Source organism: Bubalus kerabau, chromosome 15 (assembly GCF_029407905.1).
Source record: "Bubalus kerabau isolate K-KA32 ecotype Philippines breed swamp buffalo chromosome 15, PCC_UOA_SB_1v2, whole genome shotgun sequence".
Classification (NCBI taxonomy): domain Eukaryota; kingdom Metazoa; phylum Chordata; class Mammalia; order Artiodactyla; family Bovidae; genus Bubalus; species Bubalus kerabau.
This window is the reverse complement of record NC_073638.1, coordinates 37,637,328-37,709,416: the sequence shown is the minus strand read 5'-3', so window position 1 is coordinate 37,709,416 and position 72,089 is coordinate 37,637,328. Positions and strand designations below refer to the sequence as shown.

The 72,089-nt window shown below is 40.0% G+C and overlaps 2 long non-coding RNA genes across 2 annotated transcripts; both read left to right on the top strand.

Annotated features, from left to right (window-relative positions):
- Positions 1-5,063: 5,063 nt before the first annotated feature.
- On the top strand, positions 5,064-12,063 carry LOC129628910 (uncharacterized). Its single transcript, XR_008702980.1, has 5 exons — positions 5,064-5,694; positions 6,944-7,107; positions 7,585-7,712; positions 8,254-8,342; positions 11,555-12,063. It is a non-coding gene; the product is annotated as an uncharacterized LOC129628910 (long non-coding RNA).
- Positions 12,064-53,668: 41,605 nt separating this feature from the next.
- Positions 53,669-65,121, top strand: LOC129628911 (uncharacterized). Its single transcript, XR_008702981.1, has 2 exons — positions 53,669-53,781; positions 65,000-65,121. It is a non-coding gene; the product is annotated as an uncharacterized LOC129628911 (long non-coding RNA).
- Positions 65,122-72,089: the final 6,968 nt, after the last annotated feature.

The window sequence follows — 72,089 nt, the reverse complement described above, 5'->3', positions numbered from 1 at the left end:
TCTTGTGAGGTGGTGCTGAGTTCAGCTGATTTCCAAGAGTAATCAAATAATTCAGCCTCATTCAAATTTAAATGTTGAAGCCCTAAACCCTAAGTGATGGTGTCTATAGATGGGTTCTTTGGGAAATAATTAGGTTCAGAAGAGGTCATGAATGTGGACCTTCATACTGGGATAAGTATGTTTTTTATAAAGACACCAGAGAGTTGTCTGCACTACCCTTACCCCCTTTCTGTGCCATGTGAGCACACAATGAGAACGTGACTGTCTGTAAACCAGGATGAGAGACCTCATAAGAACTTGATCATGCTAGCACCCTGATGTCCAATTTCCAGTCTATAGAAATTCAAGAAAGTCTATAAAATATAGACAATAGAAATATAAAAAAACATGTCTGTTTAAATAACCCAACCTATGGTATTGTGTCATGGCAGGGTGCAACTACGATAGCGGCAGTGATACAGTGACGAATAGAAAATACACAGTCCCTACTCTCATTGGTGAATGAATATGGAAGTTTGATATCAAACATTAACATTAAACATGAGTAATAGAGTGTACAGTGCAGCACAGGTATATGTAACAAACATTTAGCCTTGGCAGGAACTAGGGAAAGAGCTACTTTAAGAAATAAACTTTGAGATCTGAAAATCGAAAAGCAGTGGGAGAGCATTAAAGGACTTTGAGGCATAGAGACCAGGGATACAGCCATAACATCAGGTTGGTAAAAAAGTAATCTCAGCTTTGGACCATGAATTTTAAATCATTAAAACTAGGCTCTATTAAACCCGTCTATATTAATCAAAATACGAACCATTACAATCAACACATTGTTTTGCTTATGAGAAATAAATTTGTTTATTCCTGTAGCATAAAAATCCATGCTTCAGGATTCAATGAACTCTTAGAAAGCATTTTCAACCTCCTGCTGGTTGTGCAAACATTTTCCCTGCAAAAAGTCGTCGAGATGCCTGAAGAAGTGGTAGTTAGTTGGTGACAGGTCAGGTGAATATAGCGTATGAGGCAAAATTTGTAGCCCAATTCGTTCAACTTTTGAAGTGTTGGTTGTACACTGTGTGGTTGGGCATTGTCCTGTTGAAGAATTGGGCCCTTTGTGTTGACCAACGCTGGCTGCAGATGAAGCGCATCTCATCAATTTTCTGAGCATACTTCTTAGATGTAGAGGTTTCCCTGGGATTCAGAAAGCTATTGTGGATCAGACCAGCGCAGCAAACAGGGACCACGATCTGTTTCTGGTGCAAGTTCGGCTTTATATTGCCAGTTGTCATATAAAATCCTCTTTGCATCGCACATCACAATCTGATCAAGAAATGGTTTGTTGTTGTACAGTATAAGAAAAGACGACACTTTAAAACAATGATTTTTTTTTTTTTTGGTTAGCTCATAAGGTACCCACTTACCAAACTTTTTCACCTTTCCAATTTGCTTCAAATGCCAAATGACCATAGAATGGTCAATGATGAAGTCTTCGGCAACTTCTCATGTAGTTGTAAGAAGATCAGCTTTGATGATTCTCTCACTTGGTTGTTGTCAACTTCTGATGGCCATCCACTGCACTTCTCATCTTCAAGGCTCTCATCTCTTTGCAAAATTTCTTGAACAACCACTGCTCTGTACATTCATGAGCAGTTCCTGCACCAAATGCATTGTTGACGTTGTGAGTTTTCTCTGCTGCTTTACAACCAACCCATTTTGAACTCAAATAAGAAAATTGCTTGAAATTGTTTTTTGTCTAAAATCATTTCCCTAGTCTAAAATAAATATAAACAGCAAGTAATAAGTCATTAGCAAAAAAACATAAAGTGAGAAATGAACATTAAAATGATGAATAACATAACCACATTTAAGAATGTACTCCAGTATCAAATTGCAGAGTTCAACAATATAAAACCACAATTACTTTTGTACCAACCTATCAGTGGGATGATATTAGATGATATTAGATATTAGATGAAAGATGAATTAGATATTAGATGATATTAGAGCCTGCTCAAACCAGCTCATACAAGTCATGGTTTGCATCTCTTCCCAACTTTGTGTTCAGTGATATCTCATTGGTAGCTTGAAAGTAGACATGTTGGGAGGATTTACACAGTGGAATTTTTTAAGTGCAACAAATCAGACCTTTCTCCCCCCACCTCCCACACCACAGAACTACCAGTTGTTAAATACTAACCACACACAACTGTAAAGCATGCTTAAGAAATAGGAGTAAGATCAGAGACCAGAGTAGAAGATAAAGTGGAAAGAAATGAGGTCAATATTAAACCTTCAGAAATGGTGTGTAACCATCAGTATCTCGAAAAAAAAAAAAACAACTTAGTTTTTATAAATAAGGGTGAGAATCACTGGGTAAGATTTAGAGGGCCTTGTAAGCTATGGTAAGAGGTTAATTATTAGATTATGATCAAAGAGGGCAGGGAATCTGAGAAGATGGCAGAGTAGGAAGATTCAGAATTAAAAGATTAAAGTTATCATACATTCAGAGTGAGTCTCCTCAATGTGGTACATTTCTATTTAAGATTGCCTTTAAAATGAATGCATAAAACTTGAGGACTGGTTGCCATCGTTTCAAGACATATAAGAGAAAATCGAATTCACAGACTTCATAAATTTAGGTGTCACTTGAAGTGACTGTGACTGTCATTTCTCATAAGCATTTTTAAAGTTCAGTTTTTTTTTTTTTTTTGAGCACACGTCTCCAAATCATAAGGTAAGATAGTGGAAAAATAAGATTCTATTTATAAATAAGCTATTCAAACAACTTTCTACAACCTTCCAGTAAGTACAGGAGATAAGTCTCCTCCCACTTCCTAAAAAGTTACAGTATTTTGACAGTTCATACCAACTTTAAGACTTTGTCAAAGTTGAAAAATATCTAAGACAATGGGCTGTTTCACAACTAAGAGAAAGAGCAAGTAGCTTAAAGGGTTAACATGTTAAGACTTCAGTTGAAAGCTACCTAAGGCAGATTTAGGCAAACAATGTCTTCAATTCATACAACGCTTTTAGTTTTTACTCCTTTCTCCTTTTGCTCTGTTCCTCTTGCACATAATATCAGTTTAATCCTATTCGATCTAGAGTAAAAGAGCCCTCTTTGTAAAGTGCTATGGTTTCCCCACACAGTTGTACCAGCAATAAAACTGGTTCAGTTCAGTTTAGTTGCTCAGTCGTGTGCAACTCTTTGCAACCCCATGAATCACAGCACACCAGGCCTCCCCATCCATCACCAACTCCCAGAGTTCATTCAGGCTCACGTCCATCGAGTCAGTGATGCCATCCAGCCATCTCATCCTCTGTCGTCCCCTTCTCCTCCTGCCCCCAATCCCTCCCAGCATCAGAGTCTTTTCCAATGAGTCAACACTTTGCATGAGGTGGCCAAAGTACTGGAGTTTCAGCCTCAGCATCATTCCCTCCAAAGAAATCCCAGGGCTGATCTCCTTCAGAATGGACTGGTTGGATCTCCTTGCAGTCCAAGGGACTCTCAAGAGTCTTCTCCAACACCACAGTTCAAAAGCATCAATTCTTCGGCGCTCAGCCTTCTTCACAATCCAACTCTCACATCCATACATGACCACTGGAAAAACCATAGCTTTGACTAGATGGACCTTTGTTGGCAAAGTAATGTCTCTGCTTTTGAGTATGCTATCTAGGTTGGTTATAATCTTCCTTCCAAGGAGTAAGTGTCTTTTAATTTCATGGCTGTAGTCACCATCTGCAGTGATTTTGGAGCCCAAAAAATAAAGTCTGACACTGTTTCCACTGTTTCCCCATCTATTTCCCATGAAGTGATGGGACCGGATGCCATGATCTTCATTTTCTGAATGTGGAGCTTTAAGCCAACTTTTTCACTCTCCTCTTTCACTTTCATCAAGAGGCTTTTGAGTTCCTCTTCACTTTCTGCCATAAGGGTGGTGTCATCTGCATATCTGAGGTTATTGATATTTCTCCTGGCAATCTTGATTCCAGCTTGTGTTTCTTCCAGCCCAGCATTTCTCATGATGTACTCTGCATATAAATTAAATAAGCAGGGTGACAATATACAGCCTTGGCGTACTCCTTTTCCTATTTGGAACCAGTCTGTTGTTCCATGTCCAGTTCTAACTGTTGCTTCCTGACCTGCATACAGATTTCTCAAGAGGCAGGTCAGGTGGTCTGGTATTCCATAAAACTGGTTACTTATATCAAATTCTTATCTATTGTACCAGATCTGCCTATGCCAGAAGACAGTTTCCAACACATTTATAATTTGTAATCTATTATGAGACTTAAAATACCCACTTTCCCATAGTAAATACAGAATTCCTTTCAGTTCAAATATCTATGTATGAAAAACAATTTTCTATTCTGCATAACACCATTTCACATAACTGGTTGTAAAACACTGTGTACTTTGTAGCCTTAATAAATTGCTCTGTAATTAATAACCAAGAACATCTGAGTAGCACTTAACTGTGTTCAGTTACTATTACCACCATTATGCATATCAGGAAAAATTAAGATTCAGACAAGTAAAGGTCAAGTTTTGTCTGATGAAACAGGACTCAACCTCTGTTCCTGTGCTTTAATAACTTCTGATTTCTCTGTAATACTGATGATGCTTCATACCAACACACCAGAGATCAAATATGAAAAATCAAAACCATGGAAATACACTTGAGAACTGGAGGATGGAAAACAAAATATAAGAATTATATATATTTAAGTCCAGCTTCCCTGTTGCGATATAAACCATTAGTGAACTGCAGAAACCTAGAATAATTCTTGTAAAAATCTGTTTAAATACGGATTCAAGCCCAAACCTAAAACACCACAATTGCCAAATAGCCCTGCGGTACTTTCCCTTCAAAACACATAATATTTGTGGTCGATTGTCAGATTAATTTTTCTTTTTCTCTCACTAGACTGCACCTAAAATCGGCCTGTGATTGCTTTCTTCACCTTTTCATCCCCAGCACCTGGTACAGTCTAGCTGGTAGTTTCTTTTAACAGAATGGATTCAAAAGAAAACAAGTCAGCTGCATCAGGGAATGATCTGGAAACTTCTGCTTTCTCAAAGGCAAGCTAGCATTCTGGCCTTTCCCCTGCTTGTTCGCAGCTGTGTGGCGGCCTGCAAGTCACTCAGCAGGTCTGTACAGCTGTTTCCTCCTCAGTTTAATGGGAAGGACCGGAGGATCTGCCCCCTGACGTCCGCACTGCAAGGGAGGTTGGCCCTCCCGCCGGCGAAGGCTTCGAGTTTGCTGCGGGGACTCTCCGGTCTCCTGGCAGACAGGATAGCAGTGGTACTCCTCACTGATCTTCACTCATTAATTCATTCGCTCTTTCACAGTCATTTCCCGAGGCCTTCACCTGCGCTCTCTCCTCCTCACAGCAGACGCCTAGACCAGCCGTTCTCAAATGCAGACAGCCAAAGACATCTTATTAACTGTTAACTCAGTTCTTTCTAGGACGCCTGGTTTCTCCAGAAATCGTTGGCGGAAGGTAACCTTCACAGGGAATGCCGCTCATTATGGTCGAGAAGCCTGGCGTTGAGTCGGCGCGTGGAGGAAAGCTCCCTTCAAGCCCGACGGGGCAACCGGCGGGCCTGGGACCTCACTGCGCAGGCGCGGGAGCAGCACCTCGGCGCCCTCAGCTGCAAGGAAAATCCCCCCGCAGGCGTGATCCCGCAGGCATTAGGTGGGTGGGGCTCGCGGCTGGCTGGGCTTCTTCTCACAGCTGCCTCGCGGAGTAAGGACCTCGCCCCCCCACGCCGACCCAGGAAGCGGGCCTCTCTCTATGCCATTGGCACACGTAGAGGAGTCCCGACAGCTCGCGCCCACAAGCGTCAGCCCACCCGGGAGGAAGGCCCTGGTCCTCTCTGTCCCAGGCTGTACCTCATGATACACGAGGCTGTACCTCATGATACACCTGGCTCTGCTTTTTCGCGTAGACATAGGGGAGCTCGGCCAAGACTGCCAGCAAGTAGATGTTGCTGATAAATGGTAGCCCCGACTGCCATGCTGGCGAACCCCCAGCGCAAAGAATAGCAGAAAGAGTGCTGCCAAGGACCTCCGCGAAAGCCTCAGTCTGTGAGGTTCCCACCTGGCCCTGGCCTGAAGCTGTGAAGTCCTGCAGTATCCCGTTGGCCCGCAGAACTGGAGGTCCCGCCCCACCTCCATGACATTGGCTGGCTGAGCCTAGGGCCCGCGGGCCCAGTTTCTCCCCACGTTTCCGAGCTCAGAATCTGCTGTGCAGAGGGCGTGTGGTTCTCTGGGTCTGGGCGCAGTTCTAGGCAAGCCACAGCTGGTTGGGCACTGATGGTGGTGGTGGTGGTGGTTTAGTCGCAAAGTCTTGTCCGACTCTTGCAATCCCATGGACTGTAGCCCGCCAGGCTCCTCTGCCCATGGGATTTTCCAGGCAAGAATACTGGAGTGGATTGCCATTTCCTTCTCCAGGGGATCTTCCCGACCCAGGAATTGAACCTGGGTCTCCTGCATTGCAGGCAGATTCTTTACCGACTGAGCTATGAGGGAAGCCCTGGGCACTGATCCTGGAGGCCTTTTCTGGAGTGTTGACGCTTGAGCCTGGAACACGTGACAGCACCGCCTCCCTCACAGGGCCGGGCGCATCTTGCGTCCCTAGCGGTCAGCGGTTTCTGTGGGTATCCTTTTAGGAACCAGGTCTGCTTATTTCAGCCTGGAAGAGTGGGACGGCAATTATCAGCACTGTGGTCTTTAGCTCAGCGGGATAATCTTTAGATTCTCCGTTAAAGAATTGACCCATCAATGCAAAAAGAAAATAATCATATTATTTTACCTCCTTGTCTGATTGTTCCTCCTTATGGTATGAGGCATTTTTGTTTGTGATGCTTTAACAGTTGTGATGATTGTGAGATATTTATGTGATTAACTGAGGATACCTATCTTTTCACTTTCTGGTCTTCTAGGAAAATGGAAAAAAAATAGTATGAGAAGTCATTGCTAAACTTAGTCCTCAATGTCTAACCAAGGGTCAGTGTAGGTGGCCCAGGATGGATATTGGCATTGCCAGCGGAGCACAGTGATTCGGAGGCACCAGGAGTGGAATGATAACACCTACTGGATGTCTGAGGTCAGCCCTGTCAGCCTTCCCCAACATCATCCTGCTGGTGTCTGGCTGGCCGCAGATGTTACACAGTATGGTACTTGATTCAGGAGTGGCCCCCTTTCATCATTTATTTTCAAAAAGGATTAATTTCCATTCCAAAAATATTCTCCTGTAAAGTAAGAAGCAATTCTGTTTGGCATTTCCCCCCTGCCTACCTAAGCAGAGGAGAACTGAAGCCTTGACGGCAGCCTGACTCACTAACAGCCCTGATGAGAGGCTTCATCCCCACCCCCACTGCCCCTTAGGGACACTGTGTGTGGGAGGTCTTCAGGACTCACTGAAAGTCTCTCAGAACACAGATCTTTCCCTGTCATCATTTTCATCATTTATTGTGTTCCTTCAGCACTCAGCAACGAGAAATCACTCTTTTTGTCTGCCCTTCCAACATTTGCTCCTAGAGTGATAGAAAACAACCAATATTGTGTTTCTGGATTTTTTCAGGTTGGAGAGGTTCTGGTAGAACAGGAAATGGAGGATTTCATTGTTTCATGGCAGAGATCCTGTCTTCAGTATGCTGGGCAGAATGTGAAAACCCTGCACGTGGCTCTGGCATCTTTGTGTGCAGACAGGTAAAGGTTTCAATCGGACTGTTGTGTTCCAGCAAAAGCTTCTCTCCCTCTTGGGCCTTGGGAGTCTCCCTCCAGGATTCATTCTGAGGATTTCCTGCCAATTCTTGGATGCCTGCTCCCCTGGCCTGGGCCCTGGGTGCCCTCCCAACAGCCTTCCTCCCCCAGCACACAATGATGAAAAAGGCACAATTTCATTAGTGCACTCAGTTACTGTTTCATCAGAATGGAAGGGAGTGAGAGTCAAGGAAGTGCCTAGAGCCTGAGGCAAAAGAAGAAAAATCAACAATACTGATGTTGGGTCATTAAAAATTTGATATTTTGTTCATCATGGAATTTTGCATTAATTTTGATTTTCAAGTGTTACATTAAAATACCTTAATTACTGAGCTTTTTGACGCCCACTTAAATTTTGCTCATAAGGTGAGTGCCTTACAAGCCTTACCTTATTTCTGACCCTGAGATGTAGGGTACCCAAATGATCTGATTACAAAGTGATACATAGGAAGTTGGTTTGTTCATTTGATTTTTCATGCGTTCCTAGGAGTGAACACCAAGGTGACTGGCAGAGCACTGGAGCCCCTGGGTGAGATTTAAGAAGCTTCATGAAGCTCTCCTTTACCACTAAAAAAGGTACCCCCCCCTCCTTTGCCTGAAATCTTTGCCAATTAATTTATAAGTTAAACATTCTCTAAAACAAGTTGAATTGGAAAATGCAAACCCTGATGGCAGAAGGATAAAGTCTTACAAAGTTCTTAAAACTGTACTTACAATGTGAATATGTTTTTTCCAACATTTTCTTAGAGGCAGGACAGAATGGAAGGCATGATGATTCTGATTTGTTGGAGTTTTTAGCATGGTCATGTTGATGGTGGTAGGTGTGGAAATTTAAGAAAGGGATACAGAAAGAAAAAAAAGAGATTTTCAGTGAGAAACTTCTTTGCCTTCCCAAAGGCCATAGAGAGGTTACACTTCATCCAGGAATCATTCATACTGTTTCTTGGGGATGCTCAGCCAATCACCCTCAGCCATTGCCTTTCCTCCAGCACTCTACTGGACCGTCTTCTAATCTTGACATCTTCTGTTTCATTCCTTGTATTTAAAGAGATTACAAGTCTTAAGTGGATGGACAAACACTTAGTGACCATCTTGTTGAAGACCCTCTTCCAAGCATGGTATCTGAGACTAAGTGGAAATGTAATTCTCTGTTCAAGATCACACAAGACAGCATCAGTAGAACCAGACACATGCTCTGGACTTGACACATGTTTCTTCAGTCATTCATCACAGAATTATTGAGCACCTCCTAGATTAGATGCTGGAGATGTAATGGTGAGCAAAACCAGTCATGGTCCTCACTCTCCTGGGATTTAGTCTGTTGCAGGGGGGATGAGTACATCAATCAAATAATCACAAATAGATATATCATTACAAGCAGTTAAGTTTTATGATGTAAAGAAACAGTTCTATAAGCCTGTATAACAAGAAATGTGGTAAGTGTTGGGATCAGAAATTGCTGTCTGTGTCATAGAACCAGTTTATAACCAAGGACTTATTATCTCTATGATGTTGACAGCAAGTTTTACTGATATATTTCTCAAGTTATTGGTCTTCTATGGGACATTGTGTTCCAGGTAGAAAGGGAAAGGAAAGTGGATAAAACAAAATTCATTCTTTAAAGTCTTTAAGGATACACTTAGAAATAAGGTGTAATCAACTATCTGAGCATTCCTTGGCCCAGTCAAATGGACACAGAAGATTAACCATCACATTGCATTATTGCCAGATCACTAAGTAAAATTCGCATTTGGGTACCTTGCTTCCTAAATTTGTCAGCTCCCCAAATACAGGTGTCATCGTTCTCTCTGATAATATCCTATATACCTCAAGCTGGCAACCACTTCATTTTCTTTCTATTTTCTCTCACAGTAGGTCCTTTCATAGAAAGCTTTTGGCTCTCTACAGAAAAATTATGATCTCTGTACAATTTGGAACAGTTTAGTTAATTAGAGATCTTCAAATCCTGCCAAGATAGAGGAAGGGCCAGGCTTAAAAAAACAGTGTCTTGCTTGCACATGGATCAATCCAAAAGCTGTATTTAAACCTAAGTTCCTAAATACAGTTTTTCAGTAAATATTTTCCCAGGAGAAATGAACACTTTGAAAAAAAGGCATTTTAGCAGCATGATAATTGTGATTTATAATGAGAAATATATATTTGGCATTTGGCCTTTGTCCTTTTTCCAGCACAGAAGTAGTAAAACCCTAGGCATTTCCTAAGCAAAGAGAATGATAAAGATGTCTTTTGTTATATTAATGTAACTTTGGTGTGCTCCCAAAGATGCCAGCTGGTTGCCAGGAGCCAGCCACAGGATTAGAGGTTGGAACTTTCAGTCCCACTCCCTGACCTTCTGGCAGTAAAGTGGGGCTAAATTTGAATTTAATCACCAGTGGCCAACGATTTAATCAATCATGCCTGTGTAACAAGCCCTCCATAAAAATCCAAAAAAGATGGGGTTCAGAGAGCTTCCATGTTGTCAAATATATAGGGATACAGGGAGAGTAGCATGACTGGAGAATCGTGGAAACTTCATGCCCTTTCCCATATACCTTGCCCCATGCATCTCTTTGTTCTGGCTGTTTGGAAGTTATATCCTTCAGTCAGTACAGTTCAGTTCAGTCACTCAGTCATGTCTGACTCTTTGCGACCCCATGGACTGCCGCACGCCAGGCCTCCCTGTCCATCACCAACTCCAGGAATTTACCCAAACTCATGTCCATTGAGTCAGTGATGCCATCCAGCCATCTCATCCTCCGTCATCCCCTTCTCCTCCTGCCCTCAATCTTTCCCAGAATCAAGGTCTTTTCAAATGAGTCAGCTCTTCGCATCAGGTGGCCAAAGTATTGGAGTTTCAGCTTCAACATCAGTCCTTCCAGTGAACACCCAGGATGGATCTCCTTTAGGATGGACTGGTTGGATCTCCTTGCAGTTCAAGGGACTCTCAAGAGTCTTCTCCAACACCATAGTAGAAAAGCATCAATTCTTCGGTGCTCAGCTTTCTTTACAGTCCAACTCTCACGTCCATACATGACTACTGGAAAAGCCATAGCCTTGACTAGCCGGACCTTTGTTGGCAAAGTAATGTCTTTGCCTTTTAATATGCTGTTTAGGTTGGTCATAACTTTCCTTCCGAGGAGTAAGCATCTTTTTATTTCGTGGCTGCAATCACCATCTTCAGTGATTTTGGAGCCCCCAAAAATAAAGTCAGCCACTGTTTCCACTGTTTCTCCATCTATTTGCCATGAAATGATGGGACCGGATGCCATGATCTTAGTTTTCTGAATGTGGAGCTTTAAGCCAACTTTTTCACTCTCCTCTTTCACTTTCATCAAGAGGCTTTTTAGTTCCTCTTCACTTTCTGCCATAAGGGTGGTATCATCTGCATATCTGAGGTTATTGATATTTCTCCTGGCAATCTTGATTCCAGCTTGTGCTTCATCCAGTCCAGCGTTTCTCATGATGTACTCTGCATATAAGTTAAATAAGCAGGGTGACAATATACAGCCTTGACGTACTCCTTTTCCTATTTGGAACCAGTCTGTTGTTCCATGTCCAGTTCTAACTGTTGCTTCTTGACCTGCATACAGGTTTCTCAAGGGGCAGGTGGTCTGTTATTCCCATCTCTTTCAGAATTTTCCACAGTTTATTGTGATCCACACAGTCAAAGGCTTTGGCATAGTCAGTAAAGCAGAAGTAGATATTTTTCTGGAACTCTCTTGCTTTTTTGATGATCCAGCAGATGTTGGAAACTTGATTTCTGGTTTCTCTGCCTTTTCTAAAACCAGCTTGAACATCTGGAAGTTCACAGTTCATGTATTGCTGAAGCCTGGCTTGGAGAATCTTGAGCATTATTTTGCTAGCGTGTGCTGCTGCTGCTGCTAAGTTGCTTCAGTCATGTCCAACTCTGCGACCCCAGAGATGGAAGCCTACCAGGCTCTTCCGTCCCTGGGATTCTCCAGGCAAGAACACTGGAGTGGGTTGCCATTTCCTTCTCCATTGCATGAAAGTGAAAAGTGAAAGGGATGTCGCTCAGTTGTGTCCAACTCTTCGTGACCCCATGGACTGCAGCCCACCAGGCTCCTCCATCCATGGGAATTTCCAGGCAAGAGTACTGGAGTGGGGTGCCATTGCCTTTTCCGTTGCTAGCTTGTGAGATGAGTGCAATTGTGCAGTAGTTTGAGCATTCTTTGGCATTGCCTTTCCTAGGGACTGGAATGAAAACTGACCTTTTCCAGTCCCGTGGCCACTGCTGAGTTTTCCAAATTTGCTGGAAATGACCTTAATTCTAGTTAATAAAATGTTTTTCTAAGTTTTGTGAGCCACTCTATCAATCGGACTCTAAGAGAAGGTCATGGGGACCTTTGATCCATAAGAAGCCAGTTGACAACCTGAACTTGTAGTTGGTGTCTGAATTGTGTGTGGAAGAGCACCGTCTTGTGAGACTGAACACTTAACCTAGGATCTGATGCTATCTCCAGGTAGACAATACCAGAATTGAGTTGAATTGTAGGACATCCAGCTAGTGTTGAAGAATTGCTTGGTGGGGTGGTAACCCCCTCTCCCATTCCCCCAACCGAAGTTGATGATCTAAATCAGAGATTTCTTTATTTTTTATTTTTTATTAGAGTATAGATGATTTACAACATTGTGTCAGCTTCTGCTGTACAGCGCAGTGAACTAGTTATACATACATATATATATATACACACATACACACACATATATATATCCACTCTTTTTTAGATCTATTCCCATATAGGGAATTTGCCATCTAAATCTTGCCATCAGGACTGAAGCTTGCATTGCTCCAGTCACTGTGTATATGTGGCTGATAACTCCCAGATGAGTCTCAGAAGAGAATGGCTCTCAGACAAAGAGGGTTGCCATGTTCAAGATCTGAATCCTTCCCTGGGAATCATTCTCATTCAATGTATGGTTGAGGACAGAACTAGCTATATAATTTGCAAGTCCCAGTGAAAATGAACATGTTTAAAACCTTGTTTAATGAAACAAGTGTTTAATGAAAACACTTTAAATGAACCTTGTTTAAAAATTAAGAAGGCAACATAAAAAATTAAAAATAATTTTTAAAAATTTTAAAAATTAAGAAAGTTACAAATGACTGTGACAACGGATAATTAAACTAAGACATGGGGCTCTTCTGAGTGTGGGGGGCCTGTGTGATTGCATGGGTCATATGCCATCAAAACTGCACTAGTCCAGGAAGGTAGAAAGACCCAGGCTGTTTGTCTAGAGGAGGTACAAGTCTGAAGTCCTGACCCAGCTTTCAGGGGGTCAGGGAAAAGTGGAAGCCTTCCTTGTCATTTTAACTTTCCTCTCTGCCCAAAACCCTTTTTACACTCCCTGACAGCTGTTGATCTAGAAGTACACCCTTGTACACTTTCTGCATGCAAATATCCAATTCAGCTTCCCCAGGGAACCCAAAATAGTATATTATTGTTAAAGGAGACAAAAATAAATGGGAATGAAACTCAGGGAAAAAAATACAGTAATTGTGTAAAAAATTTTTCTCCTTTCTGAATTTTAGTAATATGTTTATATGACATTTAAAACCAAACAATTTTACATTTAAAAAAATGATACTTCTTGTTGCATACCCCTAATAATTGAAAGCAGGGGTTTAAGCAGATATTTTGTTCACTAGTGTTCATAGCAGCATTATTCACAAAAGCCAAAAAGTGGAAACAACCCAAGTGTCCATCAACAGATGAACAGATAAATGAAATGTGTATGTGCACACAGTGGAATAGATTCAGTTTTTTAAAAAAAGTGAAATTCTGTCACAAGCTACAATATTGACAAATTTTGAGGACATTGTGCTAAATGAAATGTCATGCACAAAATGACAAATATTGTATGATTCTATCAATATGCTGTATGTATCCAGAAGAGGCAAATTTATAGAGACAGAAAGTATAATATAGGTTATCAAGAGCTGGAGAGAGGAAGGAAAGGGGAGTTATTATCTAATGGACACAGAGTTTCCATTTTGGATGACAAATTTTGGAAATGGGTAGTGGTGATGGTTACTTAACATTGTGAATAAACTACATGCCACTGAATTGTACAATTAAAAATGGTTAAAATGGTAATTTAAAAGAAAGTTCTATTCCTGTTTAGGATCTAGAAAGCAACCAGAGTGTCACTCCAACAATGAGAAAAAGCTGGTTAATTTCTAAATCATAATTTTTAAAAATTATTTTTTAATTAGAGTATAATTGCTTTACAGTGTTGTGTTAGCCTCTGCTGTACAACACATGAATCAGATATATATACACACATACACACACACACGTGTCACCACCTTCTTGAGCCTCCCTCCCAACCCTCCCAAATCATAATTTTTTGAACCCACTGAAGAGCTGGAGTCACAAGGCAAGCCAGGTGTACTGAATCAAAGCTGACAAACACCTCCAAAAACAAATGGATCTGGATCACATGAACTGTTTGAACTTGGATGAAGAAGTGGTACTTGCAAAAGCTGGTAAGTAGGCCTGGGTCAGGTTGAGCAAGTGAGACATTCTCCTGTAGTGCCAAATTTAACACAGTGACAAAAACTGAGACAGCAACGTATACATTGGTTAATGAAGTATTTTAAAAAACAAAAATTATTGTAAAAATCTGTGATGAACAAAGTATCAGCATTTTAAATGAAGGCATGATGGGACCTGGCACTTACATGAACCTGCCTTGCTCACCTCACCCTATTCTTTGCCCTGTCAAATCTGGTCTTTATTCAAAAGTTAGATGTTTTATCGTGGATTTTTTTCACATCAGTTTTTATCTTTATATATATTATATTAAAATATTTGCCTTGGGTCCTGAGATTTTTGGCACCCCTTTTAGTTTTGCAATGGAAGCAAGTGCCTCATTTGCCTCACCCTATTCCTGGCTTCCAGGACATCTCTATCTGGAAATTGATTTTGTTCACCAGATAAAATTAGGCAAGTCAATGTCCCAGTAGTTTGCCTTCTCAACTAGACAGAGATCAAACAGAAAATGCAAATGTGCTCAGGATTTACTCTTGATTGGGGATTGTATGAGATGGTGACAACAAAGCGTTTCTGTTTTATTGTTTCAGTATTTTAGTGTGATAAAGTAGACGTAACAAAATTTATCATCTTAACCATATTACATTTAAATGTACCATCTTACGTTTTTAAGTATATAGTTCAGTGGTATTAAATATATTTGTTTTTTTAAAAATGAAAGTGTTAGCCACTCAGTCATGTCTTACTGTTTATGACCTCATGGACTGTAGCCTGCCAGGCTCCCTGTCTATGGAATTCTCCAGGCAAGAATACTGAGGTGGATAGCCATCCCTTCTTTAGGGGATCTTCCTGACCCAGTGATTGAAACCATGTCTCCTACATTGTAGGCAGATTCTTTACTGAGTGAGCCATCAGGGAAACCCAAATATATTCATAATTTTGCAAACATTACTCTTTTCATCTTGTAAAATTGAAACTCTGTGCCCATTAAACTGTAACTGCATTCTTACCAGACTCTGGCAACCACTGTTCTACTTTCTGTCTCTGTTTTTGACTATTCTAAGAATTGTATATAAAGGAAATCATATTTGATTTGGAGGGACTGCTTATTTCACTTGACATAATGTCCTCAAGGTTCAGCTTTATCTTTGCTATAGCATGTATCAGAATTTCCTTCCTTTTTAAAGGCTGAATAATATTCCATTATATGTTTATACCACATTTTGCTCACTCGTTCATCCATTGAACACTTGGCTTATTTACATATTTTAGCTACTGTGAAAAATGAACATAGGTGTACAAAAATTTCTATAAGATATTGTCTTCAATTTGGATATATACACAGTAGTAGAATTGCTGGTTCATATAGTAATTCTATTTTAATTTTTGAAGAAACACCTTACTATTTTCCAGTGGTTGTATCATTTTATGTTTCTGCCAATAGTGCATAAGATTTCCAGTTTCTCCAAATGCTCACCAACACTGTTATTTTTTAAAAAAATTTTTTATATAGTAGCTATCCTAATGTGATGTGATATCTTACTATGCTTTTGATTTGCCTTTCCCTACAATTAGCGATGTTGAACATCTTTTCACGTGCTTATTGGCCACTTGTGTATCTTTGAAGAAATGTTTATTCAAGGCCCTTGTACATTTTTAAATCAGGTTATTTTTGTGTTGTTCAGTTTTAGGTAATCTTTTTATATTCTGGATGTTAATCATTTATCAGATATATGATTTGCAAATACTCTGTCCCATTTGGTGGGTTGCCTTTTTACTTTGTTCAGTTCAGTTCAGTTCAGTCGCTCAGTTGTGTCCGACTCTTTGCGACCCCATGAATTGCAGCACGCCAGGCCTCCCTGTCCATCACCAACACTCAGACTCACGTCCATCGAGTCAGTGATGCCATCCAGCCATCTCATCCTCTGTCATCCCCTTCTCCTCCTGCCCCGAATCCCTCCCAGCATCAGAGTCTTTTCCAATGAGTCAACTCTTCGCATGAGGTGGCCAAAGTACTGGAGTTTCAGCTTTAGCATCATTCCTTCCAAAGAAATCCCAGGGCTGATCTCCTTCAGAATGGACTGGTTGGATCTCCTTGCAGTCCAAGGGACTCTCAAGAGTCTTCTCCAACACCACAGTTCAAAAGCATCAATTCTTCAGCGCTCAGCCTTCTTCACAGTCCAACTCTCGCATCCATACATGACCACAGGAAAAACCATAACCTTGACTAGCCCGACCTTTGTTGGCAAAGTAATGTCTTTGCTTTTCAATATGCTATCTAGGTTAGTCATAACTTTCCTTCCAAGGAGTAAGCGTCTTTTAATTTCATGGCTGTAGTCACCATCTGCAGTGATTTTGGAGCCCCCAAAATAAAGTCTGACACTGTTTCCACTGTTTCCCCATCTATTTCCCATGAAGTGATGGGACCGGATGCCATGATCTTGGTTTTCTGAATGTTGAGCTTTAAGCCAACTTTTTCACTCTCTTTCACTTTCATCAAGAGGCTTTTGAGTTCCTCTTCACTTTCTGCCATAAGGGTGGTGTCATCTGCATATCTGAGGTTATTGATATTTCTCCCGGCAATCTTGATTCCAGCTTGTGTTTCTTCCAGTCCAGAGTTTCTCATGATGTACTTTGTTAGTATTGTCTTTTGATGTGCAAAATTAAAAAAAAAAAACTTTCATCCAGTCCAACTTGTCTATTTTTTCCTTTGTTTTTTGGGCTTTTGATGTCATATCCCAGAAATCATTGCCATGAAGATTTTGCCCTATGTTTTCTTCTAAGAGTTTTATAGTTTTTTTGTGTGCTTAGTTGCTTAGTTGTGTTTGACTCTTTACGACCATGTGGACTGTAGCCTGCCAGGCCCCTCTGTCCATGGGGATTCTCCAGGCAAGAATACTGGAGTGGATTGCCATGCCCTCTTCCAAGGATCTTCCCAACCCAGGGATCAAACCCAGGTCTCCCACATTACAGGCAAATTCTTAACTGTCTGAGCCACAAGGGAAGCCTAAGAATAGTGGAGTGGGTAGCCTATCCTTTCTCCAGGGGATCTTCCTGACTCAGGAATTGAATCAGGGTCTCCTGCATTGCAGGTGGATTCTTTACCAGCTGAGCTATAGTTTTAGGTCTTAAAATTTGATCTTTGATTTTTTTAAAATAGATTTTTGTATATGGTGTCAGGTAAGGGTCCAACTTCATTCTTTTACATGTGGATTTTCAGTTTCCCCAGTGCCATTGATAAAAAGACAACTCTTTACCCATTGAATATCTTTGCACCTTTGTCAACAAATATCTGATCATAAATGTGAGGGATTATTTCTGAGTTTTCTTTTCAGTTGGTCTATATGTCTGTCTTTATAATGATACCACTTTTTTTGTTTTAATTACTGTAGCTTTGTGGTGAATTTTCAAATCAGGAAATGTGAATCCTCCAGTTTTGTTCTTCTTTTCCAAGAATGTTTTGGCCATTCAGGGTCCTTTGAGGTGCCATGTGAATTTTAGAATGGATTTTTCATTTCTGCAAAAAACATACTTAGAATTTTTGTAGAGATTGCATTGAATCTGTAAATTGGTTATGTTACTGAATTGGTTACTAAGCATGGACTAAGACCCCTTGCTTCAGGTGGGGAGGTTCTTTTTCTCCTAAGATTCCCACAGTTAATAACAAAACTAATGTTGAGATTGTAACAGCACAAGCTTTATTCAGTGGTCAAAGAATGAAAAAGTGGAAATCAAGTTCTCAGCCCTGTTCCAGTGGAAACACCATATATATATACCTTGATGCTCCATAATCATAGGAGGGTCAAGGTAAAAAGGAGGGATTCAGGAAGAGTGGGAAGAATATTCATGACTTGTCCATGAACAGGGGTGTGGTTTGGACCCAGAATATAACACTTCTTTCAGCCCTTTTATTGGGTTTTCAGGTTTTTGTCATGGCAATTGTCAACTGTCTGGACACTGGTGGGTATGTCATTTAGAATGCTGATGTATTACAATAAGTGTATAATAAGGCTCGGGCCTACTGGAGGTCACGTCTTCCACCATCTTGGGCCTAGTTTGTTCCTACTGGTTTTATTTTTCTCTTTGCAGCTTAGATAAGAGCAACTGGTTTCCATTTGAGGGAAGGTCAGGGGTAAGATTCTGGGGCAACAGCCTTGGTAACAGTTGGCTGGCCTTGACATCTTAACAATATTGTCTTCTAATACATGAACATGGAATGTGTTTCTATTTCTTTATATCTTTTACAGTTTCTTTCAGCAGTGTTTTGTATTTCTGTTGTACAAGTCTTTCACCTCCTTAGTTAATTTGTAAATATTTTATTCTTATTGATTCTCTTATAAATGGAACTTTTTTAATTGCAATTACCTTTTCAGATTATTAGTGTATAGAAATGCAACTAGTTTTTGTGTGCAGACTTTATAGCCTACTACTCTGTTGAACTTATTTACTAGCTCCAACAGTTTTTCTTTTAATCTTTAGAGTGTTCTATATATATAATCATATCATCTATGAACAGACATAATTTTACTTCCTCATTTCCAATTTGAATGTCTTTTCTTTTTCTTGCCTAATTGCGCTGATTAGAATTTCTAGTACATTGTTGAATAAATGTGGTGAAAGCAGGCATCCTTGCCTAGTTCTTGACTTAGAGGAAAAGCTTTCAGTCTTTCATCATTGAGTATTATTGGGCTGTACCCCAAGGGCTTGCAAGCCTTATACTTTCCCAGCCTCAAGACTGAAGAAAGAGCCTGGAATCAGCAACAGAGACATCTATGGTTTAATGGATAGGGGTAATCTTACACATCTGAAGCAAGTCCTGGAGTGACACCCCACTGTATGTGCCCAGAAGGCAGGCAGGATGTGGCAGTAGTCTTTGCTTCCTAGGGAAGAAGGAGGTTTTCAGTTATAGAGGGAATTGATGTCAGGATTACCAGGGAAAGCAGCAGAGGGGCATACCCCTTTGGTATACTATCATAGTGGAGATAGTTCTGATCTGAAGATTGTTGTTGTTGTGAAAGTTGCTCAGTAGTGTCCGACTCTTTGCAACCCCATGGACTGTACAGTCCGTGGAATTCTCCAGGCCAGAATGCTGGAGTGGGCAGCCTTTCCCTTCTCCAGGGGATCTTCCCAACCCAGGAATCGAACCAGGGTCTCCTGCATTGCAGGCGGATTCTTTACAAACTGAGCTATTAGAATAGTCATTTAGCTGGGCCATGGGCAAGTGTATAGTAGTGATAGTGAAGTCACTCAGTTGTGTCCAACTCGTTGTGACCCCATGGACTGTAGCCTACCAGGCTTCTCCATCCACGGGATTCTCCAGGCAAGAATACTGGAGTGGGTTACCATTTGCTTCTCTATGGGATCTTCCCGACCAAGGGATCAAACCCGGGTCTCCCGCATTGGAGGCAGACTCTTTAACCTCTGTAGGCATTTCTAACTGGACTCTATGATTAAGAGGGGAAAGTCAGGTAACTAGGTGAGTCAAAGACTGGTCCAGCAGGAGATGTACAGAGAGAGAGAGAACAGCTAAAGTGATGCCCTGATCCTACAGGTATGTTTGCTGTCAGTTTTTCATTATGGCTTTTATTATGTTGAGCTATTTTCTGTCTATTTCTAATTTACTGTTTTCATCATGAAAGTACATTGAATTTCATGTAATGCCTTTTCTACATTAGTTGAAGATCATGAGGAGTTTCTACCCTTTGCTCTGTTAATGTGGTGTATTACACTGATCAGTTTTTGTATGTTGAACTATTATTGAATTCTGGTAATAAATCCATTTTGTTATTGTGTGTAATACTTTTAATATGCTGAATTCAGTTTCCTGAAATTTTACTGAGGATTTTTGCATGAATGTTCATAAAGAATATTAGTCTGTAGGTTTTTGCTGTTGTTGTTTTAGTGTCTTTTCCTGATTTTGCTATCAGGGTAATGTTGGACTCATAAAATGAGTAGGAAGTGTTCCTTCCTCTTCAATTTGGTGGAAATGTTTGATAAGAAATGATATTAATTCTTTAAATATTTAGTAGAAGTCACCAGGTAGAAGTCATCGGGATCAGGGCTTTTTATTTAGTTGGGAGATATTTGCTGATTGATCAGTCTTCATTGTTACAGGTTTGTTCACATTTTCTATTTATTTATGACTTAGTTTTGGTAGAATTATGCCATCATCATGGCAGAATAACAGTTTTCTACCACCTTTCCTCCAGAGAACACTGATTTAGACAATCACCCTTGGGTGAGAAGGCTGTTGTGGACATCCAAGAATCCATTGGATGAGTTTGTGCATACCATTTGGGGAAAAAAAAAAATCGGAGCTTGCATGCACTGAAGATTAGTGTAACATTTTCACTTATATCATTCTTCTCCCAAGGCAGCACAGTTCAGCACAGAGATAACTTCTTGGCCTATGATTTCTCCCTTGGGGCAAAGTGAGAGTGTTTAATTATGTGCTTGGCTTCCCCAGCTTTGTGGGAGCTGCCAGAGTGACTCACTTCTTTCTCATCCATCCAGAGTACTGTGGCAGTCAGGCAATTTGGGGGTGGGGAGCAGGTGGGAGAGCAGCTGATAGGGCTAATTAGTAGCATGAATGCATATGAAAATATACATCACACTGATAAAGGTATCAGTTAAATTCAGAATACTCTAATACTAAAACATGATGTCTTAATCACTTAACTCCAGTATAAAAACTAAAGGACAAAAGTATTAAAAATAACAATATCTATAATAATTTATTAATCAGTATGCTGCTGCTGCTGCTAAGTTGCTTCAGTCGTGTCCAACTCTGTGTGACCCCATAGACGGCAGCCCACCAGGCTACCCCATCCCTGGGATTCTCCAGGCAAGAACACTGGAGTGGGTTGCCATTTCCTTCTCCAATGCATGAAAGTGAAAAGTGAAAGGGAAGTCGCTCAGTCGTGTCCAACTCTTAGTGACCCCATGGACTGCAGCCTACCAGGCTCCTCTGTCCATGGGATTTTCCAGGCAAGAGTACTGGAGTGGGGTGCCATTGCTTTCTCCAATTAATCAGTATAAAAAGAGGTAAATTGTGATATCAAGAAAAAAAATATAGGAGGAAAATTAAAAAAGATAAAGTAAATGTATATTGTATACCCACAAACTAAAGGCTGCCCAGTGGCCCCAGCCACATCACAAATCAAACCTAACTCAGCCTACACTTAACAGGAAAAACTTGTCAAGGATACCTAAACCCAATCACAATCCTGAAGCTCATCTTTACTAGTATACCTTCCATTCAGTTCAGTTTAGTTGCTCGGTCGTGTCCAACTCTTTGCGACCCCGTGGACTGCAGGATGCCAGGCCTCCCTGTCCATCATCAACTCCCGGAATTTACCCTAACTCATGTCCATTGAGTTGGTGATGCCATCCAACCACCTCATCCCTTCTCCTCCCGCCTTCAATCTTTCCCAACATCAGGGTCTTTTCACATGAATCAGCTCTCTGCATCAGGTGGCCAAATATTGGCGTTTCAGCTTCAACATCAGTCCTGATGAACATTCAGGACTGATTTCCTTTAGGATGGACTGGTTGGATCTCCTTGCAGGCCAAGTGACTCTCAAGAGTCTTCTCCAACACCACAGTACAAAAGCATCAATTCTTTGGTGCTCAGCTTTCTTTACAGTCCAACTCTCACATCCATACATAGCCTTGACTAGACGGACCTTTGTTGGCAAAGTAATATCTTTGCTTTTTAATATGCTGTCTAGGTTGGTCATAACTTTTCTTCCAGGGAGTAACGTCTTTTTATTTCATGGCTGCAATCACCATCTGCAGTGATTTTGGAGCCCCCCAAAATAAAGTCAGCCACTGTTTCCACTGTTTTCCCATCTATTTGCCATGAAGTGATGGGACCAGATGCCATGATCTTCATTTTCTGAATGTTGAGCTTTAAGCCCACTTTTTCACTCTCTTCTTTCACTTTCATCAAGAGGCTCTTTAGTTCTTCTTCACTTTCTGCCATAAGGATAGTGTCATCTGCATATCTGAGGTTATTGATGTTTCTCTCAGCAATCTTAATTCCAGCTTGTGCTTCATCCAGCCCAGCGTTTCTCATGATGTACTTTTCATATAAGTTAAATAAGCACGGTGACAATATACAGCCTTGATGTACACCTTTTCCTATTTGGAACCAGTCTGTTGTTCCATGTCCAGTTCTAACTATTGCTTTCTGACCTGCATACAGATTTCTCAAGAGGCAGGTCAGGTGGTCTGGTATTCCCATCTCCTTCAGAATTTTCCACAGTTTCTTGTGATCCACACAGTCAAAGGCTTTGGCATAGTCAGTAAAGCAGAAGTAGATGTTTTTCTGGAACTCTCTTGCTTTTTCAATGATCCAACGGATGTTAGCAATTTGATCTCTGGTTCCTCTGCCTTTTCTAAAACCAGCTTGAACATCTGGAAGCTCATGGTTCACGTATTGCTAAAGTCTGGCTTGGAGAATTTTGAGCATTACTTTACTAGTGTGTGAGATGTGTGCAATTGTGTGGTAGTTTGAACATTCTTTGGCATTACCTTTCTTTGGGATTGGAATGAAAACTGACCTTTTCCAGTTCTGTGGTCACTGCTGAGTTTTCCAAATTTGCTGGTATATTGAGTGCAGCACTTTCACAGAATCATCTTATAGGACTTGAAATAGCTCAACTGGAATTCCATCACTTCCACTAACTTTGTTCATAGTGATGCTTCCTAAGGCCCACTTGACTTCACATTCCAGGATGTCTGGCTCTAGGTGAGTGATCTTACCATCGTGATTATCTGGATTGTGAAGATCGTTTTTTTGTACAGTTCTTCTGTGTATTCTTGCCACCTCTTCTTAATATCTTCTGTTTCTGTTAGGTCCCTACAATTTCTGTCCTTTATTGAGTCTATCTTTGCATGAAATGTTCCCTTGGTATCTCTCATTTTCTTGAAGAGATCTCTAGTCTTTCCCATTCTATTGTTTTCCTCTATTTCTTTGCACTGATCACTGAGGAAGGCTTTCTTATCTCTCCTTGCTCTTTTTTGGAACTCTGCACTCAAATGGGTATATCTTTCCTCTTCTCCTTTGCTTTTGGCTTCTCTTCTTTTCACAGCTATTTGTTAGGCCTCCTCAGACAACCATTTTGCTTTTTTGCATTTATTTTTCTTGGGGATGATCTTGCTCCCTTTCTCCTGTACAATGTCACAAACCTCTGTCTGTAGTTCATCAGGCACTCTGTCTATCAGATCTAGTCCCTTAAATCTATTTCTCACTTCCACTGTATAATCATAAGGGATTTGATTTAGGTCATATTTGAATGGTGTGATTTTCCCTACTTTCTTCAATTTAAGTCTGAATTTAGCAATAAGGAGTTCATGATCTGAGCCACAATCAGCTCCTGGTCTTGTTTTTGTGACTGTATAGAGCTTTTCCATCTTTGGCTGTACAGAATATAATCAATCTGAATTCGCTGTTGACCATCTGGAGATGTCGATGTGTAGAGTCTTCTTTTATATGGTTGGAAGAGAGTGTCTTGTTATGACCAGTGCATGCTCTTGGCAGAACTCTATTAGCCTTTGCCCTGCTTCATTCCGTACTCCAAGGCCAAATTTGCTTGTTACTCCAGGAGTTTCTTGACTTCCTACTTTCTTGACTTCCTACAACAGAACCTTGTGTGCCAGGACCCAGGAGAAAGGGACAGTGATCCCACAGGAGACTTGCCTGTGGTTGTCTGGGAGTCTCTGCCAAAGGCATGGATTGGCAGTGGCCTGCTGCAGGGTTGGGGGCAGGGACTGTAGCAGTACATGCATGGGATCTTTTGAAGGAGGTCATTGTTATCTTCATTACCTCCACCATAGTTTGGTCCCAGGTAAATAGCAGGGAGGGAACACAGCTCCACCAATCAACAGAAAGTTGGATTAAAGATTTAGGGAGCATGGCCCTGCCCATCAGAACAAGACCCAGTATCCCCCTCAGTCAGTCTATCCTATCAGGAAGCTGTCATAAGCCTCTTATCCTTCTCCATCTGAGGGCAGACTGAAAATCACAATCACAGAAAACTAACCAATCTAATCACATGGACCATAGCCTTGTCTAACTCAATGAAACTATGAGCCATGCTATGTAGGGCCACTCAAGATGGATGGGTCATGGTGGAGAGTTCTGAAAAAATGTGTTCCACTGGAGAAGGGAATGGCAAACCACTTCAGTATTCCTGCCTTGAGAACCCCATGAACAATATGAAAAGGCAAAAAGACAGGACACTGAAAGATGAACTCCCCAGGTCAGTATGTGCCCAATATGCTACTGGAGATCAGTGGAGAAATAACTCCAGAAAGAATGAAGAGACGGAGCCAAAGCAAAAACAACACCCAGTTGTGGATGTGACTGGTGATGGAAGCAAGGTCTGATGCTGTAAAGAGAAATGTTGCATAGGAACCTGGAATGTTAGGTCCATGAATCAAGGCAAATTGGAAGTGATCAAACAGGAGCTGGCAAGAGTGAACATTGACATGAAGTAGCCATTGTCAACAAGAGAGTCCGAAGTGCAGTACTTGGATGCAGTCTCAAAAATGACAGAATGATCTCTGTTCATTTCCAAGGCAAACCATTAAATATCACAGTAATCCAAGTCTATGCTCCGACCAGTAATGCTGAAGAAGCTGAAGTTGAAGGGTCTCTGAAGACCTACAAGACCTTTCTAGAATCAACACCCCCCAAAAGATGCCCTTTTCATTTTAGGGTACTGGAATGCAAAAGTAGGAAGTCAAGAAACACCTGGGATAATAGGCAAATTTGGCCTTGGAGTATAGTATACCTTACCCTAGTGTCAACTACAAATTGGCTCTTGCCAAGGGCATTTGCCATCTGCCTCTGCAGAGATTGAACTTTGTGCTGCTGTAGCTGTTGACCTTCAGTATGCCCTGAGGGAGTTCAAGGTGGAGAGTGAGGCACTCTGTGCTCCAGGGAAACTGGTGAAACAGGTCTTTGGATAGTTAGATAATTTAGAAACTGACTTCAAGATCCCAATCCTTGCATCTCTTCATATCTAGAAAAGTGCTAAATCCCTTCACGGTGACAGTAGCTCCACCTGACTAGCAGAAAACCTTTAGTAAAGTAAATGTTGATGCATTGAACTCCCCCTTCACCAAAATCTTGTATATTGACCTTCCCCTACTACCTCTTTGGAGCAGTTTCTCAGAGCTATCTGAGGTGCTCTCTTCTAGGCTACAGTCCTCATTTTGTCCCAGATAAACCTCAGCTCGTGCATCTTTTTGTTGACACTGGAGAATAGGACCGCCTAGCCAACTAAACCATTTCTGAGTTGCCTCTTCTATTACTCCATAAAATTCATTCTTACTCAAATCCCCATGGAAAGAGTGTTCCACTACTTGTGAAGATTGGACACTTTCAATCCATGAATGGCTTTACCTTGAATGAAACTGAGTAAAAGTCGCTCATTCATGTCTGACTCTTTGTGGACCCATGGACTATACAGTCCATGTAATTCTCCAGACCAGAATACTTGAGTGGGTAAGCTTTCCCTTCTCCAGGGGATCTTCTCAACCCAGGGATTGAACCCAGGTCTCCCACATAGCAGGCAGATTCTTTACCCGCTTAGCCACAAGGGAAGCCCAAGAATCTTGGAGTGGGTAGCCTATCCCTTCTCTAGCAGATCTTCCCAATCCAGGAATCAAACAGGGGTCTCCCGCGTTGCAGGTGAATTCTTTAGCAACTGAGCTATCAGGGAAGCCCCATTAAAATCATTTTTAAATTGTTTTAATTTTGTCATTTAACAAAGGGTATAGTCAAAGTGGAAATGATGCCCAACCTTGTATATGTCTGGTGGTGAAAGTAAAGTCTGATGCTATAAAGAACATTATTGTGTGGAATCTGGAAAGTTAGGTCCATGAGTCAAGGTAAATTGGAAGTGGTCAAACAGGAGATGGTAAGAGTGAACATCGACATTTTAGGAATCAATGAACTAAAATGGGTGGGAATGGGCAAATTTAATTCAGATGACCATTATATCTACTACTGTGGGCAAGAATACCTTAGAAGAAATAGAATAGCCCTCATAATCAACAAAAGAGTCTGAAATACAGTACTTGGGTGCAATCTCAAAAACGACAGAATGATCTCTGTTTGTTTCCAAGGCAAACCATTCAACATCACAGTAATCCAAGTCTGTGTCTCAACCACTATGCTGAAGAAGCTGAAGTGAATGGTTCTATGAAGACTTACAAGACCTTCTAGAACTAACACAGGAAAAAGATGTCCTTTTCATTGTAGGAGACTGGAATGCCAAAGTAGGAAGTTAAGAGATACCTGGAGTAACAGGTGAGTTTGGCCTTGAGTGCAAAATGAAGCAGGGCAAAGGCTAACAGAGTTTTCCAAGAGAACGCATTGGTCATAGCAAATACTCTCTTCCAACAACACAAGAGACGACTCACTCATGGACATCACCAGGTGGTCAATACCAAAATCAGATTGATTATATTCTTTGCAGCCAAAGATGAAGAAGCTCTATAGAGTCAGCAGAAACAAGCATGGGAGCTGACTATAGCTCAGATCATGAACTCCTTATTGCAAAATTCAGACTTAAATTGAAGAAAGTAGGAAAACCACTGGGCCATTCAGGGATGACCTAAATTGAATCCCTTATGATTATATAGTAGAAGTGACAAATAGGTTCAAGGGGTTAGATCTGATACAGTGCCTGAAAAATTGTGGATGGAGGTTCATGACATTGTACAGGAGGTGGTGATCAAAACCATCCCCAAGAAAAAGAAATGGAAAAAGACAAAATGGTTGAGGAGGCCTTAAAAATAGCTGCAAAAAGAAGAGACACGAAAGGCAAAGGAGAAAAGGAAAGATATATCCATCTGAATGCAAAGTTCCGGAGAATAGCAAGGAGAGATAAGAAAGCCTTCTTTAGTGAAAAATGAAAAGAAATAGGAGAAAACAATAGATTAAGGAAGACTAGAGATCTCTTCAAGAAAATGAGAGATACCAAGGGAACATTTCAGGCAAAGATGGACACAGTAAATGATAGAAATGGTATGGACCTAATAGAAACAAAAGATCTTTAGAAGAGGTGGCAGGAATATACAGAAAAAAAAGTGAAGTCACTCAGTCATGTCTGACTCTTTGAGACCCCATAGACTGTAGTCTGCCAGGCTCCTCCATCCGTGGGATTTCCCAGGCAAGAATACTGGGTTGCCATTTCCTTCTCCAGGGGATCTTCCCAACCCAGGGATCGAACTCTGTTTTCCTGCATTGCAGGCAGACTCTTTACCATCTGAGTCACCAAGGAATACACAGAAGAACTATACAAAAAAAGTTAATGACCTGGATAACCATGATGGTATGATCACTCACCTAGAGTCAGACATCCTGGAGTGCAAAGTCAAGTGCATCTTAGGAAGCATTACTATGAACAAAGCTAGTAGAGGTGATGGAATTCCAGCTGAACTATTGAAAATCCTAAAAGGTAATGCTGTGAAAGTGCTGCACTCAATATGCCAGCAAATTTGGAAAACTCAATAGTGGCCACAGGACTGGAATAGGTCAGTTTTCATTTCGATCCCAAAGAAGGGCAATGCCAAAGAACGTTTGAACTACCACACAGTTACAGTCATTTAACATGCTGACAAAGTAATACTCAAAATCCTTCATGCTAGGCTTCAACAGTATGTGAACTGAGAACTTCCAGATGTATGAGCCAGATTTAAAAAAGGCAGAGGAACCAGAGATCAAATTGCCAAAATCCATTGGACCATAGAAAAAGCAAGAGAATTCCAGAAAAATATCTATTTCTGCTTCATTGACTACACAAAAGCCTTTTACTGTGTGGAGCAAAGCAAACTGTAGAAAATTCTTAGAGAGATAGAAATACCAGACCTACCTCACCTGCCTCCTGAGAAACCTGTATGCAGACCAAGAAGCAGCAGTTAGAATAGGACATGGAACAACAGACTGGTTCAAAATTGGGAAAGGAGAACATCAAGGCTGTATATTGTCACTCTGCTTATTTAACTTATATGCAGAATACTTCGTGTGAAATGCCATACTGGATGCTCAAGGTGTAATTAAGATTTCCGGGAGAAATATCGACAACCTCAGATATGCAGATGCCACCACCCTTATGGCAGAAATCGAAGAGGAACTAAAGAGCCTCTTGATGAAGGTGAAAGAGGAGAGTAAAAAGGCTGGCTTAAACCTCAACATTCAAAAAACAAAGATCATGGCATACAGTCCCATCACTTCATGGCAAATACATGGGGAAACAATGGAAACAATGACAGACTTTATTTTCTTGGGCTCAAAAATCACTGCAGATGGTGATTGCAGCTATGAAATTAAAATACACTTGCTCCTTGGAAGAAAAGCTATGACCAACCTAGACAGCATACTAAAAAGCAGAGACATTACTTTGCCAACAAAGGTCCGTCTAGTCAAAGCTATGGTTTTTCCACTAGTCATGTGTGGATGTGAGAATTGGGCTATCAAAAGAGCTGAGCACCAAAGAACTGGTGCTTTCAAACTGTGGTGCTGGAGAAGACTCTGGAGAGTCTCTTGTACTGCAAGGAGGTCAAACCAGTCAATCCTAAAAGAAATAAACCCTGTCAACTCATTGGAAGGACTGATTATGAAGCTGAAGCTCCAATACTTTGGCCATCTGATATGAAGAGCTGACTCATTGGAAAAGACCCTGATGCTGGGAAAGATTGAAGGCAGAAGGAGGAGGGAGTGACAGAGGATGAGACGGTTGGATGCATCACTGACTCAATGGACATAAGTTTGAACAAACTCAGGGAGATGGTGAAGGACAGGAAAGACTGGTGTGCTGCAGTCCATGGGCTCGCAAAGAGTTGGACACACCTGAGAGACTGAACAACAACCATCCCCATTAAACTTCAACTGCAGAGGAAAGAGGCCTGGAGCAGGGGAATGCATTTATTTTGCTGAGGGGTGGGGATGGGTCTAAAAGGCCCTGATCTGTGGTGGTCATTGATCTGTCCAGGTCTCAGACCTTAAAGGAATGTTTAGAAGTAGGGGTAATCCAGGATGACATGACCCAGGATTTGGCAGATGTTCCCTTAGTCCAGCTCAAATAGGAAGAACAGCTCTGCTAAAGTGCAAATAAATATTTTGAAAGAGAATGTTGTAAAGCCTCTTTTTTGGACCTTTCCAAGTAAGACTGGGATTTTTAGACTTTCCTGTAGAGGTTTGTTTGATGTTTGTCCTTGGGGTGTGACCTCTGAGAGACTCCCTGTGTACCTCAGAGTGGGACTGGGAGTAACCCCCACATTCACTGAGGTCCTTTTGGACTTTGTCAGTCGCCCCCTTCCTGGCACCAAAGGGATTGACTGTGAGGGACAGGAAGAGGAGGGAAGAATCCATGGAGTGTGTGCCCCACAGTCAGGAATGAGGGATCTCACTGGGTTCTGGGTTTTCTATGACATTCTTTGGGGAGGGCTCCCAGCAAAGATTGGCATGATAATTTCCTCTAATGGCTCCTGTGATCTTCTGTCTCGATGATTATGTTTAGAAACACTTAATTGGTTAAGTGGTACAACCCAGAACCTTAAATTCTTTTTATGAAGCTCCCTTGAGATAGACTGTTCTCCCCTGAATTCTGCTAATCTCAAAAACTCACAGTCCTTTCTCTTTTTCATCCTGTAAATCAATGTCACTGCCCAGAAGAGAACCCACAAAACTGCCTTTGTGTGACCCTGGCTACCTGCTGGCCAGTATCTGAGCAGTTAGGGTGGGGAGGGTAGAGCAACTTTGTGCCTACCAATGGGCTCCAAAGTCTCTGGCTGGACTCCAAGGACTTCAGAGGTCTTTAGACACCTCAGGAAGAAGTGACGTGTTTCATGGTCATGAAGAAGAGACAGGTTAAATCAGGGTAAAGGCCGACATATTGAGCCCACTAGATGTGGGGCTGTATTATTATGTGTGTTGTAGAGAGAGAAGATGGGCCAGTCTGATTTTCTTCTGTGATTCTGAGTTCATCCATTGAAGACATTTCAATGAAGTTAATCTAAAACATAGGTCATTTAAAAAAATAATTGCAGTCATTCAGGTGTGAGACATGATCCAATCCTTGATTACATGTTCATGATTTTCTTTTAGGTTGTGGTGAAACTGAACTTGCCACTTCTTTTGATTTATAAGGGAAGCATTGTAAATTAGAAAACTTTTGTGGAAAATATGCATGCTACACTCTTTTTTGACATTGAAAAGTTTCTTTTTGCTCTCAAACAGTATGCAAAATAAGCTCATTCCAGTTCTTCTGTAAATAAACTTTTTAAAATAAACTTTTATTTTTTTAAATAAAATTAACTTTGAAAATAAACTTTTTATTTTGGAATAATTTTAGATTCATTGCAAAGTTACAAAGATAGTACAGAGAGTTCCTGTGTACTTTTCTCCCCTTTTTGCCTAGTTTTTCATCTTACATAACCAGGTTACATTGGTTATAACTAAGATATTAGATTGGTAGGTTACTACTAACTAAATTCTAGATATTTTTCAAATTTCACCAGTTTTTTTTTGGTCGTGTCCTTTTTCTGTTCCAACATACAATCCATGATGCTACATTAAATTTCCTTAGTCTCCTCTGGTCTATGACCGTTTCTTTCTTTAAAAATTTTTTTTATTAAATTATAAATTATTTGCTTCAGTTTTGATTGGCTTTTAAGTTCATATATTATTTTTTAACAAACTTTTATTGGGGTATAGTTGATTTACAATGTTGTGGATCATTTCTTATTCTTTTTTTCTTTTTTGACTTTTGTTTTTATTTTGTCTTTTTTTAGAGACTTTGAGAATTTTGAAGAGTTCTAGTCAACATTTGGTAGAATGCCCCTCAATTTGGATTTGTCTAATGCTTTCCTGAGGTTTCTATCAGAGCTTTAGGATTTGGGGAAGAATATCATAGAAGTGAAGTGCGCTTCTCATCAAATTATATCAGTGTGCACTGTATTAACCTGTCAACATGAGCTGGCACTAGTATGTTAATCTTGATCACTTCATCCAAGTAGGGTCTGCCGGGTCTCTTCCTTGTAAAGTTACTGTTGTTCCCTTTCCCTTTCTTTGGAAGTCCATCCCACACAAAGGTAGGGATATTAAGCTCCATCTCCTAGAGGGGGTGGTTGTTGAGCAGAATACTGTGTGAAAGTGAAAGTGAAGTTGCTCAGTCATGTCCGACTCTTTGCAACCCTGTGGACTGTAGCCTACCAGGCTCCTCCGTCCATGGGATTCTCCAGGCAAGAATACTGGAGTGGGTTGCCATTTCCTTCTCCAGGGGATCTTCCTGACCCAGGGATTGAACCCAGGTCTCCCGGATTGCAGGCAGATGCTTTAACCGCTGAGCCACCAGGGAAGCCCAGAATACTGTGTACCGGACAAATCTCAGGGCAGGACTCCAACTAAGAAGAACAGCAAAGATCGTCACGATGCCAACCTCCAGGAATGAAAGTCCAAACACTTCTGCCCACTGCAACTGTGTAACAGACTCACAGAGGAAAATACAACACAGTCAAGCACTGGACAGGACCACACTTTACTCACATAGAGAAGAGACCAAACAAGATCAGCTCCAGTACTATGCCTTGATCCCTCACAGCTAGTCAGTGCCCCTAGCCAACTTGGGGCAAGTGACCCCTCTGCTGCCACAGAAGGATTCCCCCACCTCTCCTATGGAGTCTGAAATACTGAAAACTAGAGGTGTTAGCTATCAATACACATGCTTAAGTGGAAAAAAAAAAAAACAAAAACACTCATTGAGCCTGAGTCTGGGAGAAATATTCTCACACAAGGCAATAAGCCTGGCACAGCTATGTGGGTCCTTTACCATTACTAAGGAAGTGTTTCAGGCCCAAGACCCAGTCTTAGTGACCCAGCGGGGGTGGATGGATTACATACATGAGATTGCTTTTTCGAACATTAGTATTTAGATATATAGTTTGGAATTCTTCTGTAAAAAATATTTGTCTCTTCTATATTTATTGAATCATTTATATCAGTATGAAGTCATTTATTGTATAATATTGTATCACTTACGTTGTTGTTCAAATTGTTCCAGCTTTGGCCATTGTGAGCTCTTTCAGGTGGGCTCCTGTGTCCTGTTGGCATGCCTCTGTTTTTTGAGTATTTCCTTGCTATCTGGCATGACAATATACTCCAGCTTTATGTTGCTTATTTTCCCTGTCCCAGCCCTAGAATCAGTCCTTTCTGGAAGGAGTCTTGGTTTCTGTTATTGAATAATGGTATATACTCCAGCCCAGTGTTTCTCATGATGTACTCTGCATATGAGTTAAATAAGCAGGGTGAACAATATACAGCCTTGACGTACTCCTTTCCCAATTTGGAACCAGTCTGTTGTTCTTCTGTTTTCTCTTTGTTTTTGTCCATCTGATCTTTGTTCCTTTTTTCTTGTTCTGTTTTGTATGAACGAAGTTTGTTTGTTTGTCCCTCCCTCCTCTCCCTTCCCTTTGCCTTCGCTTCCTTTCTTTGTAACTCTTCTAATAGTTTTTTCTAAAAACATCAACTTTATTGATGTATAATTTATATAAAATTAAATGCATTCATTTTATAATTTGACAAGTTTTGACAAATACAACCACCATTTCAGTCAAGGTATAGATTACTTTCTTAGCTCTTGATTTGTGTTCTCTTGCAGTTAATTCCCAGAACTGTCAATCCTTGATCTACCTTTTTTCTCTATAGTTTTGTTTTACCAGTTTTAGTATTTTACATAAATGGAATCATATAAGATGGAAGTTCTGTAATCAAATCCCACATACCTCCAAAGTCAAATTCCCTGGGGATTCTCAGTCCCTTTGCCAGATCCCCAGATTGGGAAATCTGTTGTAGGTCCAAGAACTTTCTTAACAGTGCAAGAATTTCTTTGGCATAATTGTTTTACGGTTTGTGGATCGTCTTCTTGGTGGCTCTATAGTGGGGCTAATGGCGACCTCCTCCAAGAGGGCTTATGCCACATGCTGTGCGACCCAAGTCTGCTGCAGCCAGAGCCCCTGTCCCCGTGGCAGTCACTGCTGACCTGTGCCTCCTCAGGAGACACTCAACACTCAAAGACAGGTCTGGCTCAGTCTCTGTGGGGTCTCTGGGTCCTGGTGCACACAAGGTTTTGTTTAAGCCCTCTGAGCATCTCTGGCAGGTATGGGGTTTGATTCTAAATGTGATTTTGCCCCTCCTACTCTCTTGTTGGGGCTTCTCCTTTGCCCTTGGACATGGGGTATCTTTTTTGGTGGGATCCAACATTCTCCTGTTGATGGTTGTTCAGTAGCGAGTTGCAATTTTGGAGTTCTTTATTTTTTGACACTCTGTATTAAGGGTATCAACCCTTTATCTGTGATGTAAGTTACAAACTTTCCCCTAGCTTTCTACTTTTTAAAAAATCTTGTGTTCATGATTTTTTTCCCTCATATAAAAGTTTTGTTTATACAATATCAGATATCTCAGTCTTTTCTCATTTTTTCTCTGAATTTTTAGTCATACTAATGAAAGATTTTTCTCCTTGGAGCTATAGAGGAAGTCACTTCAACTTTCCTCTAATATTAATATTCATATGGTGTAATTTCTATTTAGACATTTGATCCATTTGGAGCTTCTGGCATGAGAAATGAATCCAACTTTATCTTTTTGTATTAAGCTATCCAGTTACCTCAATACCACATTAAAAAAAAATTTTTCTCTACTTATTGAATTCTTGCTTTTGTCAAACAAATTACCATATCAGATCAGATCAGATCAGTCACTCAGTCGTGTCCAACTCTTTGCGACCCCATGAATCGCAGCACGCCAGGCCTCCCTGTCCAACACCAACTCCTGGAGTTCACTCAGACTCACGTCCATCGAGTCAGTGATGCCATCCAGCCATCTCATCCTCTGTCGTCCCCTTTTCCTCCTGCCCCCAATCCCTCCCATCATCAGAGTCTTTTCCAATGAGTCAACTCTTCGCATGAGGTGGCCAAAGTACTGGAGTTTCAGCTTTAGCATCATTCCTTCCAAAGGAATCCCAGGGCTGATCTCCTTCAGAATGGACTGGTTGGATCTCCTTGCAGTCCAAGGGACTCTTAAGAGTCTTCTCCAACACCACAGTTCATTTGGATCTATTTTTGTATTTTGTATTTTCTGTTAATATTATTAGACTTATTATCTGTGCACCAATACTATACTTACTATTTTCAGTTCAGTTCAGTTCAATTCAGTTGCTCATTCGTGTCCAACTCTTTGCGACCCCATGGACTGCAGCAAGCCAGGCTTCACTGTCCTTCACCAACTCTTGGGGCTTGCTCAAACTCATGTCCATTGAGTCTGTGATGCCATCTAGCCATCTCATCCTCTGTCGTCCCCTTCTCCTCCTGCCATCAATCTTTCCCAGCATCAGGGTCTTTTCCAAAGAATCAGTTCTTTGCATCAAGTGACTAAAGTATCAGAGTTTCAGCTTCAGCATCAGTCCTTCCAGTGGATATTCAGGACTGATTTCCTTTAGGATTGACTGGTTTGATCTTATAGTTCAAGGACTCTCAAGAGTCATCTCAGCACCACAGTTCAAAACCATCAATTCTTCGGCACTCAGCCTTTCCTTTATGGTCCAACTCTCACATCCATATGTGACTACTGGAAAAATCACAGCTTTGACTAGATGGATCTTTGTTGGCAAAGTAATGTCTCTGCTTTTTTGTATGCTATCTAGGTAGCTTTTCTTCCAAGGAGCAAGTGTCTTTTAATTTCACAGCTGCAGTCACCATCTGTAGTGATTTTGGAGCCCAAGAAAATAAAGTCTGTCACCATTTCCATTGTTTCCCCATGTATTTGCCACAAAGCCATGGGGCTGCTATGATCTTAGTTTTCTGAATGTTTAGTTTTAAGCCAACTTTTTCACTCTCCTCTTTTACTTTCATCAAGAGGCTCTTCAGTTCCTCTTCACTTTCTGCCATAAGGGTAGTGTCATCTACGTATCTGAGGTTATTGATATTTCCCTGGCAATATTGATTCCAGCTTGTGCTTCAGCCAGCCTGGCATTTTGCATGATGTACTGTGCAGAGAAGTTAAATAAGCAGGGTGACAATATACAGCTTTGACGTACTATACACACACACACACACACACACACATACACATTCTTTTTTATATTCCTTTCCATTATGGCTTATCACAGGATATTGATGTAGTGTCTTGCTTATTGTACTCAGTATATTTTTGTCAGATGCATCAATTTTGTTGTCTGTATTATAGTTCATTCTTTGTTGGCTAGGAAACTTTCCTAACAATGAATGAGAGTGGCTGTTCTGCTTAGCCTAGACAACAGAATATGCTATAAACCTTTGAAATTTGATGGGTGAACAGTATTCTCTCAGTAGATTTTTAATTTGTACTTTTTTGTGTGTGAGTCAGGCTAAGAACCTTTCATCTGTTAAGATCCATTTGTATTTATTTCCCTGAGAGTTGTTTACTTCAGCTCATTCTTCTCAAGAATTGTTGGTTTTCTTCTTTTTAAAAATGTTATATATTTATTTTTGGCTGTGCTGTATCTTTGTTGCTGTGAAGGTTTTTCTCTAATTGCAGTGAGTGCTACTTTTTTAGTTGCTATATGCTGGCTTCTCTTGTTGCAGAGCATGGGCTCAAGGGCAAGTGGGGTCAATAATGGCAGGTTCTAGAGCACAGGCTCAGTAGTTGTGGCTCATGGACCTAGTTGCTGTGCACTCATGGGACCTTCTTGGATCAGGGATTGAACCCTGCCCCTGGCATTGCAGGGAGGATTCTTTACTGAGCCACTGATTTCTTCTTAATTTTTGTTTATTTAAAAAATTTTTACTGGGGTATAGATGGCAGAAAGTGAAGAGGAACTAAAGAGCCTCTTGATGAAGGTGAAAGAGGAGAGTGAAAAGGGTGGCTTAAAACTCAACATTCAGAAAACTAAGATCATGGCATCTGGTCCCATCATTTCATGGCAAACAGATGGGGAAAAAGTAGAAACAGTGACAGATTTTATTTTCTTGGAATCCAAAATCACTATGGATGGTGACTGCAGCCATGAAATTAAAAGACACTTGCTCTTTAGAAGAAAAACAATGACAAACCTACACAGTGTATTAAAAAACAGAGACCTTACTTTGCCAACAAATGTCCATATGGTCAAAGCTATGGTTTATCTAGTCGTCACTAACAGATGTGAGAGTTGGACCATAAAGAAGGCTGAGAGCTGAAGAATTGATGTTTTCAAACTGTGGTGCTGGAGAAGACTCCTGAGAGTCTCTTGTACTGCAAGGAGATCCAAACAGTCAATCCTATAGGAAATAAACCCAGAATATTCATTGGAAGGATTGATACTGAAGCTGAAGCTCCAATACTTTGGTCACCTGATGTTGGGAAAGATTGAGGGCAAGAGGAAAAGGGGGCGACAGAGTATGAGATGGTTGGATGGTATCACTGACTCAATGGACATGAGTTTGCACAAACTCAGGGAGATAGTGAAGGACAGGGAAGTTTGTATTGCTGCAGTTCATGCAGTTGCAAAGAGTCAGACATGACTTAACCACTGAACAATAGTTGATTTACCGAGTTATGTTAGCTTAATCAGTTATACATATACATATATCCACTATTTTTTTTTAAGATTCTTATCCCACATGGGCCATTGCAGAATACTGAGTAGAGTTCCCTGTGCTATACAGCTGGTTCTTATTAGTTATCTTTTTTATATATGTGTTCGTGCATGCTAAGTCGTTTCAGTCGTGTCTGACTCTTTGCAACCCTGCGGACCATAGCCTGCCAGGCTTCTGTGTCCATGGGGTTCTCCAGGCAAGAATACTGGAGTGGGTTGCCATACTCTCCTCCAGGGGATCTTCCTGACCCAGGGGATCAAACCTGAGTTTCCTGCATCTCCTGCCTTGGCTGGTGGGTTCTTTACCACCAGCACCACCTGGGAAGCCCCATTTTATATATAGTAGTGTGTATATGTCAATCCCAGTCTCTCTGTTTATCCCTTCCCGGACCATCCCCTGGCAAGTGCAAGTTTCTTTTCTACATCCATGACTCTACTTCTGTTTTGTAATAAGTTCGTTTGTACTTTGTGTTTTAGATTCCACATGTTAGTGATATCATATGATATTTGTCTGTCTGTTACTTAGTTCACTCAGTATAACAAATCTCTATATCCATCCATGTTGCTGCAAATGGCATTATTTTCTTCTTTTTAATAGCTGATTAATATTCCATTGTATATATGTACCACATATCTATCCATTCCTTTGTTAATGGACATTTATTCTGCTTCCATGTCCTGGCTATTGTAAATAGTGCTTCAGTGAACATTGTGGGTAAATGTATCTTGTTGAATTATGTTTTTTTCTGGGTATATGCCCAGGAGTGGGATTGCTGGGTCGTATGGTAGTTCTATTTTTAATTTTTTGAGGATCTTTCATACTCTTCTCCATAGTAGATATACCAGTTTGCATTCCCACCAACAGTGTAGGAAGATTCTTTTTTCTCCATATTTTCTCTTGGATCTATTGTTTGTAGATTTTTTTGAATATGGCAATTCTGACTGGTGTGAGGTGATACCTTTTTGTAGTTTTGATTTGTATTACTCTAATGAATAATGATGTTAAGCATCTTTTCATGTACTTTTTGGCCATCTGTAAGTCTTCTTTGGAGAAATGTCTATTTAGATCTTCTGTCCATTTTTTGATTGGATTATTTGGGATTTTTTGATATTGCGCTGCATGAACAGTTTGTGTATTTTGAAGATTAATCCCTTGTCAGTTTCTTCCTTTGCAAATGTTTTCTCCCATTCTGAGGGTTATCTTATTGTTTTGTTTAGAGTTCCCTTTGCTGTGTAAAAGCTTTAAAGGTTCATTAGGTCCCAATTGCTTATTTATTTATTTACTTTTAATTACTCTAGGAAGTGGATCAAAATTCTTTATTTTTCAATTCAGTCACTCAGTCGTTTCCAACTCTTTGCGACCCCATGGGCTGAAGTATGCCAGCCTTCCCTGTCTATCACCAACTCCCAAGCTTACTCAAACTCATGTCCATCGAGTCAGTGATGTCATCCAACCATCTCATCCTCTGTCATCCCCTTCTCCTGCCTTCAATCTTTCCCAGCATCAGGGTCTTTTCGAATAAGTCAGTGCTTTGTATCAGGTGGCCAAAGTATTAGAGCTTCAGCTTCAGCATCAGTCCTTCCAATGAATATTCAAGACTGATTGCCTTTAGGATTGACTGATTTGATCTCCTTGTAGTCCAAGGGACTCTAGAGTCTTTTCCAATACCACTATACAAAAGCATCAATTCTTCAGCACTCAGCTTTCTTTATGGTCCTTCTCTCACATCTATATATGACTACTGGAAAAACCATAGCTTTGACTAGACAGACCTTTGTTGGCAAAGTAATGTTTCTGCCTTTTAGTATGCTGTCTAGGTTGGTCATAGCTTTTCTTCCAAGGAGCAAGTGTCTTAATTTCATGGCTGCAGTCACCATCTGCAGTGATTTTGGAGCCCAAGAAAATAAAGTCTGTTACTGTTTCCATTGTTTCCCCATGTATTTGCCATGAAGTGATGGGACCAGATGCCATGTTCTCAGTTTTTTGAATGCTGAGTTTTAAGCCAGTTTTTTTCACTCTCCTCTTTTACTTTCATCAAGAGGCTCTTCACTTTCTGCCATAATGATGGTGTCATCTGCATATCTGATCATGATTTTTCTCCAGGCAATCTTGATTCCAGCTTGTGCTTCATCCAGTCTAGTATTTTGCATAATAAACTCTGCATATAAGTTAAATAAGTAGGGTAACAATATACAGCCTTGACATATTTCTTTCCCAATTTTGAACCAGTCTGTCATTTCATGTCTGGTTCTAACTGTTGCTACTTGACCTGCATACAGATTTCTCAGGAGGCAGGTCAGGTGGTCTGGTATTCCCATCTTTTTAAGAATTCTCCATAGTTTATTGTGATCCACACAGTCAAAGCCTTTGGTGTGGTCAGTAAAGCAGAAGTAGATGTTTTTCTGGAACTCTCTTGCTTTTTCGATGATGCAGCAGATGTTGGCAATTTGATCTCTGGTTCCTCTGCCTTTTCTAAATCCAGCTTGAACATCTGGAAGTTCTCGGTTTATGTACTGTGAAAGCCTAGCTTGGAGAATTTTGAGAATTATTTGGCTAGCGTGTGAGACGAGTGCAATTGTGTGGTAGTTTGAACATTCTTTGGCATTGTCTTTCTCTGGGAGTGGAATGAAAACTGACCTTTTCTAGTCCTGTGGCCACTGCTGAGTTTCCAAATTTGCTGACATATTGAGTGCAGCACTTTCACAGCATCATCTTTTAGGATTTTCAATAGGTCAACTGGAATTCCATCACCTCTACCTGCTTTGTTCGCAGTGATGCTTTCTAAGGCCCACTTGACTTCAAATTCCAGGATGTCTGGCTCTAGGTGAGTGATCACACCATCGTCATTATCTGGGTCATGAAAATCTTTTTTGTGTAGTTCCTCTGTGTATTCTTGCCACCTCTTCTTAATATCTTTTACTTCTGTTAGGTCCATACCATATCTGTCCTTTATTGTGCCCATCTTTGCATGAAGTGTTCCCTTGGTATCTCTCATTTTCTTGAAGAGATCTCTAGTCTTACCCATTTTATTGTTTTCCTCTATTTCTTTGCATTGATCACTGAGTAGGGCTTTCTTATCTCTCCTTGCTATTCTTTGGAACTCTGCATTCAGATGGGTATATCTTTCCTTTTCTCCTTTGCCTTTAGCTTTTCTTCTTTTCTCAGGTATTTGTAAGGCCTCCTCAGACAACTGTTTTGCTTTTTTGCATTTCTTTTTCTTGGGGATGGTCTTGATCCCTATCTCCTGTACAATGTCACAAACCTCCGTCTATAGTTCATCAGGCACTTAGTCTATCAGATCTAATCCCTTGAGTCTATTTGTCACTTCTACTGTGTAATCATAAGGGATTTGATTTAGGTCATTCCTGAATGGTCAGTGGTTTCCCTACTTTCTTCAATTTAAGCCTGAAGTTTACAATAAGGAGTTCATGATCTGAGCTACAGTCAGCTCCCAGTCTTGTTTTTGCTGACTGTACAGAGAGGTACTCCATCTTTAGCTGCAAAGAATATAATCAATCTGATTTTGCTATTGACCACCTGGTGATGTCTATGGGTAGAGTCATCTGCTGTGTTGTTGGAACAGGGTGTTTGCTATGACCAGTGAGTTCTCTTGGCAAACTCTGTTAGCCTTTGCCCTGCTTCATTTTGCACTCCAAGTCCAAACTTACCTGTTACTCCACGTATCTCTTGACTTCCTACTTTGGCATTCTGGTCCCCTATGATGAAAAGGACATCTTTTTTGATGTTTGTTCTAGAAGATCTTGTAGGTAATCATAAAACCCTTCAACTTCAGCTTCTTTGGCATTAGTGGTTGGGGCATAGACTTGGATTACGTGATATTGAATGATTTGTTTTTGAAATGAATTGAGATCATTCTGTCATTTTTGAGATTGCACCCAAGTACTGCATTTCAGGGGCTTCCGTGGTGGCTCAGATGGTAAAGAAGCCACCTGCAATACTGGAGACCTGGGTTCAAACCCCCTCCACTATTCTTGCCTAGAGAATTCCCATGAACTGAGGAGTCTGGAGGGCTACAGTCCATGGGCGTCACAAAGAGTTGTACACGACTGAGCAACGAAGCATAGCACAGCACTGCATTTCAGACTCTTACATTGACTATGAGGGCTACTCCATTCCTTCTAAGGGATTCTTGCCTACTGAAGTAGATATAATTGTCATCTGAATTAAATTCACCCATTGTGGTTTATTTTAGCTCACTGATTCTAAAATATTTAAGTTCACTCTTGCCATCTCCTGTTTGACCGCTTCCAATTAACCTTGATACATGGACCTAATATTCCAAGTTCCTATGCAATATTGTTCTTTGCAGCATTGGACTTTACTTCCATCACCAGTATATCCACAATTGGGCGTTATTTTTGCTTTGGCTCCATCTCTTCATTCTTTCTGGAGTTTTTTCTCCACTCTTCTCCAGTAGCATATTGGGTACCTTCCGACCTGAGGAGTTCATCTTTCAGTATTATATCTTTTTGCCTTTTCATACTGTTTATGGAGTTCTCAAGGCAAGAGTACTAAAGTGGTTTGCCATTCCCTTGTCCAGTGGACCATGTTTTGTCAGAACTCTCCACCATGACCCGTCCATCTTGGGTGGCCCTACATGGCCTGGGTCATAGTTTCATTGAGTTAGACAAGGCTGTGATCCATGTGATCAGTTTGTTAGTTTTCTGTGATTTGGGTTTTCATTCTGTCTGCCCTCTGATGGATAAGGAAAAGAGGCTTGTGGAAGCATCCTGATGGGAAAGACTGACTGTGGGGTAATCTGGATCTAGTTCTGATGGGCAGGGCCATGCTCAGTAAATCTTTAATCCAATTTTCTCTTCATGGGTGGGGCTGTGTTCCCTCTCTCTTGTTTGGCCTGAGGCCAAACTTTGGTAGGAGTAATGATGGTAATGGAGATCTCCTTCAACAGGGCTTATGCACGGACTGTTGTATTCAGTGCCCCTGACTCCACAGCAGGCCGCTGTCGACCCATGCCTCCACTGGAGACTCCTGGAGACTCACAGGCAAGTCTGGGTCAATCTTTTATATGGACACTGCTCCTTTCTCCTGACTCCTGCTGCACACAAGGTTTTGTTTGTGCCCTCTAAGGGTCTGTTTCCCCAGTCCTGTGGAAGTTCTGTAATCAAATCCCACGTACCTCCAAAGTCAAATTCCCTGGGGATTCTCAGTCCCTTTGCCAGATCCCCTGATTGGGAAATCTGTTGTGGGTCCAAGAACTTTCTTAACAGTGCAAGAATTTCTTTGGTATAATTGTTTTACAATTTGTGGATCGTCTTCTTGGTAGCTCTATAGTGGGGCTAATGGCGACCTCCTCCAAGAGGGCTTATGCTACATGCTGTGCGACCCAAGTCTGCTGCAGCCAGAGCCCCTGTCCCCGTGGCAGGTCACTGCTGACCTGTGCCTCCTCAGGAGACACTCAACACTCAAAGACAGGTCTGGCTCAGTCTCTGTGGGGTCTCTGGGTCCTGGTGCACACAAGGTTTTGTTTAAGCCCTCTGAGCATCTCTGGCAGGTATGGGGTTTGATTCTAAATGTGATTTTGCCCCTCCTACTCTCTTGTTGGGGCTTCTCCTTTGCCCTTGGACATGGGGTATCTTTTTTGGTGGGATCCAACATTCTCCTGTTGATGGTTGTTCAGTAGCGAGTTGCAATTTTGGAGTTCTTTATTTTTTGACACTCTGTATTAAGGCTATCAACCTTTTATCTGTGATGTAAGTTACAAACTTTCCCCTAGCTTTCTACTTTTTAAAAAATCTTGTGTTCATGATTTTTTTCCCTCATATAAAAGTTTTGTTTATACAATATCAGATATCTCAGTCTTTTCTCATTTTTTCTCTGAATTTTTAGTCATACTAATGAAAGATTTTTCTCCTTGGAGCTATAGAGGAAGTCACTTCAACTTTCCTCTAATATTAATATTTATATGGTGTAATTTCTATTTAGACATTTGATCCATTTGGAGCTTCTGGCATGAGAAATGAATCCAACTTTATCTTTTTGTATTAAGCTATCCAGTTACCTCAATACCACATTAAAAAAAAAAAATCTTTTCTCTACTTATTGAATTACTGCTTTTGTCAAACAAATTACCATATTCTATTGGATCTATTTTTGTATTTTGTATTTTCTGTTAATATTATTAGGCTGACTATCTGTGCACCAATACTATACTTACTATGTTCAGTTCAGTTCAGTTGCTCAGTCCTGTCCAACTCTTTGTGACCCCATGGACTGCAGCATGCCAGGTTTCCCTGTCCTTCACCAACTTTTGGGGCTTGCTCAAATCCATTGAGTCTGTGATGCCGTCCAACCATCTCATTCTCAGTCGTCCCCTTCTCTTCCTGCCATCAATCTTTCCCAGCATCAGGGTCTTTTCCAAAGAATCAGTTCTTTGCATCAAGTAGCCAAAGTATCAGAGTTTCAGCTTCAGCATCAGTCCTTCAAATGAATGTTCAGGACTGATTTCTTTTGGGATTGACTGGTTTGATCTCGTAGTTCAAGGGACTCTCAAGAGTCATCTCCAGCACCGCAGTTCAAAACCATCAATTCTTCGGCACTCAGCTTTTCCTTTATGGTCCAACTCTCACATCCATGTGTGACTACTGGAAAAATCATAGCTTTGACTAGATGGACCTTTGTTGGCAAAGTAATGTCTCTGCTTTTTAGTATGCTGTCTAGGTTTGTCAAAGCTTTTCTTCCAAGGAGCAAGTGTCTTTTAATTTCACAGCTGCAGTCACCATCTGTAGTGATTTTGGAGCCCAAGAAAATAAAGTCTGTCACCGTTTCCATTGTTTCCCCATGTATTTGCCACAAAGCCATGCGGCTGCTATGATCTTAGTTTTCTGAATGTTTAGTTTTAAGCTAACCTTTTCACTCTCCTCTTTTACTTTCATCAAGAAGCTCTCCAGTTCTTCTTCACTTTCTGCCATAAGGGTAGTGTCATCTACGTATCTGAGGTTATTGATGTTTCCCCTGGCAATATTGATTCCAGCTTGTGCTTCAGCCAGCCTGGCATTTTGCATGATGTACTGTGCAGAGAAGTTAAATAAGCAGGGTGACAATATACAGCTTTGACGTACTCCTTTCCCCATTTGGAACCAGTCTGTTGTTCCATGTCTAGTTCTAACTGTTGCTTCTTGACCTGCATACAGATTTCTCAGGAGGCAGGTCAGGCGGTCTGGTATTCCCATCTCTTGAAGAGTTTTCCACAGTTTGTTGTGATCCACACAGTCAAAGGCTTTGGCATAGTCAATAAAGCAGAAGTAGATGTTTTTCTGGAACTCCTTTGCGTTTTCAGTGATCCAATGGATGTTGGCAATTTGATCTCTGGTTCCTCTGCCTTTTCTAAATCCAGCTTGAACATCTGGAAGTTCATGCTTTGTTGAAACCTGGCTTGGAGAAATTTGAGCATTACTTTGCTAGCGTGTAAGATGACTGCAATTGTGTGGTAGTTTGAACTTACTATTTTAGAGGCTTTTAAATGTATTTTTATATCTGATAGGGCCAGCCCCCACTTACTATTCTTTTATTGGGTTTTCTGGTTTCTGGTATTTCTTGATTCTACCAAATTAGCTTTATAGTAAACTTGTCTAGCTTGTAAATCATATGCTGATATTTTAATTGGAAATTTATAAATTAATTTAGGGAAAACTGCCATAGATTTTTAAAAATTAATTAATTTATTTAAATTGGGCACTAATTACTTTGCAATATTGTAGTAGTTTTTGCAATACATTGACATGAATCAGCCATGTGTGTACATGTGTTTTCCATCCTGAACCCCCCTCCCACCTCCCTCCCCATCCCATCCCTCGGGGTCATCCTAGTGCACCAGCCCTGAGCACCCTGTCTCATGCATCAAACCTGGACTGGCGATCTATTTCACATATGATAATATACATGTTTCAATGCTATTTTCTCAAATCATCCCACCCTCACCTTCTTTCACAGAGTCAAAAGTCTGTTCTTTACATCTGTGTCTGTTTTTCTGTCTTGCATATAGGGTCATTGTTACCATCTGTCTAAATTCCATATATATGCCTTAATATACTGTATTAGTGTTTTTCTTTCTGACTTACTTCAGTCTGTATAATAGGCTCCAGTTTCATCCAACTCATTAGAACTGATTCAAATGCATTCTTTTTAATAACTGAGTAATATTCCATTGTGTATATGTACCACAGCTTTCTTATCCATTTGTCTGCCAATGGACATCTAGGTTGCTTCCATGTCTTGGCTATTGTAAACAGCGCTGCAATGACCATGGGGGTACATGTGTCTCTCTGCTGGGTGTGTATGCCCAGCAGTGGGATTGCTGGGTTGTATGGCAGTTCTATTTCCAGCTTTTTAAGGAATCCCCACACTGTTCTCCATAGTGGCTGTACTAGTTTGCATTCCCACCAACAGTGTAAGAGGGTTCCCTTTTCTCCACACCCTCTCCAGCATTTATTGTTTGTAGACTTTTGGATAGCAGCCATTCTGACCAGCGTGAGATGGTACCTCATTGTGGTTTTGATTTGCGTTTCTCTGATAACGAGTGATGTTGAGCGTCTTTTCATGTGTTTGTTAGCCATCTGTATGTCTTCCTTGGAGAAATGTCTGTTTAGTTCTTTGGCCCATTTTTTCATTGGGTTGTTTTTTTTTCTGGAATTGAGCTACAGGAGCTGCTTGTAAATATTTTTGAGATTAATTCTTTGTCAGTTGTTTCGTTTGCTATTATTTTTTCCCATTTTGAAGGCTATCTTTTCACCTTGCTTATAGTTTCCTTCATTGTGCAAAAGCTTTTAAGTTTAATTAGGTCCCATTTGTTTATTTTTGCTTTTATTTCCATTACTCTGGGAGGTGGGTCATAGAGGATCCTGCTGTGATTTATGTCAGAGAGTGTTTTGCCTATGTTTTCCTCTAGGAGTTTTAGAGTTTCTGGTCTTACATTTAGATCTTTAATCCATTTTGAGTTTATTTTTGTGTATGGTGTTAGAAAGTGTTCTAGTTTCATTCTTTTACAAGTGGTTGACCAGTTTTCCCAGCACCACTTGTTAAAGAGATTGTCTTTTCTCCATTGTATATTCTTGCCTCCTTTGTCAAAGATAATGTGTCCATAGGTGTGTGGATTTATCTCTGGGCTTTCTATTTTGTTCCATTGATCTATATTTCTGTCTTTGTGCCAGGACCATACTGTTTTGATGACTATAGCTTTGTAGTATAGTCTGAAGTCAGACAGGTTGGGAAAACTGCCATAGATTTAATGTGAGGTTTTTCAACTCAAGAAGGAAGAAAAGTTTCCATTTATTTGAAATTCTTTGGTTACTTACTAGGCTGTGGTTATTTCTTTTTCTTATTTTTCTCTTTTTTTCTTTTCTGTATCTCTTCTTCCTCCCTATTTTATTTGGATTTTTCTCATCCATTATGTCTCTTAACTACATTTTGTTTAAACTACTATAGAGATTATTTGTTTTCTACACTGACTTTGCCATTAATTTGTGATTATATTAAAGCATAGTCCTTTTGCTGTTCTGGGTTTCCAGATACTTAATTTTGTAATCTGCAAACAGAGGTAGGTTTATGTCTTTCTTTAAAATTCTTAATCCTCTAGTTTCTTCATTTTGTATAATTGAATTGGATATGACTTCTAATATGATTTATTAAATTCACACTTTTCTTTGAATTGATATAGATACTTCATGCTATAATTTGACTCAGATAACTGCAATGGCTATATCCCATTGATTCTGAAATGTTGTTTTCACTAATGTTCTTTAAAAATTTTTTCTGATTGTTTTTGTGTTTGTATTTTAATCCAAGGGTGTGATAGCATAATTTTAAATTTTCTAACTGAAAGAGGCTTTAGAATTCTTTGTTATTGAATATCTATTTTTAATGCATTTCTCTTTTTCTTTGAATGCTAATTATTCTACTATAATGTGCCTTGATATCAGTCATTTTGGGTTGATTTTCCAGAATATGCATTGTATCTTTTGAGTATGTAATTTTGAGTTAACTTTTATTTCAGAAGATTTTCTTCAATGGTTGTTTTTGTAGTATTTGTTCTTTTCAATTGCTTTGGTTTTCTTCTTTGGAGATTTACACACACACACACACACATACACACACACACACAGTTTGCTAATGTTCTGTGTTACTTGCTCTTAAATCTGTTTTTTTTTTTTTTTTTTTTTCCTGGCTGTGACATGCACCTTAGTTCCCCAGCCAGGGAATTGAACCTGACCCTCAGCAGTGAAAGTGCAGAGTCCTAACCACTGGATGGCCAGGGAATTCCCTTAAGTCCTTTTTAAATAAAAATTTCCCTCCTTTCCATTTATTCACCAATGTATTATTTTTAGTTTAACCTTCATTTCTAAAGATATATATTTTAAAATTTCTAATACATTCCTTGTTTTTGTAAGTTCCATTTTCAAATCTTTTTCTTTTCTTTTCTCTAATAATACTATTTCTGAGTTATTTTGATTCTAATTTAAGTTATTATTTTAAACCTCTATTATCTTCTCAATTTCTTTAAGCTTATTTGTTTCAAATAGTAGATATAGTTTTTCTTTATTTTGTAGGCATGTCGCTCTGGCATGTTTTCACTGCTTGAAAGAATGTTATTCTGTTCATAATTTTCCAATAAGTAGGTTTGACTACTTTTCTTCCTTATTGCTTATATTTTAGCGAGTTGAGTTTGCCTATACTAGTGTAGGTTTTCTAGCTTCAGGATTCCGGAGCTCCCTCTTCTGTCATTTATTTGAATTGTTAAAAAAAAATACAGTGCTTTGTGAGGTGGGCTGTCTCTTCCCCTTTCCTTTCCAGTTCATGCTCAGTATGAGGGCTCTGTCCTCCAAGTGAGACTTGAGCCTGGCACTGAGGTCACCCCAGCACTCTCTGATTTAACGAGGTCCCCTTGCACTCACCTGCAACTATAGTCTACAAAGTGCCTCCCAGTTTGGACTGATGTTCTCTGGGAGATGTATCTGCAGTGCTTAAAAAGACAAAGAATTTCTGGTAATATCCAAGTCATATGTAATCAATAAGGAAAAGAAAACTACCCATAATGTGCAAGGTTAAAAACAGGCCATCTATAGAGGAGAAAACCTGAGTGTCAAATAAACATATGAAAAGGTGCTTCATCTCACTGGTAACTGGAAATGTTAATTAAAATACAGAAATAGCGTTTTATCTGATTCGGCACTAAAGACACTACAATAAGTTAATATAATGATTACCAAGAAAAAAAAAAGAGTAAGATATTGGTTTTCTGTTGAATAGCCATCACCTTGTAAGTACTGTATTCTGAAAAAAGGAAGCCAGGAAGAAAAAAGTCATATACTCTAGGAGGCTTATCCATTTTCATTTCCAACAAAAACATCAAAAATAGATTTTCATCTTATTTGGCATAAAAGATATTATAATAACCTAATATGATAATTGCTAAAGAATGAATCAGAATCTTGGCTTCTATTAAAGAACAGGTATTACCTTGTATATGTTAAAAAAGGAAGCCAGAGAAAAACCTGATGACAAGAGAGAAAGACATCAAAATTTAAAAAAAAATGTTAAAGAAAAAAACAAAACAGAAAACCCATGAAGAGTGCCCTAAGGTTGTTTTCCAAAAGAGGTCTGAAGGCTTATTACATCAGATTTATCTGATGTGATACATCATATTCCCAGGCCCTACTTTCTTGCAATTGAATCTGAGTCTCCTTCAATCAGGTCTGAGTACTGAGTACTAAGCTGCTCAGGTGACTTTGATGCACAACCAGTTTTGGGAACTGGTTTTGGTCTTCACAAAAGATCTTTCCTTCATTTCATTGGGCAAGATCAGCTTCCTACAAGAAGCTTTCTGTGGTTTCTTTTATTCACTGGCAAGATTTATGTGGTTCCTTCTATCTACTAACTTCTTATCTTAATATGACATTTAATCAGTGTGTGTTACATTATAGAACCATGAAATTGAACTAGGAGAAGAATGGAGAATAAGCGACACAATATTTTAGTTCTTCTCACATTGTCTCTTTGTATCCTGTTTTATTCTATTAGTTCAAACAAGTCTTTTAGACAGAATGACAACCATGACTAAAGATTTTCCTACCAATAAGCCTAATGTAACAAAACTTTTGACCCAATGCTTTAGAGAGTTTAATTAGCAGTAAGAACCTTGGGTTAGTACAATGATCTAGATTTATTCCTAGCTGTACCACTTCTATGATTTTAGAAAAGGTGCTTTACCTTTTCACACATAGATTTCCTTATCAGTCAAGTGATAATATATAATAATGATTACTACTATGGCTAGGTACTATGCTAAGTAGAGGGGAATGGAAAAGCAAAATAGCTTCTTATCAATTAAAGAAAAATTGATTTACCAGAGTTTTTAGTCATAGTTGGGACTATCATAAATATTACATATCTATAAGGGAAACAATCTGATGGTTCTGGTAAAATAGTTTTTCCTAATCAAAAGAAAAGGAAAAACAGTAAAACTTAGATGTCCTTGTTCCAAAAGTAAACGTATAATATTTTGAACTATTTGTTTATCTAGAGTTGAAGAAGGTGTTTTTGACTGTGGCTGTAATAATATTTCCCAATCCACTTGCTTTTTAAAAAACCTTACCATATTTCCATCAAATGTCATCTTAAGCCCTGGAAGACCTTTTGTGACTAGTTTAATGAATATAGTACAGCAGGTGGGACACTCTGAGACTTCTGAGACCAGGTTGTAAAAAGCAACAGCTTTCACCTAGCTCCATCCTTATGGAGGGGAAACGAGTATTCCCATTCCTCAGGCCAAGCTGACCTCCAGACTGAAAACCAGCTCCAACCAATTGAGTGAGTCATCTTAACTGGGTCTCATCCCTTAGCCAAGCCATGCCCGCCTGATGCTGTGTGGAGCAGACATAAGCCTTCCTAGCCCAGCCCTGAACAAGTCACAGATTTCTGAACTAAATAAATAAGTGTTTTTGTTTTAAGCCATAAAGTTTTGGAGTAGTTTGTTATGTAGCAATAGATTAATAGAAAATTGCCTAATTCAATAGAATATATCAACATCACATCACCCTTTCTTAATCTGTGAGTTGTTAGAATGGAACATTTGGGCATCTGATTCAACTGAAGAATGTTTTTCAAAACAGTGTTAGGATTCCTGCTTGGAATTTATAAAATGAATGTATTTGCTTACGTTGAAAAAAATATATATATTGAAAGGTGTTCATCACAGTGCTATTTCTAATAGCAAGAAGAAAGAAAGGCAACAATGTAAATGTTCATTAGTAGGTAAAGTAAATTATGGCTCATCTGTATATGTAATGCTGCTGCTGCTGCTGCTGCTAAGTTGCTTCAGTCGTGTCTGACTCTGTGCGACCCCAGAGATGGCAGCCCACCAGGCTCCCCCGTCCCTGGGATTCTCCAGGCAAGAACACTGGAGTGGGTTGCCATTTCCTTCTCCAATGCATGAAAGTGAAAAGTGAAAGTGAAGTCGCTCAGTCATGCCCAACTCTTAGCGACCCCATGGACTGCAGCCTACCAGGCTCCTCCATCCATGGGATTTTCCAAGCAAGAGTACTGGAGTGGGGTGCCATTGCCTTCTCTATATGTAATGCTATTCAGACACTAAAAGGAAGATGAAGATCTAAATGTATTGACTTAATTTAAAATGAAAATGAAAATTACAAAATTGGGTATAGGATGATCCTATTTGTGTTAAAATACATAATAGATACTTCACATATAGAGTTTTATGAGGAGAAACATTTCTGGAAGGAGAAATTAAGAAGAAACTGTTCCCCCATCCTGAACCCCCTTCCCACCTCCCTCCCCACCTAATCCCTCTGGGTTGTCCTAGAGCACTGGCTTGGAGTGCCCAGCTTCATGCATTGAAACTGCACTATTCATCTATTTTACATATGTTAATATACATGTTTCAATGCTATTTTCTCGAATAATCCCATCCTCACCGTCTCCCACGGAGACCAAAAGTCTATTCTTTACATACTGTAATTATTCTCCAATTAAAATAAATTAATTAAAAAAGAAGAAACTGTTAACTGGCAAATTCTGGGATATGGGGTTATGAAATTGAATTGGGAAACAAGGACTTCTGTTTCCTTTTCCACATTCTCTTTTAAATCTTTTTTAAAGATCCATATACTTTTAAATCTTTTAGTTTGAGTTTGGGATTTATAACAAAAGTACTTTCAAATTCATAAAAACAAAAATGTTTCCCTAACAGTATCAGAATTACTTTTCAAGTTTTCTCTTTAAAACAGTTTCTTTCCCAAGGGGCATGTGTAGGTGTTCGAAGCACATTTGTTCTCCCTCAGTGATCATACCAGTGCATGACAGCTGTCACTCATGGAGCCACTGACTCAGACTTTAATGCATTAAGAGTAGGCAGTCATGTCTTTCATCTGAAATAGTTAAAATTCTTTAAGAAAAAGTAAGCAATTTGACCAAGGTCAGTTCTGCCAGAAGACTCTGAAGAACTGTAAACACAGGAATGAAACAGCTTTAGCTTTTAACTTTCCTACAATAATACTAAGTGTTCTCAAAGCCATTATGATTACTCACCTCATTTTTCAGCTTGCTTCAAAAATAAAATACATTAGCATAGAAACTGGGAGAACTACATATATTAATTAGAGGGAGCAGTGTTAGTTTTAACCCCACAGCCATTTACTTTACTGACATTACACGATTCTCATAAAAGTTACTGATGTATTGCTCACACTATAATAAAAATAATTTGATTATCTAAACACACATCAGCTCGGGGTTAGGTTAGGTGGCCAGCGTGCAGGTAGGTGGTAGGAAAGTCAACAACAGAGAATGAAATTTGTCTCATTTTCTGTGACTCAGATGAAAATAACAAAGATAATTAGGAATTCAATGTTATCAAGCCAACATTGCAGTATAGATTTGATATTTTCATGTTATTACACAGCGTTTCATGATAGGAAAGTTTTGATTTGAAAACGTGACTAATCATTCAGAAAAACTTTAATAAAAATAAAGCATATTAATGATATTCCAAATACTAATCAATAGAATAGAAAGAAAGCCATAGTCCTCAATGAGCTTATATTAAATCCTAAGAGATTGAATTTTCAGTGCACCCAAACCTCTTGCTTCATCTTCTAAGCTCCCAGAGAATGCATTCATTTGGTCAAGAAATCTGTGTTGAAGTCGTCTGTGCCACACATATTGCATGGTGTTAAGGACAGAGAGGTTAAAGATATCATTCTTCCCTCTGAGCTTTGGCTCATGTCATCAGTGTAGATCATATCACAGAATGTTATGGTTCACTGTGATTATGTCTTAAGGAAGAACTCAGGTCCTAGTCATATTTGTTCACTGTGTTTGGCTCAGTAATCAAGTTTAATTGCTGCAAAAAGCTTTAATGGTTAATCCTCCCCCTAAAACATAGGGATAAAAAGAGAAAAACGAGAGTAGATGAGAAACAACATTGCTGGACTAGAGAAGGTATTCAAATTTTCTGATTGCCTGTCATGTGACAAATACCATTCCAGAAATTTGTATATGTTCCCTTGTTTATTTCTCACTCCAATTCTGTAAAGCAGAAAAAAACAAACCTTACTAAGCCTTACAGAGGTTAATACTTTATTCCCTTCTTACCTATATTCCCCACTGCAGGCAGGTGACTGGGTCTGATCACTCATTGGCTTAGCAGCCTTCCATGACTCTCCACTGCACTTGGAATAATGTCCCAAACTCTCAACTGACTTTGAAGGAGCTAAGGGAACTGGTGTTTCCCCAAATCTCCAGCCTCATTTCTTGCCTCTCTTTCTCCTACTCTTTTCTCTCTTGGTAAAATGCATTTATTTCAGCTGCTTAAACACACACCATGCCCTTTTCCAGCCTGGCCTTCCCACAGGCTGCTCTCAAATCCAGAATGCTTTTCCTTCCTCTCTTCTCAATAAATATTGAATGAGTGAATGAATTAATGAATGAAGGGATATTTAAGCAAGCATAGAATCCTGTTCAGTGGAAAGATTGAGAGTAGATAAAGGCATTATGGAATTAATCACAAAACTATGATGATACATGAGTTCTTTGAGGTTTAAGCTGATCACAAGATGGAGCACGTCCAGCACCCAGATCTTGGTTTCTTCTCTTCAGCAGTTCCTGCTCTTCCTTCAAGCCTCAGTGTTAGTGCCACACTCTGTAGAATGCTTTAAAAACACCAAACTGGTTAACTCCCTCACTGTATGCTCTGTAACACTGCACACTTCCCTTCTGTGGTGCTCATCACAGCAGACTGAGGTCACTTGAAAGCAGAGCCGTGACTTTTATGTTTGCTTCTCTATTCTCAGCCCACAGCATTGTAAACAACACGTAGCGGTTTCTCTGTCTATATTAGTTGATTTGAATTAACACAGAATTGCTCTAGGACACATAGTTGATTAGCATTTCTCATTAGTTTTGCTGTTTTATTCTTTTGGTCATTAGTTTATTTTACATGAAATTGGAGATTTTATATATTCCCTACCCACTCTTTCAAACTGAGTATAACTACTGAGAGAGTTGAGCTACTTTCAGATATAAAATGATATTATCCAATTAATAATAGAATTAAAAAAATAACTCTCCCAACTTTTAAAGTGTCCCTCTGGGCACCTGCTCTGGACAGCACATTTTCCTGTTTTGTTTTGTTTTTTTTAACCTCACCCTCCACGTTTTTCCCTTTGCCCAACTAATTCCTATCTATCTTTTTCATCTCAGCAGGGTATTGCTTTAGACCATGTGTACATACACTATCAAGATGACAGCTGCGTTCCCAGTATCAAATACAAGAGTACCTGACATGGTAGGAGCTTGATACTGAATAATGAATGAGTGAGTGGGTGAGTGAATAAATGAAGATGTGTTGGAAAGATTCGAGGTAGGATCTTATTCAATGGAAAGATCAGGAATAAAGAGATGAGGAAATAAATCACAAAGTTATGATAATAGCTGTGATCTTTAAATTTAAGCTGATCATAGATCTTGGTTTCTATATAACATTCTCCAATAAAAGGAAGCAGGAAATTTTTGGAGGAAATACAAGATGAGTTTGGAATATTATGTAGTACCAGAAAATAATGAAGTGTTGAGTGGCTGTAAATGCAGACTGAACTTAGTGACTCTCATCTAACAGACAAAATATGGAAAGGGAAAAATAGTAACTATAGCAACAGGAGAAACCTGACAGATGCTCCCTTTACCTAGTGATCAAGATTAATATCACCAGGAATATATGTTGACATTAAAGACTCCTGACATGATGCAAAGAGAAATACATCTCTCTTTGGGGATATTGTTCTATGAGACCTGTAAACTCTACCTAATCATGAGAAAATATCAGATAACTTAAATTGGGGGGCAGTGAAGGAAATATCGGGACCAGTGTATTTAAATGTGTCAAGGTGATGAAAGAAATAGGGAAATTGAGAAGCAGTTAAAGAATCAAAAGAGAATGAGACATGACAGCTAAGTGCAACATGGTATCCTGGAATAGAAGAATATTAGTGGAAAAACCAATGAAATCTGGATAAATTCTATAATTTAGTTAATTTCACTGTTCTGATATTAATTTCTTGATTCTGATATATGGGCCATGGTTATGTTAACACCAAGAAAAGCTGAATAAGAGTATAAGGCCAGACAGTCCTTGAAGGTGTTGGTCCTACGTCTACTGATTGCCTGGGCTGCCTTGGTTCTCTTCTGTGTGTTCTCTCCACCCAGACAACAGGGGTATGTTCTCATACTGGGATATGTTCTCTATACTATCTACCTTTGTATCTCATCTGAAAATCCAAATTATTTCAAAATAAAGAGTTGAAAAAAAATTCCACACAAGGCTTGACTGCAGCATCCATCTACATGGAGTGAGGTGAGGGGAGCAGGGAAAATTGCCTGATTTGGAGTACATAAGATCTTGGCTTTCTAGCAGTACATCTAGTCTGATTCAGACTAGTGTGACCCTGTTCTCTGGCCACAGATTTTAGTGACAGGATGGTCATGCAGGCAGAATTGGGTAAGAGAGCATGAGAATTCATTCTCTCCAAAATTTAGTGTCTCCAAACCACAACAGTTTATTAGTTCTTGAGTCTGTGGGTCAGGATTTGGGCAGGGCTCAGGTGGGATGGTGCACTCTCTTCCATGTGGTGTTGGTCAGGCTCATTCATACATTTACGGTCACTTGGCAAGTCAGCTCGGGGTCAGACAGTCCTGGAAGGTGTCGGTCCTACGTCTGCTGGTTGTCTGGGCTGCCTCGGTTCTCTTCTGTGTGTTCTCTCCATCCAGGCAGCTGGGGTATGTTCTCATGCACAGAGCACCTCCTGAGTGTGAGAACAGAGGCTCAAGGCCCTTGATATCCAAACTTGAGACCTGTGCGACATAATTTCTGTCACATTATATTAGTCAAAGCAAGTCCCCACCTCTTAATGGGAAGATCTGTAAGAATTTGTAATATGTAATATGGCAAAACCAATACAATATTGTAAAGTAATTAGCCTCCAATTAAAATAAATAAATTTAAATAAAAAAATTGTAATAATTTAGAATCATCAAACCCACCCTTACAGCTGGGGGAGGGGGAATCACTTTCACCCAAATCACAGAGCTCCTGAACAGAATGGACGTTAGGGAAAAAACTGGCCAGAGGCTGCAGATGAGGCTAAAAGCTAGATTGAAATTAATTGTGAGAGGCTCTGGATGCCTTGCTAAGTGGGCTTTCTCTTTTAGCTGGCGGTTTTTACCTTGTTTCTGTGACAACATGATTCTGATGCATTCTCATTAGGAAACCTGACTTAAAAGTGAGTCACCATGGCTGTTTTTCTCAACCTGAAGGTTAAGCATGAATCATGTTTCCTAGGGAGGCTGTATGCACCTTCCTCTTGGGAAATGGGGCTGCCTTGGTTGTAGCACAGTTCCAGGCACTGGGAAGCCATTGACATCTTGTTCCCAAGTGCAAGAGAGAGTTCTGCTCTGAAATTCAGTCTTAAGATGCTGCTGTAACAGCTCTGAGTTATATTCGCCACTTTTCTTCATTTCCCCCACTGTGCATATACTGCTAGTTTGGAATTTTCCTGTTTCCAGAAGTACACAATTCCCAGAAGCAACGGTTTGCTTCCTGTTGCCCAAATCCTTGGGGCCCTGTCTACTCCTAGGTGCTCACACACAATTCTCATTTGCTAATGGCTTTTTTTTTTTTTTTTTTTTTTTTTGCTTGCTTGCTTTCTGGTCACAACCAGGACAGCCCCAGTCCGTCCAATGTCTTTGCACATCAACCAGGGGAATGGCCACTGCTCAATTCTCTTTCTTCCCAGAAATTGCCTTCTTGCAACCGATGTGGTCTCCAGTGGCCCAGTGAACATGCACTTGAGCATACTGATGAGAGGATCTTGTCAGTGCAGTTTCCATGGTATCTGTCCTGCCATGTGCGCGTATTCATCTCTGCCGCTGGGTTGAACACAACTTGCGTTAGAAATGTGGGATTCACCTTGTTTGTGTTGAAAATAAATATTTCTTGAATGAGCATGTGAATAATGGATAAATAAACAAGATAACTGCTGTGTAGCATCCCTCTTGAAAAGTTAGGGACATGGAAAATGTCCTTTGGTGGATGACTCCTCAGAGTCCTGTTTCCCAGGCAGGCACTTGTGCTAGGTGGAATCAGGCACCTTGATCTTACATTCTCTCTTACACTGGAAAAAATGATTTTATCGTTTCATAGTGGGCAACTAGAAGGATACCTACAGAGCAGAGCTTCTCAGGTGAAGCATCAGGAAAAGAAGGAAAGGTCACCTGTCTGATTTAGTGACAAATAGAAATAGTGACAAATAGACAACTAGAACCTTGAGTTCCTAAGCCAATTAACTTTTTTACTTACCACTCTTATTTCTCTTACCAGTCATGTGGTCTCAATCATGTCTGTTTCCTCACCTGCAAAATAGATATCATCACTTAATCTACTTATTTCCTATTATTGACTTGAGGACTGGAATTCATAAAAATGCTGTGCAATCCATTTAGTGGGGAGAGAAGAAACAGCAGAGATATGTCTTTAGGTGAGGAACTTTAGAAGATATTGTCTAAATGATGGTGATGAGATAGAAGTATGTGAAATATAGATTTTCAATGCTTTCTATACTGTACCCTCTTCCCCAAGAACCTACAATAAAATTTGTTCAGAATGTTGTGAAATCCCTGGTCAGGCTCCATCTCTCCCTAGATGGGGTTAAATCGAGTCTCATTTGTCCTCTAGGGAGCTGATGGCCCATGAATCTTCTGCTACTCTTGCCTTTGTCTTTAGTAGTCACCTCGACCGGAGCTCATACATCCCTCGTTCACTGTCAGTAATGTTGTTGGATTAATGATTGCATGGAGTCTTGGCTTCTTATAGTCTTAGTCATATGAGGCAATACTTCCCAGCTCTCTTGTTTTCTTTTCCAGAAAGAACCTTCCTCAAACTCCTAAAATAATGACCAGACCCCTGAAAACTACAGTATCAACCAATAAGCACTCTTAAACAAACATGTTCCACCGTCAGTCACACTTTCTGTTCAGCCTTAATAATTCTAAAGGGAAATCCAACTCAGCCCAAGTGACTAAGTCATTCCCTTGTAGAGCCTGTATTAGTTCTTCCCTCCCTCCACCTTCCTTCTTCCCTTTCTGTCTTCTTTCTTTCCTTCCTTCCTTCCTCCTATATTGGAGCAGACTTTAGAAATGAATTTATTACAGTTTGGAGCCCTGCCCTAAGCAGGGCTTATCTGTAAATGATAACTGATATGCTCTGTGTGATGAGTTAAAAGACTAGAATCTTTGCAACATGGCTTGGAAGTTACTCTGTAAAGTTATGTATTGCTTTGCTTACTTAACTTCCATGCCCAGAACACCTTGAAGATAGTCCCAGAGAAGATGCTAATGGGTTTGTGTGTGAGCTCACTTACCAGGATAGGAACAAGTGGTATTGCCTTGAGCTCAACTTCCCTCTTCTGATCTGCCTGTGTCTATAAGGAGAAGAATCAGACAGGAGAAAAAATAAATTGGAGATTGTTAGAGGTAGGAGCAAAGCAGTCCACTGGAGAATATCATCAACAGCCACAGAGGCCTGGTCAGTATACAGTTGGTGGCAGACTGGTTTGGGATCAAGAGCCATCATGGGCATGGACTCCTCAGGCCAGATAGGACTAGTGAGAAAAAAAGCAAGCTACTTCTAGGCTGAGACTAGCAATTAGGTCAGGACTGGATCCCAAGGCAGCCATGAGGTTAAGCTTGCACAGGAGCCCAGTGACCCTGGCTATGACAGTCAGAAGTCAGAGCTCATGGAGGTTCATGGTACATCCTTTGCACACCAGCCTGGGCTACAGATTTTATTCCACCCTACAGGGCAGCACTTGTCCCAGCAGAGGGGTGTCTCAGTCTGGCCCAGGATGGCTAGACCTCCAGTGTAGTGGAGGTCCCTACACTCTGGGACCTCATCCTCCCCAAGACAGTGCATGGGCAGCAGAGGAGCATCACTGACTTGCAGTTCATGTCAAGACAACATTAGGAAGAGCTCTCGAACCCCTGGATACCTCCCGAAATGGCTACAGGGGAATTGGTAGTATTTTGGCTTCACAGGTTGGATGGAGGGCTGTCCTATAGACTTAACTGGGATTGCATGCGAGGCTGCCATCTTTGCTGCAAGTGCCTAAGGTCTCCATGTTGTGTCTAGAGTTTTGGTAATACTAGTGTCTTCTCTCTTCTGCGTATTCTCTCTCCCAAAAATTGCAGCATCTTTTATTATGGAGCAGGTACTATTAGAACTGGAAATCCTGTGATTTCAGACAGGGGAGTGGTGGCAAGTCTGGAGCATCAAGACAGAGAAGAATCTAGCTGAATATAGCTGAGGAGACAGGCTTTGGGTGTCTGTTCACTTGCCCAAGTACAGGCTAGTGTTAGGAAAATGTCCTTCTGTGGCTTGTCTTTTGCCACTAGTGGGCTGTGTGATCCTATGCAAGTCACTCTTGCTCCCTGGACCTCTGTCTTCTCACTTGTTAAAGGGGGCATTGAAAGTAGACCAGCTCAAGAGTTATTGTGGCCTAAATACTCAGAAGATATCTCTCTCTGCTCCCTGCCTAGTCTGTGCCCTGCTTCTGGCTCCCCACGTAGTCCTGTTCCTTCCTTCACCTACCTCACATTCTCTCTCTTTTTTTTTTTTTTTGCTCTATAATATTTATAGTTATCTTTGTTCTTATTTTTATTAACATGAATGATTTTTACTATAGCAGATACACTGTAAATTTGAAAAAAAAATCCAGAAAAGTACAAAGGAAAAAGTAAAAATCATCTGAAATTCCATCAGCTAGAGAGAATAATTACTACCTTAGCAAACATTTTTTCATTCTCTTTTTACACATACATACACACACATAATTTTAAATAAATGGATTCACATACACATGGAGATATTTAACAACTTCTTTTTCTCAGTAATATGTCCTGGACTTTTATACCCTTGTATAAATGAATATAGATATGCATTTTTTGTTGTTGTTTAGTTGCTAAGTTGTGTCCAACTCCTTGTAACCCCATGGACTGTAGCGCGCCAGGCTCTTCTGTCCATGGGATTTTCCAAGCAAGAATACTGGAGTGGGTTGCCGTTTCCTCCTCCAAGGCACTTCCAATTCTTGAGTATGGCTTCCATTTGGTGTTTTTCTTGCTGTGACACAGATATAACTCATCTTTCCTGGATGTCAGTCTCTTGTTCTCTCTCTCTGTCCATTAACTATCTGTACTTAGCTATTAACCAAAGTGTTCCTTTTGATTTGCATAGCTCTTTATAATTTGTAGAGCCCCTTCATAGGGCTTCTCTCATTAGTCCTCACAAAGAACCTGGCCTGCAGGAACCCCAAATAGCATCAGTCTCCTGGGTCACTGAACTTTGGGCTATCTTTTCTAGTACAAGGCTTCCTCCTTCTTTTCCTAATGTCTATTTGAGTTGAACTATTGCATGGGCCAAAAAGTTAGATTGTTTGTTTGGGTTTTTCTGTAAGATGGTATGGAAAACTCAAACAAACTTTTGGGCCAATCCAACCCAACCCAATAATTTCAAATGAAAACTTACTTCCACAGAGATATTTAGAAATTACAACGCCTTTTCCCTCCATAGTATTAGTGTTAGTTGCTCAGTCGTGTCTGACTCTTTGTGACCCCGTGGACTGTAGACTGTCAGGTTCCTCTGTCCATGGAATTCTCCAGGTGAGAATACTGGAGTAGGTTGCCATTCCCTTCTCCAGAGGATCTTCCCAACCCAGGGGTTGAGCTGGGGTCTCCTGCATTGCAGGTGGATTCTTTACCATCTGAGCCACCAGAGCAGACCACCGTAGGAGCTTATTAAATTTTTACCTTCAATATTAAAGCTATAAATGAGTTTATGTCTTGCTGGCTTGGGGCTGTACCAACACAGAAATCAGACTTTGTTGATGTGACCCTCTCCTCGGTCATAGGGGGAATGTCTACACTGACCCAGCTCGAGGGTTGTGAGGCTTGAGGAACAAAGTTTCTAAACTTATTGATCAAGGTTGGAGAAGGCCATCCTTCTTTATCAGAGAAGACTTCCATTATTTTTCCTGAATGGGGTAAAAAGTTTGTTTTGAGGCCAGGCCCTGAACATTATCTCAATATGGAAGAAGGTTGGGGGGGGGAGTATTTTCTGGGTAGCAGGAGCAACCAGAGGACATGTTTTCCTCAGGTGACAGAGGGAAGGCATGTGGCCTGTCCCCTAGTGTCTCTTACCCTTCACTGGTGCTACTTACCATTAGAGCCTTGTTCCTTTGCCTTGTTCCTTTGTGTTTCTGGTCATGCCAGCACCATCCTAGTGCTGCAAGTACAGAGTAAAATAAAGCATGGTTCCTGACCTCATAAAACTTTGCCTTGTTTTGGAATTCCATAGTACTTATTGGCTGTGGGTTAAATAATTTAAAAATATAAATGTCACCAGGATTCTGACTCAGGAACTGGGTGGATACTCTGAAATACATGAGCTGCTTTCAGGATTTCTGCTGTGTGACAGGATATGCACCAACTGCTTCCCAAAGCCAATCACTCTAGAGTCTGGATCTATCCTCTCCTACCCTTATTTTTCATTCTTGCCTTATTTTCCCCTTTACATGGAATCATGCCAGTCAGCACACAACCGTGCCTGCTACCCACATTGGTAAACCCTCCTTGACTTCTCACTTTACTCCTTCTACTTCATAGAAAACTTGCCTTCAGTTGCTTTTCCCACTTCCTCCCTTTTCATTCTCAATCCACTCTATCAGGCCAGGGAAATAGCACTTAAAAAGGTCACTCATGGTCTCCTTGTTGCCAAATCTGGGGGTTAAATTTCTGGTCTCTTCTTACTTGGTATATCTAGCATTTTTTGACCTAGCTGATCTTTCTCCTTTTATTTGAGCTCCTTGTCTTCTAATGACTCCATTTTTATCACATTTTCCTCCCACCTCACTTGCCAGTTTTTCTTAATTTCCTATCCTGGTTTCTCTTTCTTTTCTACACCTCTAAACTGTAAAGAGTCCTAGGGCTCTACCCAAGCCCCATACCCCACTTGCCCCCTCCCCTTCCTCTCTTTCTCTCCATGAGCCTCTTTGCTGCCAGGGCTTTAAATATGCTGATATTATGGTAATGTAGTTACCCAGTTGAGCTGCAGACTTGTATATTAAGTTAAATTGCTCATTTCACACCTCCACTTATTACTCCACACGACAAAAAGAGAAATTTTGATTTTTAATTCTGTGGGTAAATAGCTAGCAAAACTCGTTTTCGTTCTGCATAAGAACCTGACGTTCAAAGTGTAGCTCTGTTCTAATGACTTGCAAAGGATAAAAACATCAACTATGTTGCTAAGCAACATCTCATAGTAAAAATGACCCTTGTTTGGTAACCTAAACCTGGAGTGGGAGGAAGTATAAATGAATTGTAAATACCTGATGGGAATGCATGCTCTAAGGCTTCCCCCATGTGTAGTGATTCTTGTAATTGCCATGAGCCTTCCAGGGAAACTAGAAGCTATGTCCTTAGAGTGGTTACAGAGATACTGGCTCCTTTAGGCAAAGAGGCTATTGAGCTAAGTAAGCCCCTGCACCTGACTGATATAGATCTGGAATTCTTGCATCTGGGCTGTTACCTGGCAAGAAGGTAGTTTTTGGGCAATTGAATGGGCTGCTGTTGGACTTTTTGAGGACCATAAGAGGAGAGGAACTTTGTGACGTGCACTGCTGAGCAACTAGGAATTCTATCCTGAATGTTTCTCAAAGGGCTTCCCTGGTGGCTCAGAGGGTAAAGAATCCGCCTGCCATGTGGGATACCTGGGTTCAGTCCCTAGGTTGGGAAGATCCCCTGGGGGAGGGCATGGCAACCCATTCTACTATTCTTGCCTGGAGAATCCCCATGGACAGAGAAGTCTGGTGGGTTGCAGAGAGTTGGACATGACTGAGCGATTAAGCACAGCACATGCTTAAAAAGACCTGTGCCAGGTGTGACTGATGGTAGTCTTGTGAGTTTCAATTTTTAGGAGAACCTCAGAAGACCTCACATCATACCTATTTCAACTCAGTACTGCACATTTCAATAAATTGCACAAATATTCATTCAGATAGATGCTCAAGCCAAACATCTAGGAATTTGATTCCATCTTTTTTGATTACTCTCTTTTCTTAGTCCTAAGCTTTGCAAGTCATCAACAAATTGCTTTACTTCTAAAATATATCCCATATCCTTTTATTTCTAGCCATCTCTATTATTATCTTAAACCATCAATATCTTTCCTATGGATTACAGCAATAGCCTGCTTCTATCCTTGGACCTATCAACCCATTCTCCACACTGCAACCAGGGTGGTCTTTTCAAAACATCAATTACATTGTGTTCCTTTCCTACTGAAGCCCCACTCCCCTGACCCCCATCCCATGGCTTTCCACTGCACATAGATAAACTATAAATTCTATTGAGATCTACAGACCCCACATGGTGGGATCCCTGCCTATGTTTTTAAGTTCAACTCCTGCCATTCCCCACCGTGTTCACCATGCTCTAGACACACTGGCTTGCTCTCTGGTCTGGGACACACTGAGTCCATCATCTCATGTGCAATTTCTGTCTCTTCCACCTGATTGCATGAGCCATATATTTTCCTTTGTAATCTATCTTTTCTTGTGGTTTTGTCACAAATAACTCAAATGGCCATGGGTAAAGCAGTGACTGGTCAGTATGGAATTAGAAACAAGAAGTATGGAGTTGTGAGTAAAATGGAAGGAGAGTTATAGAACAGATGATAAGAAGGGGGTGTGCAGTCAAAACAAATTTTTGCCATGGAGGAGAGATTGAACACATGTATGTCTCTCAGGGAGGAGACAAAAATGGAAATCTAAGATGTGGAGGAAAGTGGGATAACTAAAATAAATTCCCTAAGCCCCTCTTAAATGTAAAAGTCCTTTAAAGAGAGAAAATATCAACTCCTTAGGATTCTGGTTTCTACTTAGTTTTTTTTTTTTTTTCTGACCACTTTGTGCCTTCTGTGGTGTACTACAAATATCTCCTTTCCACCTGTGTGTCAACTGTGAGCTCACTGGCAGAGGGGAGAGATCTAATTATGGTTGTATGCCAGTGCTAAATACAAAATAAAGCCTCCATAATTAATGAACAAATTTATCTGTTGTCTTTTTTTTTTTAACAACAAAGCAGTTACACAATATAGTTTTTAATATTTTTTCTATGAAAGAAGGAGACCACAAAGGCAAAAATGCTCAGAGCCCCCCCAAATCAAAAAGCAGTCTTGACCTTAAGAGCTTTAGCCTTTCTCTGTTTATAATTTTTTTCATGGTCATCACCATCATAATGTTAGCTCACAGCATGCAGCATCAGTGAAAACAATGTGCCTGCTGTAGAAATGCAACTCTGAGACAAGGAATCCACCCTCCCTTTTAATGAGTGTGCTGTGTGTGTGTGCTCAGTCGCTCAGTTGTGTTCAACTTTGCCACTCTCTGGACTATAGCCCCACCAGGCTCCTCTGTCCATGGTATGTATTCCCTTTGCAATTTCTCTCTCTTCCAAGTGGCTTGAACAGCCCTACGTCTTCCTGTGCACTCTTTCTTTTCTTGTGGTTTTAATGGTCACAACCAACTTGAATAGTGGGCTAAGCAGTGACTAGTCAGTTCGGAATTAGAAACAGGAATTATGGAATGATGAGTAAAAAGGAAGGAGAGTTACAGAACATGTGATAAGAGGGGATTATGGAGTCAAAACTTAATTTTTGCCATGGAAAAGAGACTTGAGAATTTTTGTGTCTCTGAGACAGGAGCCATAAAGAGGGAAATATGTAATGTGGAAGAAAGTGGAATAAGTAAAGAAGCAAATTCCCTGAGCCCCCTTTAAAGTAAAATCCCTTTTGAAGAGATCAAATATGTGACTCCTAAGAATTCTGGTTCTCATCATGCTTCATTTTTCCCTATCACTTTGGGAACTTCTGTACTGTATTATAAATATCTCCTTATCCATTCTATATGCAAACTGTGAGTTCAGTGAACAGAGAGGAGAGGTCTTACTATTGTATCTGAGTACTCTACACAAAATAAAGGCTGCATAATTAATGAATATTGCCTTTCTTTCTAAATGACATATGGTATCTTGAAGACGCATGAATCCACTCAGTAAATTAGTAAGAAAGAGCTATGAAAAAGAGAGGGAACCAAGCGGGTAAAGGGGTATGTTGATGCCCTTGATGTAGACTTGGTAAAGTTCTTTTTTTAAAAAGAAACTTTACCAACTTTATGTTTTGAAGAGAAGGAGCAGGAGCAAACATAATCTATTTTTCTCTCCTTTATGGTCATGACCTACATTATGATATATTTTGCAAAGCATCAAAACATCTATATAATTGAATATTTTATTTTATGAAACAGCATTTCGAACAACAGTGTTCTTGCTGTCTCTCATATTCACCATAATTATTATTGTGAGAGCTGCAAAATACTCTGTCTAGTTAATGTACTACAATTTACTTCACTGTTTTCACTGTTCCTATTGTTGAACATTTAGGTATTTTCATTTTCTGCTGTTTTGGAGAAGGCTACAATGAAGAGCCTCATACATACGGATTTGCCCTCCTTTTGAATTATCTCCTCAGTTTAAATTACAGTGAATCATATCACAAGGTCAAAGGTATGAACACTTTTATGATTCTCAGTACATACACTGTGTTCCTGCTTTATATTTGCTGGACAAAGGTACTTATCAGTTTCACTGTAAACAATGGTGCTATTATTATATCTTCTTTGCCAAGTTAATTGATATAAAAACATACTTCATTGTTTAATTTGAAGTTTGCTATAGCCTGAATATTTCCCCCTGTTTGTCTACTATCTACATTTTGTTGTTTATGTCATTTTCTATTAGGGGGGCACTTATATATTAGAATAAACTTTTATATATTATACATAATAATTCATTTTTCTAACATTTAAGACAAATATTTTTCCTTTTGTTTTCATTTCACTGATTAGTTTGTTCTTGTACTGAAGTTATATATTGATCTTTTCCTTTACGAATTCTTTCAAAGATCAGTCGCTATTATCTAAATGACATAAAGGTTCTCAATTCTATTTTGTGCAATTTATGACATTAAATTATTTAATAAATTTGCAATATTTAAATATAAAATTTGGTTATAACTTGATGTTTCCCCAAACTGGTAACACAGTGACAACATAGATTCTATAACAGAGAGATTTAAGGAGAAATCTCATTAAAAGTGAGTCTTCCCAGGTGGCTCAATAGTAAAGAATCTGCCTGCCAATGCAGGAGATGCAGGAGACTTGGGTTTGATCCCTGGTTAGAGAAGATCCCCATGGCAACCCACTCCAGTACTCTTGCCTGGAAAACCCCATGGATGGAGAAGCCTGGTAGTCTGCAGTCCATGGGGCCATTAAGAGTCGGGCTTGAATGAGCGACTTCACTTTCACTTTTCACTTTCATGCATTGGAGAAGGAAATGGCAACCCACTCCAGTGTTCTTGCCTGGAGAATCCCAGGGACAGAGGAGCCTAATGGGCTGCCATCTCTGGGGTTGCACAGAGTCGGACATGACTGAAACGACTTAGCAGCAGTAGAGAAGATCCCCTAGAGGAGGAAATGGTAAACCACTGTAATATTCTTGCCTGGAGAGTACCATGGACAGAGGAGCCTGGTGGGCTGCAGTCCTTAGGGTCACAAAGAGTCAAACATGACTGAGCGACTGAGCACACACACACACAGCATACTCATTAAAAGGGAGGGTGGATTCCTTGTCTTGGATTTGCATTTCTACAGCAGACACATTGTTTTCACTGGTACTGACTACAAAAGAGATAATAAACAGACAAAGGCTAAAGCTCTCCAGGTCAAGACTACTTTCTGATTTTTGGGGGCTCTGAGCGTCTTTGCCTTTGTGGTCTCTTTCGTTCAGAGAAAAAATATTAAAAAGTATATTGTGTAACTGCTTTGTTGTAAAGATGAATATAACTTAGGCTGGATTCATTTTTATATGATTATTAATATTATTGATTTTCATTTTTTATTATTTTCAATGTTAAACTTATCTTTGTAGACCACTAAACTATGCCTATTACATTTAATAAATGAGTCAACCGTGTCCCAAAGCCACCCCTTACTAACTGATTAACTATATCAATCATCTATCTATTTATCTATCATATCTATCTAACCATCTGCCTAAATAATTGGATCTACTTCTTGCCTTTTCATTCAGTTTCTGAGATACACATTTCCATCCATATCAGAATCACATTATTTCAACAATCATTATTTTTTAATTTTTTAAAATGTATTTTATTGACATATAGTTGGTTACAATGTTGTGTTATTTTCTACTGTACAGAAAAGTGATTCAGATATGTATGTGTGTATATATATATATATTTTTTCTCTTTCATATTCTTTTCCTTCACAGTTTATCACAGGATATTAAAAATAGTTCCTGTGCTATATAGCAGAACAGCTATTGTTTTAAAAATATGTTCTAATATTGTTAGAGGTGATTTATACCCCAGAATTCTTTTTAAACCTCTTGGCCACTTATTTTCAAGGTGGTCAAGAACATTAGCACCTCTCTGTTTATTATAGTAAAAATCCCTGTTGAAGTTGCATTGTATTGGTAAGTTACTTCAAAGAAACATGACACCAGTTTTATGTTCCATTCCAGCACCAGGATACTTTGACCATGCTGCAGAGAGAGTTTAAGAGGAATGGAGACAGAGGCAGGAAACAGGGTACAGAAAGACTTGGTACTCTGGTAGGGTGATCTGGCAACTAGGAGTGCTTAGTGAAGCTAGAACACAAGCTGCCTGACTCAGCACTGTCCCAAAAGTGGGTCATAATCTAACACTGTAGGATACCTACTAGTTTATTCTTCAGTTTAGGGAAAGGGAGTGCCTTTGGGCAGAAACTGTAAACATGTTTCAGTCAAACCCACCTTCTTCTAATCCTTCTTCTAATTTGGTGTTCTAGAGTAGCTATAACTTAGTAGCCCCAAGTATCATAATACTTATGAGTGAGTTTAAGCAAGAAAGTTTGTTTTTCATGCAGGTACCCTTGACACAATAAACAGTGATAGAATAGGGAAAAGAGATCACAGGGTGTAGACTGACCAGTGTGGAGCCATTTTGGATCATCACTCATGATCAGCTCACTCCTTTGCAGTTTTCTTATAAGAGAAATAGTTTATGTATCCTTATAATTTTCTAATATGAGGGACAGTCATTTTAGGATAGAGCAAAATTCAAAGGCCTTCCTCACCAATTCCAAGTCTTTAGTGATGAAAATTAACCAGAACTGTACATCGAGCTCACAGGTAGTATCTGCTGTGAATAGATATAACTTCAATATAAGGGCCATTAGACTAAATTGAGTAAGTTTAATCTAGAGAGAATTTGGATGTGTATCATGTTTTGTAAATCACATACAGAGACTATACTTGAGAATCTATTCCCCTTTGTGAATCATGAAAAGGATCTAGACTGGGAAGATTTCTGTGGCTCCAAAAAAAAAGATGAAAGACAAATGATCTGAAACTTCAGACTTTCACAATTTCAATTTCAGTTCCAATGTTATGAGGCCCATTGGAGCACCTTGTTGGAAAATCTAAAATCTACCTGTGGGTCCATGCCTGCCCCTTCTTTAAACCCGATAGTGTACAGTCAGTGTGGTACTTAGAGATGCCTTCCCCTTCCAAGTAAATCAAATAGTGACCTATATACTTGTTGTTGTTGTTTAGTCACTAAGTCGTGTCTGACTCTTTTGTGACTCCATGAACAGTAACCCTCCAAGCTCTTCTGTCCATGGAATTTCCCAGACGACAATACTGGAGCAGCGTTTCCTTCTCCAGATGATCTTCCTCACCCAGGGACTGAACCCATGTTTCCTGCTTGGCAGGAAGATTCTTTACTGCTGAGCCACCAGGGAAGCCCTGATCTATATACTTACTGGGGGATAAAACATTAGTTTCTAACACTATTTAATGTTAGTCATTTAATGTATATATATATCAACAATAAAACAACCATCCAAGATATGAGGGACCTCAGCAAGTTAGAAAAGAGTTGCCAAGCTGAATAAAAGGAGAAAAATTTCCCTTAATTAAAAAAGGAAATTCAGTATAAAATTATCATGAACTGGTCATGGTCTCAGACATCAAATAGAAACCCATGTAAATTATGTCTTAGAGATTTAAGCCCAGACCAATAAAAATCCATTGATTAAGTACCAATGAACACAAACTAAAAGTTGAAAAATCACAAAAATACCCATGGAAGTATTCATCATAGGTAAGAGTGATCAGAAGTAAGAAACTGAAAAATCAGACCCACAAATAATGCATATACAGGAATTTTTTGTTTCAAAACAAACTTGTCCAACATTGTTTAATAAATTAACAAATGATGTTAGAAGCTTTATCAGTCAGCTTGGGATACCATAACAAAATACTCAGGTTGGGTGGCTTATATGACAGGAGTTTATTTTCTCAAAATTCTAGTTTCTGGGGAGTTCAAGATGAAGGTGCCAGCTGACTCAGGTAGAGGGATGCAATGTCCAGATTCGAACTGAAGAGATCCTCAGGAGTTTGCTCTGGCAAGCATGCATCATCTCCCCCAAAAGAGGCTTCTCATTCTGGCTCTGTAGGTGACTTGGGGGATTACGGAATCTCATGTTCCTTCTCTGGGAACATATACCTACCTCCTTGTTTCTCCCTCTACAATGCTTCATGATCTTGGCTCTTAACTGAAACTTAGTGAAAGGTATTGGCCTTAGACTGCTTTTCTTGTCCCTGATCCTTTTTAATCCCTTACCTTCTCTCCTTCCAAGTTCAAAGCACAATCCCCTAAGTTCTCCTCACTGTGCAGTCTCAAACAGGTACACTTAATTTAAACAGCTTGTGTAAGGGATCTGTTTTTCATTCTTTTATGTAAAACATAGGTATTAAGTTACTATCATCCTCCAAGTACTGAGTGCTATCTATATGAGGTACTCTGGAGACTGCAAAGGAAAAAAATAGATAAATAATCCCTATTTTTAAGATCCTTAGATTTTAAGAGAGGTGACAGAAATGTTAACCAAGTATAATATTGTCAGGAAACATTTAACAGGAGGATTCCTGTGTGCTGTTTTTTGTCACTCATAAATCCTCTGTTCCTTATCAGTTCCTGGTAATGAGTGGAGCGGCACGCTGCTCCCAGGACTGAGGTCATGATATAAAATGTATGTGTGGATTTCCTTCAGTAAACATTCTCCTTACAACAAAACTGCTTAGTCACGACCCTCTTTCTTAAGATGTGAATTGTCTTCTGACATTATGACCATTGTTAATTCCTTGTTTCCTTGATAACAGTTGCTGTACATCTGGTTTTCTGATCTTTATCATTGTTGAAAGAAATTCCTTGTACAACAGCCTATATATACTCACAGAAAGATCATTAAAGCACCCTTGCTCCACCAGAGACTTGGGTCCCCATGTTTCTCTCTCTCTCTCTTTCTCTCTCTCTCTCTCTCTCTCTCCCTCCGGCTAATTCTCTGGAGCGTGGAAACCCACCGAGCTCACTCTCCTGCCCGGGCTTTCAAGACCTCATCGAGAGGATGCCCTGCGCCTTTGTGAGCAGTGCAAGCCCTGTTCTAGGGTTTTATTGGTTCTCTGCATAAACCAGGGAATACTAGCTTCTTTCTCTCTTTCACTTTCTTATCATAGACTCTGGACCACCAGGTTCCAGTTCATTAAAAGGCCACAAAATATTATCATGTATTCAGAGCTATAATCAAAGTGTTGTCAACCTTGCTGTTTGAAGTGTGGCCTTCAATTGAACAGCATTAGTGTCATTGTGGAGTTTGTAAGAATTGCAGAATCTCTTGCCCTAGCCTCAACCTACTGAATTAGAACCTATATTTTAATATAATGTACACATGAGACACCTGGGGATACCAGTGCTGCTGGTGCATGAATCATACCTTGAGATATGAGGCTGTACAAAGAGAAGGATAATCCTGCCTAGCTGAGGGAAGCGGTGAAGATGTCACTGAAAGCACCACAGAAAGAGAAAACTTTGCTTAGCAGATTTGGGGAGAGGACAGATGGATGAACAGTCAGGCAGAGGAGATAACACAAATAAAGACATAGGGGCACGAACAGTATGTTGGAGAATGGAAAGTAGTAATTGTATTGGAAAAATGGATGAACTTGAAAATGTAGGCTGGGACCATATTTTGAGAAATCTTTTTATTTTAATTTTTTGGCCATGCCACATGGCATGTTGGATTTTAGTTCTTCAACGAAGGATTGAACTAGTGCTCCCTGCGTTGGAAGTGTGACATCTTAACCACCAGACCACCAGGGAAGTCTGAGAAATCTTTTATGTTATGAAAAAGACAGTAGAATACGGGGGTTCCAGAGGTTATTTGAGTGGAAGAGCAGTAAGATCATATCTGTCTCATTGGAATGAAGAAGGTAGATTGAATGGGAGAAAGCCAGACCACAGCAAGAAGCCAGGAGGAAGTTATTGCAATAATCCAGGCATGAAATAAGAGCTGGAACTAAGACAATGGTTGTGAGACTTGTAGATACTTTGAACTCAAGTTTGTATGAATTTGTTATGCAGCAATAGATAACTAGCTCACATTTTACTACCTGGAACTGGAATCCAGAAATATTTAAGAATGTGAGAGCAGTAATGAAATTAGAGAATAGGCAGTGACTGGAAGTGTTTTGAAAAGCATACATGAGAAAGTGCAAATTTCCTTGAACAGACTTTAGTAGAAATCTGGACTTTCTGGATGCCCATGGTGGGGACACCAAAGAAAGTGAGGAACATGTATTGGAACCTGGGGAAGGAAAATCCTTGTTACATAATGACAGAAACTTAGTTATCTCCATCAGCTATGTGAAAAGAAAAAAAATTATAAGTGATGAACTTTAGCTTTTATAGCTAAGGAGATTTCCATAAAAAGTGTAGAAGGTGCCACCTGATTTATTCCTGTCATTTATAAAACATGGGAGAGGAGAGCAATAACATGAGGGAAGAACAAAACAGGACCTAATGATTTTGAAAAATCAGCCTTTCCAGATGGCAAAAGATATAAATGGATTCACTGTTGGGAAATCATGCTCTAGAGAAAAGGCTGAGGCCGTTAATATACATTTTGCAAAAATGTCTTGAAGATCAAAAGTTAGAGTATTTAGCTACACTAAGGATTCTTTCAAGAGATTCAGAGTGCATCTCACAGATCCTTTCAATTGTGGTCGAAGACTGTCACCTGCTCTGTGTGTGTGTGTGTGTGTGTGTGTGTGCGTTAGTTGCTTGGTCATGTCTGACACTTTGCGACCCCATGGACTGTAGCCCTCCAGGCTCCTCTGTCACCTGCCATATCAATCAGCAAAGAATGTTAGGGCCATCAAGTCAGGAGCCATTGCAGTTGCCCCTGTGTGCCCTGAGGGGATTTAGGATGCAGAAAAGCGGAATACTGGCCCTAGATAGCTAAGGTGCATATCAAAGGAATAGTTTTAATGAGCCCAGATTCTTGCATCTTCCTATACACAGAAAAGCACTGAATTCATTAACTTGAGATGTCTGTTTTTCTTTAATTAGCAG